Genomic DNA, 72,089 nt, shown 5'->3' on the forward strand with positions numbered 1-72,089 from the left:
GCCATCTTTTTGGGTCAACACTTGACTTTGTTTCTGCGTGACTAATAAGTTCATCATCTTTGATTAGTAATCATAGATTCATACCTTCTAGGAGGTGGAATGATCCTACAAGATTTACACGGAGTTGATGGGTTCTCAAAAGTCTCTACTTTCTGATTGGGAATATATCCACCAACAAGTGTGGGATTAGACTCAAGTTCATCTACTTGGTCAACTATATCTGTGGAATCTTGAATTCATTTAAGATATATTCAGCTCCCACTGCTTTTTACTAAAATAAATTCTTTTTCTAGGAAAACGATATGTTGTAAGACAAAAAATTTCTTTTCAACGGGATTATAAAATTGATATCTAAATATCTGTTTTGGATATCTTACAAATATATATTTATGGAATATCAAATCAAACTTATCCAATTCAGTACACTTCATATAAACGTCATAACCACAAACTTACATATGAGAATAATTAGGATTATTGCCATTCCATACCTCGTATGAAGTTTTGTCGATCGACTGAGATGGGATACAATTTAGTGCATAGCACGTGGCAATTATTGCATGATCCCAAAACCATTTTAGGAAGTTTGCATGGCTTTTAATTAATCTCACTATATCTAACAGTGTGCAATTCCTCCATTCAGATACATCATTATGTTACGATGTATGCATTACAGTCCACTGTGAGAGGATCTTATTCTCTTTTAAATAATCTAAAACTTTCTGTTTAGATATTATTCATCTTGGTCTGATATTGGTGTAAGAATACCTTTACCTATTTGTTTCTCTACTTCTAACTTGAATTCCTTGAACTTTTCAAGAGCTTCATGCTTGAATTTCATCAAGCATATGTGACCATTTTTGAAATAGTCAACAATAATGGTGATGAAATAAGAGAAACCTCATTCAACATTAACTGACATGGGTCCACATACATCTCTATATATCAAGCTCAGTAATTATGCAGCTATTTCTCCTTTCAAATAAAATGAGAGGTCATTGTGGCATGATTTACATTTGTTAAATGATTTAAAATCAGTTGACCCCAAATATACATCTCCATATAATTTTGGAAATGCATTCTCATTTATATGACCAAGCCTACAATGCCAGATATAGGTGTGATTCAAATTATGACTTTTATGCCTTTCAATTTCTATTCCATTATAAAATACTCAGTATTTAGAATACAAATGTCATTTTATAATTTACTATAACCATTAAGATCTCATCAAGATAAAAAGGAACAATAATTGTTCTTAATATTAAAATAATTCATGTCCAAATATAAAATCAAATAATATCTTTGGTAATGGTGAGAACATAGTAATATTTCTCTGATTCTGATACTAAGCCCTTGTTTGAGCCCCATTCTTTTGGAAAAAGACATTTTTCAACAGTGTTTTGACATTATTTCAACCACACATTTTTCAATAAAATAATATTACACGTAAATTCAAAACTTTTCCTTATTTTTTAACCACATATTTCCCATCAATACACTATTTAAAAATTCATTCTTCCAAAAAAAATGGGGCTCGAACAAGGGCTAAGCTTAAAGATAATGGCAAAAAGTATGCTACTACAGGCAATGCTGCAAACTTTGTTCATTTTCAACGTACAGATCAACTTATCCCTTTTGCAGTAGTCTATTTCTATTTAGTTTCTGTATATCTATGCTAATATGAGATCCACTAATATTTAATACCCAATAAGCTAATAAAGTAAATATAAGCCTTCTAGTTCTTCTTCTAATGACCTTTTATTCTAAAATGAAAACAGTGGTTAGTAGATTTGGTATTGTCCTTCTTTGCTTTGACTGTCTTAGCCATCTTAAATACTTTCTTAAAGCCTATTTTAGACTTCCTCTTTGTGCCGTTAGATGAATTAATGGTCAGATTTGTCCACTACTAGTTTTAGTGTCGAGTATAAAGTCTTAAGCATGTTCAACCAATGAGTGTGCACTTGAGTTTATTAATATCAAAGACCGATGACTTATCAATGCTAACATCTTCAATACATGAGCATCGACCAAAGATCCCTATGTTATTTTGTATCGACAGAGCTGTTAGGAAGTCTCATATCATTCCACACGTGATTATTCATCATAAAACTCTTTGAAATGAAAAATCATATGTTAGTATCTTTACTCTTAGTTGCTTTTGTAACTCAGGTGATATATTTGCAAGCACCATATATGTTGTAGTATTATTGTCATCATTGTGTTTATTATAGTAGTCACCTCTTCCTTAATCAAGTCATTTGTAGGTGTCTCTGGAAAGAGCTAATCAAGGACATAATCAAATTTCTCATGCTTGAAAACAATTCTCAAATTACAATGATAGTTAAGAAAATTTAGTTTGGTTGTTGGTATTCAATATGACTCTCATATACATACAATTACTCATAATTCCATAAATACGAATGAAAAAAATGAAAGCACAATATACGAAAATGCATTAATTAATTTAACAGGTCTTTTATTAAATTAATTATGGTCTCATTGTTTAACTAAAATTTATGACTCTCTTACATAAATTTATGGAATCCATACTTGACTCCCAGTGGGCTGAGATCTCATTTGCTATATTAAGTCCTCGAGTGTGCTCAATAAGCCTTAATAAAATATTTGGATAGATACTATTATAAATTATATTTTCATACTATCTTTTAGATCATTAAATAAATAATTTTTTGTCTTCACACATTTTATGTGTAGCTTAACATGCATATAGAATTTATCTCCTTAAGTGTACTCAATAAAAGATAAATTCTAATTAATTCAAACTCATCATTCAGAAATATATAATACTTCATAGTGCCAAATATATTGAGTGTAATCAACAAGTGGAGATGATTTAGTACTTTCGTTTTTCACTATAATGATAGAAGACGAATAATAAATTGACTTAATATTTTAGAGAGGTATTTATCATGCAAAGGTCTCATAATATATATATATATATATATATAGGCGATTATATACTTTTACTATCTAGTCTTCCTGAGCGATAAGAAAGACTTGTTGGTCAATTCCAAAGGGGTATTATATTGGCTCATAAAATGTTCCATCTCTATGGTCTCCTACTCTTCTTATTTTTTCAATTAGTCCATCTGCAACATGTATCATATACTAGTGAGCACGCAATCATAAATAATTGGACACTTAGGACCATAAAATTACAACGGACTTATAGGTCCAAAATAAGAGCTCACAGACCCATAAAACAACAAAAATAAAACTAACATTTCAACACATCCACATGATCAATCCATAATCATCCACTAATAAAACATTCATCATATAAATATTTTTCAATATAAGACCTAATATTTTATGTATATTGTTTCAAGTTTCTAGTAGTTAAAGTCATCTAAATTAATTTAAACAAATGGATCAAAACAATTAAATGATCAATTGATCAATTAATCATTTTATTTAATTAGCGCATATATTTAATTAAAAATCGAGTTTTAAATATATACCAAATTAGAGTCTAACTCTAATTCCACAATTATATGACGGAATAATTTAATTAAAATCAAATTTTAATTAAATACCAAACTAGAGTCCAACTCTATTCCAAGATAATTGGGCAAACTTATTTAATTAAAATCAAATTTTAATTAAATAACAAATTAGAGTAAAAATCTAATTCCAAGAAAAGTTTTAGGCTGGATAACTTTATTAAAATTAAATTTTAATTAAATACTAAATTAGAGTTCAATTCTAGTTGCAATTGAATTAACATTTTAATTTAAGATAAAACTCTTGAATAAAATTCAATTTAGGGTCAAAATTTAATATTTAAATTTAAATCTAATTTTAATGAAAATATAAAACTCATCAATTTTAAATATAACTTTAAACAGGTCAAAGTTGAAATTTTTGGTCAAAATTCAAATTTTTGTCAAAACCCATTTGAAAATTAAGTTAAAAACCATTTTAAAATTTTAAATTCAAAACTCTTTTTGAAAATAACAAATTGACCCCTGGTTTAAAATTATAAATAGAGCCTCCCAATTTCATATATTGTGGAATATGCATTCTCTTAAAAAACTGCAATTTGATCCCTAAATGATAATTTCAATAGGGGGCCTGAAATTTCATAAATTTCATTAGAGGCTTTCGTCCCCAATTCAAAAATAGAAACCCTAAAGAAATCAACTTTTCTTCTGTGACGCCATCTTTGACCCATCATTGTCTCCGCTATGGAGACATAGAGGTGCACTATCGCTGTCAAAATAGTGGCAATGCACTATGAACACAGCAACTGGTGCTGTAATAAGCAATCTAATTAATTTGGTCCATGAGTTAATTAACTCGGGCATGTTAATAAGCAACCAAATTAATTAATCGTTGAATCTCGTTTTTCTAGTTCTTTTTTTGTATGTGACCGATTAGGTTTTGGATTACCATACCTAATGGCGAGAATTATTATTTTGATTTAATCAAAATTAATAATTTACAAATGTCCCATTTTAATTCATCATCAATTAATATCCATTCACTACTAAAAAAATAGCTTTTCACCTACAAAAAATTACCGACGGATTGCATCCGCTGGTGATTAGAAACGAATTATCCGTTGGTAAAAGTAATTTACCTTTAGCTACGATAATTAGCAACGGATTTTTCGTTGGTAAAGATGATATCTCTTTACTAACCGATATTCCGTGCCTAATGTGATCATTTAACATTTGGATCTTCCTCCAACGGATATTCCGTAGGTGATGTACCGAATATTACCAACGGATTGCATCCATTGGTAATTAGAAACAGATTATCCGTTGATAAAAGTAATTCACTTTTAGCTACAATAATCAGCAACGGATTTTTCGTTGTTAAAGATGATATCTATTTACCAACGGATATTCCATGCCTAATATAACTGTTTAACATTTTGATATTTTAACTACGGATATTCGTTGGTAATTAGAAACAGATTATCCGTTAGTAAAAATGATATCTCTTTACCAACGGATATTCCGTGCCTAATATAGTCGTTTAACATTTTGATCTTTCAGCAACGGAAATTCCGTTGGTAATTAGAAACGAATTATCCGTTGTTAAAAATAATTCACTTATCCCACATCGAAAGTTTACAACAATATCTTTGTAGATGCCCTCTATAAATTTGTGGTCCAATAAGGAGTTAAACAATATTTTGACCTTTCAATTTAGTTGGCTAAAAATTAAAAAAATATATATAATTATTAAATAAATAAAAATAAAAATAATAAAAATAATAATTTTTTTACCATACGGTTATTTACAACATTGATTTTTATCAATTGTAATGGTAGACATTTACCAACAGAAAGTCGGTTGGTATTGGTTAAGACTTTTACCAACGAAAATTTCGTTGGTAAAAGATTCACACTTTACCAACGAAAAATTCGTTGGTAAAATGTTTATTCTTTACCTACGGCATGATCCATTGGTAACTATCAGCGACTCTCGAATTACCAACGGATTTGTGGTTGCAAATATTCCGTTGGTGAAAATTATTAGCAACGGATATTGAGGCTTTAGGAATGGAAAATTCGTACCTGAAACTCTTTTTTTAGTAGTGATTGTCCTAGATTGACGCTCTGATAGTTATCGATGTGAAATCTCTCCAAGTGGGTCTCCAATATTTTGTTTTATAATAAAACATTCATATGTTGATTTAAGTGTCACCATACTTTAGTTTGTGAAATTAGTTACTTATTTCACAAGTACGAAATGTCACACATGATTGTCTATCCGTAACAAAGGTGTCTGGGTCCCGTTATTATTTACAACTACTGATAATTTAAGATTTAATCATATGTAATTTGTATCTCACAATCATAACTTTTTGTGATTAACAAATTACCATAATTTGAATTTACAAATTATATTATTTAATTTATTAGAATATTAATTAAAGTAAATAATAGATCCACTACAAATGAAATGCATCTAGTTATATAAAAAGTGTTTATATTCAAAATTGATTGAACTTAGGACATAATACTTACAACATACATAGCTTAAGTTACTCTAATATAGCAACAAACTATCGATTAGATTGTAATTTTTTAAATGATTTGAATGAGTCACTTGGAGAACAGTAGGATAATTCAAGTACTACAAGAGGACCTTGCCTCTATTAGGGCTAAATAATAGTCTATAAACCCAGCCATCAATTAAATCACATTGGATCAGGATCGAATTAGGAGGATGAATAATGATGGTTGAATAGGGTTAAAATCAGAGAAGTGTGGACAGATTGAGTTGACACATTTAATTGTTTTTTTAAAAATTTTCAAACTGTCTATTCATATTTCGACATGTGTCCCCCCATTTTTGACCCTATTTTTGTAGCATTCTCTAGTAGGAGGTATGCCCAGCTTACTTCGATTAGGAAGATGAGCCAAACAATTAGATGATATGCTTCCATTGTGGGTCCAATGGTCATATTTCAGCTTTAACCACTATCATTTATTCATCCCATGAGTTCTTAGCTATATTTTAGACTTATATATTAACATTGTTTACAATGTAGAAACTAAGTTTTGGGTGAAAAATATCTTGTTATTTTGTAAAATAATTGTTAGCCTCTCAAAACATACCTTTGACGTGGCTAACAGATCTCAATACCTCTTACGTCCCCTATTTTTGTACACTAGGACAAATTGTTAGTCACGTCTAGCCTCCTCCGACAAGGGGTAGAGTTGGTCACGTGCACTTCTACGGTCAATTCAATTTGTTGTACAAGTATATAGGTGTGAAAAGGCTTTAGACGTGAGTCTCCACTATAACAGAATGGAAGGCCAATTTTTTTGGGAATAACGTGCAGAAAAAGAGAGAAAGCTATAGGTTGGAAATCTAAACTTGCATTACCTTGAAATGGTACTAAATGTGAGCTTTTATAGTGTAAGAGTACCAAAAATGACTGTTGGATAAAAGGGCTCGTGGCTCCATCTATACGGTTACCACTTCCCATCATATGCATCAATCAACTCTAGGATGTCAATGTCAATGCCACTTTATTACTCAAACAACGTAGCGTGTGCCCATGGACTTGACCAGATAGGGTGGTAGTGGCAACGGTGGTAGAGACATCATGTCAATCGCATTAAGAGATTGACATGAGATTTTTTGTTGGGTTTGTTTGTAGCTTGGCCTCGGATTGTTGGGACCGTTACTTGCTGGGATTATACATGGGCTCAGATGCGTATGGGTTCGGATGCATGTGGGCTCAGATTTATATCCATGAGGTGGCCCTTCCCCTATCAGGGCTTGCTGACTAGGAAGGTTGTAACAATAGTCCCCGAAGTTCAGGTATGATTATTTTTATTATGCATGGACTTGATAGTTGATATGGCTCAGGTGGGTAGATCAAATCTCGATATAGTGCCTAGTATGGAGAAGATGATTCTTTCGCGAAGAGCTAAGGCCCTGGGCTTGCGAAAAGGCTTCATATGAGAATAGGTTGGGGCATCGCAGTTGCGCTGTAGATATGACCTGAAGCCTTGAGATACGCTCCACGGGAGAAGGGTCGAGGCCTTTAATAACTCGAATCGTTGATATGACCTAAAGCATAAATACTGAGGTTCCATGGAAGAATAAGTGAGGCCTTTGCTAAAGAGTCAAACCTGTTTGGCTTATCAATGCACGTGCCCATTGATTTGATGTCCATACTAATTCCTAAGATATTGCAGTGACTGCAACTTGTTGTTTCGTAGTATCCGTGTTTCGTGCACATTTAATACGTGATGATGAAGAATAGTATAGCTAGCAGAGACGATTCACACCTAGAGCGCATGTAAAGCACAGTACCATCTGGGTCGTTGATTCAAAATTCAAATAGGCGCCCTCTCAGACTATGGACTTTGACACCTGTACAAGTGTACGACTAAGATCAATCCCTTGACAATCAGATGGTTGAGCTGTAGAACTCATGTATACAAAAGAGTTTGGGCTTCTTCACCAGTTCACCTTTTGTGTTCGTGAAATTTTCTCTCAATCCTTTAGCAATTCTCCTCCAATCTCAAGAGATTGTGTTAGGTTTTCACAGCATTCATAGCGCGAGTAAGTAAGAAACAACTCCACTTTGATTTTTTCACATTAATGGCCTTTTCCTTGAAGAAAACTGCCCAAGGAGAGGTAAATATGGATCTTATTTGTGCTGATGCTGGTCTAGCCCCTGTTATTCTCGTGAGAGAATTATGGAGGTAATGGGGGTCTTCATAGTGTATGGATGATGTAGGAAGGACCCACAGACTATAGCATTATGTGGGGGCCTCATTATGGCTGACTTGTGTGAAGGAGAGTAAGCTATACACTTTCAGAAAGAAATATAGGATCCTTGACACAATAGAGATGTTTGTATCAACCCTCGATGAGAAAGCCAATTATCCTAAGGAGGGGTGCGTTGCAGTGAGTGAAGCCATCCTGAGTGGGGGAATGAAGTTTCCTTTGTACCCATTCTTCAGACTTTTACTTATACAGTATAATCTAGCTCCCACCTAGTTAGTGCCAAACGTATGGTGCTAAATGGCGAAGGCCTTTCTTCCCTAGAAAGAGGTCACCCTTGGTAAGGATATGCCTCCTCAAGTGTTTTAAACATTTTTTTAACCTCGAGCCTTTAGTGGGAGGAAGGACGGTAAGGGTTGGTATTGTATTAACCCATAGGGTTTGCATTCATCCTTCATCGGGGCACTCCTACATTAATAAAAAACTAGAAGTCTTCACGGTTCTAGATTAGGGGTCGCTGGCAGATTGTGGAGGAGGATGCAGTCCCAAAGATAACTGTGTCGTCCCAATATATAGTGAGTTTAGTTCTAGTTGAAAGTTTCTTGTTTATTTCAACTGTGTATGCTTTTAAGTCACATCTTGTGCAATTGCAGTTGATCGATTCAAGCTCGACCCGTTCAAGTGGGCCATTGTTAAAGCTATATATGAGCTGCCCTCGGAGAAAAGGTTCTTTAAATTTATGCTTGGGATGCGAGCCTTATTCGTAACTTATCTACTGATGTGACCAGGGGTAAGTAGTGACCTCAGCTCACCTATTGCTTGAATTGACTTAACGTTGGGATGATGCTAATTGTTCAGTTATCTTGCTTGCAGAGCAACACGATAGGAAGGAGTGTTAAGCCTGATACGTTCTTCAAGCAGCATTTGGTCGAGGAGAAGAAAAGGAAACCTTCGAGCTCCGGTTCTTCCACTTACAAGCATAGCAAGATGAACTAACCTATCTGTCAAAGTTGCATCCGCCTCGACCTCTAGGAAATAATGAGGATAAAAAAGGCAAGGAAAAAGCTGAACCTTCTGCCGGAGGTGAGAAGAAGATGAGGCTAGTTTTGACCAAGAACACCGAACCCCCCTCCGTCGAAGCAAACAAAAACAACGACAGATTAGTCATTGAAGATGCCCATCGAAGTTGACCCCATCTCTACCATAAATATCATGGAGGTTGAAGAGTGATTGAAGAGGAGAGAAGCCTCATCAAATGGAAGAGGGTGAAGGAGGTAAGCCAAAGTGTCTTCTCTCAGGAAAAGGCTAAAAAAAAATTGTTAGGTCAGTCGGTGAGATCGCTTCAGAAGTTTTGGAGATGCCCCCTACTGAGGTTTAGTAGCCACAAGAGTCCCAAGTACTCCTCATACACTGAGATATGAGTTCGTATAAGCCCATAAGCGTACGAGATCGTTGGACAAGTGATAAGATTTCATTAGTTAAGATTATCATTTCCAAGATGAATAATGTCTAATATCTAGTTCAATAGCTTTTATTAAATTCGAGGTAATATGAAATCAAAAGAGTCATGATTTGTATATTCGGTATACTAATCCTAAACTAACAAAGCAAATAAACTATTTATATAATACGTGAATGTTTGTATTGGAATCGTGAATCCTCCTATTGCCTTTTAGTTCAGCTCTTAATTCATAATTTAGTAAATTTGTGTATTCAAGACAATCGATAATCCACTTTTATTTAATATTCTTTTTCAAGATATATTAAACCTATATTTAACACGACCCGATCCTATTCCTAGTCCGAATTCATATGAAAAACATGCATTGATTTATAGGATTTATCATACATGATTGCACATGTCATAGATATTATTCCTAATACCATTGTCCATATGTTGACTTTATCGCGTTCTAGACTTATTGTGAGTATTCCTGCACTATAGCAAGCAACTTACTATCGAATTGGTGATCAAACAATTAAATAGTTCAATGGGAATGCAAAACCAATCAAGAAAAATCATGAAATACTAAATTAATTGTCTTGAATTAAAATAAACAAACAATAGGGTTCATTATTCATCCAACATGATAAAAAAAACTTAGACAACCATCTTAATTATTAAATTATACAAGAAATAATAAAAAGACATCACCCGGATCAAAGAAATATGGAAGAAGGTAGAAAAAATCACTTTCTTGAATGAAATCTTGATTTTGGATAGATAATCTTCAAGAATCTTGTACAATTACAATTCTCTTGATGTCGATGATCTAGCCTCGTTCTTCGCCTCCAAAATACATAGAATATGATGAAAAATTAGGCCAAGGGAGGTTCTTTACGTTCTGGGCATGTTCTCCTATCTATATGATGCCAAAAATACTCTTTATCAAAATAAAATAAACATTAAGGTGCACAACTAGTGTAATCTAGGTTGCAAGCATGAGAGCCTTTGAGGTGCTTCAGTTGCTAATTTTTGGTTTGGGGGCACGCCTCTCCTACAGGTGAGGGCGTGCGCTTTGCCTAAATTTCAGCAATCGAACAACTTTCAGTATTTTTATCATAGTTTTTTCTCCCAATATTCAATTGAGATGATTCAAAATGAGTTGGAAAGATTAATCAGAGGATTACAATTCTTCTAGAGATGTCATATTTCCAATTCGAATGTTTGCTATGCCAAAATTGGATCTCAATATGAGACTGACAATCTGAAGCATAACTTTTTCGGTTGAAAGTTGATATATGATAATATTTTGAATATAATTCTTCCCTTTGACTTCTTTCCTCATCTAATTGACCTCGAGAACTCTCAAATCTTCATCGTGAGGTTCGAAACAACTTTTGAGTATTTGCATTTTAGTCTCCGAACTTTGGATTTGCTTCAGTTTAGCCATTTTTTTGTTCTTTCTTCCAATTCTTCGTTGAAACATGAATTTTTCCTAATAAAAGCAATAAATAACAAATTAGGTACTAATTTATTTAAATAATAACAAAATATCATCATTTAAGATTTTGAATAAGTGTAGAAATTACACTTATCAATATGTGACTTGTTTGATATGCTGGAAGCGAGCCTCACCTGGTAGGCTCGATCACAGGGTTTCTTCCTCAATGCTCAAATAGGTATGAGGAGACTGCTAAGGCTAAAACAGGAGTATGGGCAGAAGGTATCAAATGTCCAGGTAGAAAATAAAAAATTATGGGTCGAGGCCTCAACTACTGATGAGCTTGTCGAGACCTTCATTGTAAAGCATACTGAACTTGAATTGAAGATTGGGCTCCTTACTTTCGAGAATGAAGACATGAGAAAGGAGTTCCATCTTTACAAGTTCGAAGTTAATGCTATGGCGAAGCGAGTGGAGAACTCAAATAATCTTTAAAAGATAGTTTCATCAACCCTGGAGATGGCCAACAAGGAGAAAGTTGAGATGAAGGCTCAGGTGGATGAGTTGAACTCTGGTCACAAAGCTAAAGTGGCAGCTTAGTAGTACAGGGGAGGCAGTCGTCGAGAATTTTGTTGCTCATTTTCATGAGATGGCTGAGTATGATGGCCTCGGCCTATACTGGAGGGGGGTTGCCTACGACGAGATTTTGAAAAGGTTGGCCAATCTACGCCCTCAAATGGATCTATCTCCTCTAAAAGAGGAATATATCCCAGCAGAAGCTTCCACCCTAGTCGGGGAGAATGAAGAGCTTGACAATGCTATGGACCCGTAGGAGATGCCACTTAATTGTATAGTCTCTTTGTAACAGTTTGCCGTTGTTAATGAAATAGATTTAACTTGTCATTGTTATTGTCTTACGAGTTCATCATAATTAGCCGAACTAACATATGGGCTCGCCATACAAATTCAATTGAACGGCATATGGCTTGCAATATGAATTTAATTGAATGAGCTCATCATAACTAGGATAACATATGGGCTCTTCCTACAAATTTGACAAATAACATATGGGCTCACCATACAAATTTAAATGCGTGACATATAGGCTCGCCACATAAATTTAATTGAATGAGCTGTCATAATTAGGATAGCATATGGGCTCTCCATACAAATTCAACAAATAACATATGGGCTCGCCACATTTAATTGAATGAGCTTGTTATAATTATGATAATATATGGGCTCGCCATGCAAATTTGACAAATAACATATGGGGTCGCCATACAAATTTAACTGCACAACGTATGAGCTGGCCATATAAATTTAGTTGAATGAGCTAGTCATAATTAGGATAGCATATGGGCTCGCCATACAAATTTAACTGAATGATACAAATGTGATGCCTTTATTGATGAGATTACATTGATTGATGAGAATTCACACAAATGAGGATTCGAACGCTTACTGATAATACATTCTTAGGTGTTCAACATTCTAGGAGTAAGGCTGCAGTCTTCCATCTAAATCCTCAATCTTGAAAGTTCCTGGCCTCAGCTCGTCGAAGATACGATAGGGGTCTTCCCAATTTGGGCCCAGCATGCCCATACCTAGGTCATTGGATAATAAGAAAACTCTTCTTAGCACGAGGTCACCTCTGTTGAATGATTTCTTTACCTTACATTGTAGTACTTTGCCATTTTTCTATGGTAAGAGGCTAGTCTTGCCTAAGATTCATCTCTCATTTCTTCAGGGAAATTCAGCTTACACCGTCGTATTTCGTTATTTGTTATCTCATTGAACTACAAAAGACTAGGCGAGGGCAGACCTATTTTCATTGGACTCATGGCTTCTGTACCCTAGGCCATGGAAAAGGGGGTCTCCTTTGTCTCAGTTTGACTAGTCATGTGGATTGCCCATAATATAAGTGGGAGTTTGTCGACCCATGCCCATTTCGATACATCACGCTTTTTTTAAAGATATGCTCGATGGTCTTATTGACAGCCTCTATGTGGCCATTTGCTTGTGTGGTGGGAAAGCAAAGTGTTTCCAAATTTTGAGCTCCTTGTATAGTTCCCTGACTTTTTTGGTGTTAAACTGCTTTCCGTTGTTCGATACTAGCGAGTGAGGGATCCTAAATCGATAAATGATATTCTTTCAAAGAAATTTGGATGTGTTAGCTTCCGTTATGTGGCAAGAGTTTCAGTCTCGACCCACTTAGTGAAGTAATCAATGGTGACAATTGCATAGCTGGCGCTCTACTTTCTTTTCAGAAATGGCACTATGATGTCTACTCCTCACTTAGCAAAGGACAAGGGGCTAGATATTACAGTCAACGCTTAGGAATGTTGCCTTTGATTCGGGAGAAGTGTTGGCACTTGTCGCATTTTCTCTCGAATTAGGTGGTGTTCTTTTTTAACGTTGGCCAATAGTAACATTGTCTCAGTACTTTATGTGCCAGAGCCGAACCAACGGTGTGGTTTCCACAAATCCCCTCGTGGATTTTACGCAGGACATAATTGGCTTCCTCCTCCGATGCATCGTTGAAGAGGGAAAGAGAAGCCCCTCTTGTAGAGCACATCGTCCTGGAGTATATAGTGGACTACTCTATGCTTGAGTTTGTGGGCTTCTTCTTTATCTTCAGGTAAGGTCTGTTCCTTAAGAAAAGAGATGATGGGCCACATCCAAAGTGGAGCTTCCTCAACCTACATTACTTCTTTCGCCTTTAATATGGAAGGCCAAATGAGATGTTCTACTAGCACCACTTTGAATAACTTTGAATCTTTGCTACTGGCCAACTTTGAAAGGGCATCACATGTTTATTCTCATACCTCAATATTTGAGTCAGTTCGAATTTTTTGAAAGATGGGAACAATTTCATGACCTTTCTTAGATATGAGGCCATACTTTTATTCATTGCTGCAAAATCACCCTTGACCAGGCTAACCACCAGCTACGAGTCACTATTAACTATTAGCCTTTTTACTTGAATCTCCTTTGATAGCTTGAGGCTTGCCATCAATGCCTCGTACACTGCAACATTGTTTGAGGCCTTGAACCTAAATTTGATTGTACAATTAAGCTTGTGGCCCTCGGGGCTCACCAAAATTACTTTTGCCCCAAAACTGTTTTCCTGGAAGAGCTATCAACAAACAGGCTCTAGGTAGGTGGCTCGAAAAACTCCATTCCATGTTGACCTCCTTAGCGTCAGTGAATTCTGCTAATGCTTGTCTTATCATCGGAAACCTAGGCCTATATGAAATGTCAAACTCGCTCAATTCTACTGCCAATTTCATCAGCCTTCCCAAAGCATTAGGCTTCTGCAACACTTGCCTAAGTGGAAAGCTTGTCAGTACTTGTATGTTGTGGGCTTGAAAGTATAGCCTCAATTTTCTGGAAACGATCATCAGGGAGAAAACAAGATTCTCCATAACTAGGTATCGTGATTCTACTGGTGATAGGGCCTTGCTTACATAATAAACTTGTAGCTACATGCCATCCTCTTTCCTTATGAGTACTACATTTACTACCCCGTCAAAACGACTAAGTATAGCATTAACGCCTCTCCTTCTTTGGGTTTTGAGAGGAGAGGGGCTTGTCCCAAATATTTTATCAGTTTCTGAAAATTTTCCTCACACTCTTCACTCCATTTGAACATTTTCCTTTCCTTGAAGACCTTAAAAAATGGGTGGCACTTATCGGCCACCTTCGAGATGAATCAGCTCAACGCCAAAAGCCTATCCATCAAGCTCGAACTTCTTTAGGTTGTTGGGGGACTTCATGTCGAGCAGGACGTTTATTTTTGTCTAGGTTTGCCTCTATTGCTCGCTGATTGACCATGTAGCCTAAAAACTTCCTTGATGCTACCCCGAAGGCACATTTCAGTGGGTTCAACCTCATTCGATATTTTCTCAAAATGTTGAAGACTTTTTCCAAGTTTTCGACGTATTCCTCAGCTGTGAGGCTCTTCACCAATATATCATACACATATACCTCCATAGTTTTGCCAATAAGGTCAGCAAACATCCTGTTGACCAGCATTTGGTAGATAGCCCAAGTATTCTTTAAGCTGAAAAGGATGACTTTATAGCAATATTATCCTCTATCCATGACAAATGAAGTGCTTTCTTCATTGGATAGGTGCATGGGTATCTTGTTGTACTCGGAGTACGCATCAATGAAACTCAATAACTCATGCCTTGATATGGCATCCGCCAGTTGGTTGATCCTTGGAAGAGGGAAACTATCCTTTAGGCGTGCTTTGTTGAGATTCGAAAAATCTACACAGACCCTCTACTTGCCATTGTGCTTATTTACCAACACTGGATTAGATATCTGCTTTGGGTAGATAGCCTCCCTGATGAACCTATTGTACAGCTTTTGTACTTTATCTTCCAAGGCTTCATACTTGTTTGGGTTCAATGTCCTTATTTTTTGCTTGTGGGGGTGAATTTAGGATCGATTTTGAGGCGATTGCAACTGACCTTGGGGTCGATGCCCATCATGTTTTCCCTCTTCCATGCAAACATGTCTAGGTTATTTAGTCAGAATCCTTTAATTTCTACCTATCTTCTAGCTTCAAACCTTTTCCAATCCAGAGTGTCCTTAAAGGATATGAGGAATCCACGGGAAACGATTCTAATTTCTCAACCAGAGCTGCTTGTAAGTTCTAGTCTGTGACACTAGATTCCAAGCTCGTTCTCACTATTCCTTCTTTGGTTATATCCTTTCTATAGGGGTATCCACCATTTCGACGACTCTCCTTTGTTCAGGGGTTAGACCCTTCGCAGGTACGTTGAGCATTTCAATGTCTATGAGAATCCTATTCAAGCTCCGAGGTTCAAATTTTCGTAATGAGCTGAAATAACACTTTCTCAAGCACATCTGATCGCCTCAAACAGTAGCAATCCCTCGATCAGTAGAAAATTTCATACATAAATGGTGGATAGAGGTGGTAGCCCATAGTTCCTTTAATGCGGGTCATACCAACACCCAGTGATATGTAGACCGATGATCAAATACGAGGAATTCTATAAAATGACAGGTTGTAAAGGAAGTGTCCCCATTTTTACAGCCAATGTAACCCACTTCCTGGGGATGATGCTATCATCAGTGAAGCTGTAGAGAGGGCGATCATGGCATGAGCTCGAGGCCAGTTTGCATCTTCTCATAAGTGGTTCCAACAAGATATTGACGAAACTTTCCTTATCCACAAGCATGCAATTCAAGTCGTTCTTGGCCACAATAGCTCTTACCATAAGGGTATCACAATGAGGATAATGGACATTGATGGAATCCTCTGGTGTAAAAGTTATTGGTGGAACGACATTAGCTCCCGGGAACACTGTTGACCAAGTAACTCTTCATGGGTGGATCCTTAGCTTCTCTAGTATAATTTCTTTGGGCGTTTCTAGATTCTGTACCAACATGAGGGCCTTCAATTATCGTGTCAATCTTTTCGATGGGGTCATTTATTGTATCAGCATGGCGTTTTCTCTTTTATCTTGGTGCTCTACTGGGCTCCTCCCCATCTTCGTTATTCCTCTATCGAGGTGACTAATGCCTATGATGTTACCTTAGCTCTTCACGCCCACATTTTAAATCTCTCATCGCTTGAGGACCTAAGGTGCATTTCTCATACCTAGGCCCGTCGCCCTCCTATTATTACGTAGGTTCATTGACTCCAGATGATACAGCCTCGACATTTTGTTGTTAGTACCATGACCGTGAGTTCGGTGATAGGTGCAGTACAGCATATTTCTAGGCTCATTACCTCGTCCTTTGCCTTTTTTTCCTAAAGTGGTTAAGTTGCCCTTGTGCATGTGGCCAACCTCTTCATAAGCTAATGATGGTATCGCGCTCAACGTGGTAGTGGCCAAAGCCTAGCCTGATGTAAGGGAGATTGTTTGTCCAGTTTGAGTCCATTACTAGTTCTTCAAGTTTGATATGGGGTCCCCGTCTTAGCTTTCGAGGAGGTGGGAGCCCCAACGAGGTTCGATTGCGATGGTCAATCAGCTCTTCATTGATTATTTCACTCATCATCATCTCTACTAGGGCATAGTATATAGTAGGATTCTTATTCCAAACGTCTATCTAGAAGAAGGTGTTCATATTGAGGCATTCATTAACCCTGAAAGAGCTTCCCTATCAGTAACCTGTTTACAGTAGGTCATTTCATCCGTAAATTGAGCCAGATTGCTCTTCAGATTTAGCTTGCTTGTTACCTCATATCCTATAACCTTTGAATAGGAGAGTTACCCTCATTGCTTTACAAATACTGGTTTAGAAAAGCCTTCTTCAGATCTGGCTGGCTTCTGATACTTACCGGCTAGTGTGTGGTTAAACCAGATTTTCGCAGCACTAGTGAGGATGAGGTGGAAAACCCTGCACTTCAGAGCTAGAAAAGCTCCCATAAGGACATATGGGTTTTGTAATTGTTGAGGTGTTTCGTTGGATCTCCCTTTCCTTCATACTTGGGTATCTTTGATGGCACAAAGTGGATCGAGATATGGGCGTTCCTTAACTCCTGCGAGAACGAAAGACTCTCGCCATCGTCGTCTAGCTCAAAGGATCTACAAGGCTCCTTTGATTTTCCCTCTTTTGCCTGATAACTAGGCGATCGTAAAGTCCCGGCGTGATTCAGTAGATTTCTCATAGACCTTTTTTCTAGCCTATCCCTAGGCAATCTAACCTCTTGGGGAGTAGAACCCTGCCCATATCCTTGATGCCTCTGATCTAGAGATGATAGTTGCGACCTATTTTCTAGGCCTTTGTGGTCCAATCCTGTCGAAGACACTGATGGATCGTTGCGATTCCTGTACTTGGGTATACTCCGGGGTGAAATCTCCTGTCCTTTGTGACAAGTTATCACTAAGTCACGCAGGGGTTGTGGACATACCACTTTTCCTTCCATTGGGCTCGAATCTCTATCATACCCCTGTGGGTAGCCCCTCGTTCATTCCTCCTGCTGGGAAGCTCCTTGTTGGGAAACTTTGTACCCTATCTTTTCGTGCATTTGTACGAGTAGCCGTTGCATAATGGACCTTTGCTGGGCCATATTCCTCATATAGGCTGCCATTTTTCCTACTTCTCTCGCTAAGCGAGTTGTAATTCCTTCTCATCGACGTTGATGGTGGAGTCGACGGATGGTGACATTCTCTCGGATGACCTCTTCTTCAAAGGCCTCTGGTTGATGTCCTCTGCCACGATAGTTGTAATAACTGGAGCTCATGGGATATCATTCCTTTGTGTTAGCGAATTTTGAGTAGCACTTCCTCAGTGCCTTCTACAGCCCGTTCTGAAACTTAAACCTTTCCTCAAGGCTTAATGGTAGGACAACACCTCTTGTTGGCTTTTATCAATGGGATGTTCATGGCCAATAGATCACAATACCTCTCAAAACGTACCTTTGACATGGTCAATAGATCATAATACCTCTCAATCCCTTGTTTCTGTTATCAGAATAAACCGTTAGTCACATATGACCTCCTCAAATATGGGGTAGAGTCAACTGTGCATACTCCGACGGTCAAGTTAATTTGTTGCACAAGTATATGTGTGTGAGAAGGCTTTAGACCTAAGCCTCCAATATAACAAAAGATAGTCAATTTTTTTGGGAATAACTTGTAGAAAAAGAGAGCAAATTTATAGTTTGGAAATCTAAAATTGCATTACCTTGAGATGGTACTAAGTGTGAGTTTTTGTAGTGTAAGAGTATGAATAATGACTATTGGATGAAGGGACATGTTGTTCCATCTATACGGTTATCACTTCCCATCACATGCATCATTCAACTATAGGATGTTAGTGTCATACCACTTTATTAATTATATAACCTAGCGTGTGACTGTGGACTTGACTGGATAGGTTGGTAATGGCTGCAGTGGCAAAGACTTCATGTCAATCACATCAAGAGATTGACTAGGAGATTTTTTGTTGGGTTCATTTGTAGCCTGGCCTCAGCTTGCTGGGATTATACATGGGCTGGGATGCATATCCGTGAGGTGGCCTCTTCCCTATCAAGGCTTGCTAACTATGAAGGTTGTAACAATAATCTTTTGCATTATAGAGCCCGCATTATTGTATTGTTTGTGTTTAATCTTTATTTAACTTTGTACTATAAGTATTCTTCTCAATATTTTATTTTATTTTGCATGGCTACGTGAAAGTTAGCTCGATTATGAAGCCAATGATAATGTTGTGTCTATCTAGGATCAAATTTTGAATTAATTTTTGTTAACACTTGAATTTTCATTTATTACTTGAAATTTATTATTTTTATTCATCTTTTTTTTTTCTTTTTCATTGTGCTCTAGTTGTTCCCTTTTCACTTCCTTTTTGCCTTATTCTTCTTCAATTGGAGGTTTTAACCTATAAAAGCAATAGTTACACAATTGTGAGTAAAAAATCGTTCATTTGATCGATATTAAGCTTATTTAGGCATCCAATAAGTGTGTAAAAATACACTTACCAATCATCGATTGATGAATTTAGGATTGATATTGATATTGAGAGGTGATATAGTTATATAACTCGTGCAACAGTTGACATAGATTTTGATAAGAGATGAGAAGTTACGTATATATATGATGTAATCTTAATTGATTTTATACGAATTAATGTGTTTATATGTTGCCTAAATTTACATATAGATATAATAAATTTGTCCATGTACATTGGAGTAATTTTACGCGAGAGATGTGCATAGGGCTAATTTTACACGAGAGATCATCAATTAAATTCGATAATTGGTTGTTGAGACGTATAAAAAGAGATTGCAGGATATTGAATTTAGTAAACATTAATTGACCTAAGTGAAATCGAATTTTCTAACCATTTAATCCCGTAAATTGTACATTGGAGTAATTTTACACGAGAGATGTGCATAGGGCTAATTTTACACGAGAGATCACTAATTAAATTGGATAATTGGTTGTTGAGACGTATAAAAAGAGATTGCAGGATTTTGAATTTAGTAAACATTAATTGACCTAAGTGAAATCGAATTTTCTAACCATTTAATCCCGTAAATTGTTCATAAAGTCTCCAAGCGTTGATAATATCAGGAATAGTTTAGTATTGGTTCTTTGTTTTAAATTCAATCTTGATCATCACTTTAGTTTAAGTTGAAGCTAGATTAACACAAACATTGATTGTAAATAATTAGTCTCCAAGGGAACGATAATTGAATTGTAATCCACTTTATTATTTATCATGATATTATAAACTGGCAATAGAAGCAAACAAATAGCTTCATCAATGAATTTGTTTTGATCTTCTACACGTGTATATTGTGGTTTCTTCAACTTAGAGTTCAAACGCATTTTCTCCAATTTCATCTACTTTATTTTCTGGACATTGCAAATCCGTGCACCAGCACATTTTCTTCTTGATATATATCAAAAATTTTGCCAAAAATATGTGAAGCACCAAAATTGACTGCTCGTTTAAATAGAAGTGAGAAATTCACAATAAAAATTAGAAGCCTCACTTTCTATCAAAGTCAAATTTCATGTTGCCTATAAAAATAGGGAAAAAGTTACAACCCTGCTCCCTGTCCCGAGTTGGGGACAGGGTCAGGCGCCATATGGCATTCCCTATTGGAGGGCACAGAGAATTATTAAAAAGCTATTTGTACTCTTTCACCGACCCACTGCTTGACATGGTGACGTGGAAAGATGAACAAAAAAATGAAACAAAAAACGCACAAAAGCCGCAAAAGAAACAAAAAACACAAAAAATAATTTTTACAGAAAAGGCGCGATTGCAGCTTTCATCCTCCATTTCCAAATTACCAAAATTGAAGCAGTCGTCATCGCCGTATTTCCAAATTGTAGCTTTCCTCCTCCGGTGTAACAAAGAAATTTCCAACTTGAAGTAGTGGCCGTCGCCGTATTTCCAAATTGAAACCAATATTGTAAACTTTTCGGCCAGAAGCTGCGATACCCCTCAGTGAAGCTTTCTCCGGTGTAACAAAGAACTTTTCGAGTTGAAGCAATCGTCGTCGCCGTCTTCATAGATTCGGCTGTGTAAGAAAGAGTCGTTTCCGGCTTCAAGTCGCCGGCTTCATTAATTGGAGTAGATGACGGACAACGGTATTTCCCTTCATTAAGCTTAAATGTTAAACTAATTTCTCACCCACTTGTTCTGTGAAAGTATAATTAACTAAATGTTAAACTAAATTTTCGAGCAATCCGTTTTGCCATTCTATAGTTAACTGAGTTAGGGGAAAGCTTAAATGTTGAACTAATTTTTCACCCACCTGTTCTATAATAACGTAAAGTAATTGAATTAGGGGAAACCTTAAATTTTTCACTGGACATGAGGAAGCCTAAATGTTTCATTGAACTTGGGTAAGGCTTAAAGATGTCATGTCACTGAAGTTGGGTAAAGCTTAAATGTGTCACTGAAGTTGGGGAAAGCTCAAATGTTTCTTTACCTGTTTGAGATGACACATTTATCGTGTATTTTGTTCAGAATTAGACGAATATGGGAAAAGAGGAATTAACCTTGTAATTGGATTTGTTACTGCAGGCAAGGAAAATTTGGAAGAGGTGGATGATGTGGTTTTATTAGAGTCCGAAAATGACAACATTTTGGACAGTGAGAAATTCATAGATGATGGAATTGTAGGAGTAAACAGTATGATTGTGCTCGAGATGGGTATGAAGTCCAAAGATGAAAAAGATATGACAAAGTGTGTCAATCAGTTGCTACACTTGCGGACATGGCTGCATGGAACGACGAGCAAACCCGTGACGTACTATAGTGGATAGAATGCAAATAAAATAAAAAAAAATTCATTTAAGATGACGAGGTCGAGTTGTGGAAGTAATGACGTGTCTCATCATGTATTTCAGACAGCGTCTGATAGTGGAGCGTCACAACATATCGGCAATTTATGTATTAAGGATCCAAAATGCAATGTTCTAGTTAAATGTCCTTGATTCCTTTTATAGTTACTCTGCCTTCTTACCTTCTGTGTCAAGATTATATATCAACTTTAATTGTATTGATCTTGTGGTCATTGCTCTTGTAATGTTGCCTAGTGTGTCATAGCAGCACCCAAATTTTAATCAAGCAGCAGCATGTTCTGGTCTTTGATTCATCATGTCTGGTCTTTAGTTTGTTTTGGAGTTTATTTGAGTTCTATTGCCATATTCAGTTAACATCAACACATGAAAATTGGTGAACTGGAAACAAGTTCTTGCAATACTAAGTTCACATTGCAACTCACCCAAATGAACACCAAACTGAACAGCAGCATTAGCAAAATGAACACTAACAATTGAAGGTGAAATACTAAAGTCACATTGATATGAAAGTGAATGAAAATTACATGTCTTCCCACATACAAAAGTGAAGAACTCAAATTAGTTGTACAAATTCCCCACAGCAGCATCCTTTCCTCGATTTTATAGTCACCCAACTAAACTCCAACTATACATAACAGAACACACTACACTTAACAGAACACATACTACACATCACAAGTGGTAGGGAGTGATACTAATGACAGCACAACTACTACTGAAGCATCCTTTACATAATGTTTGCTGTGAGATTCCACACGAGGTGATGATTGGCGTTTAAAAGGACAAAATTTCCGCTGGAGGTGCTTGACTTCGACCAAAGTTTTCGCCTCCAAGGGTTTTCTTTGGTTTGAGGGAGAGTGAAAATGAGAGGTTGTTGCGACGGATGGCATTTAAGAGGACAAATTTCTGTCGGCGATGGAAGCTGGATTTCGATCTCTGTTTTCGCCTCCAAGGGTTTCCTTTTGTTCGAGAGATTTGGGGGAAATTGAAATGAAAGGGAGACTACCGCATCAACCATCTAATTGGGCCGGTTCAAGTTTTGACCCAACAACTTTGTTATGTTTTCAAAAAAATTTGAAATCCCTTCGTTTTCAAGTCAGCGTGTAAACGAATGTGTCAAACAACATGTACCCATAGCGCGATCGTAAAAATAGTGATCAATATAAGTTTAAACTATTGGTCTTAACAAAATTATCTTAAACCTTGAAGTCAGCGCTGCCATCTTTGAACCTAAATACTTAATGGGCCCAGATGGCCAGGGTCTATGTAACATTTTCAGCCGTCTCCCCACTTGCTCAGAGCACCAACCTCCTTAATTTAGTCTTCAAATTCAATTCTGGTGTTCCATCAAGAGGAATAACTATTTTTGCTTTTTGACGAGTTTCAAACCGCCCAAAAGGCTATATCTTATGTTCTGAAAATAATTCTAGAGTTGACTTACTTGAGTATTTTTCAAGAATACTAAATATTTTCAGAGCTCAAACTGGATGAGAGATGTCAAATGTCTATGACAATTGGGAAAGATTGGTGGGAGCTGTGATCCGGAGAGAGCAAATATGGCAAATGTTTCATGATCGCAGTCCAAGCGTCAGTTCCGTAGCATCAGATTTCAGTTTGGATTCTCAGATCCTTGATGTCTCTTTTGATTTTTCGAGTCGTGCAGGTACGTCTCTGTATCAGCCACCTGCAGTTGAAAACTCTCAAAATGAAGAAAAAGCTGTTAAGAAGCTGGGGTCTTCGGTACTAGAGATGAGGGTCAAAAGAAAAGATGCAATTCAATGGATGTCTTACGGATTACTCCCAGAGAGATTGAGAGAGGTAATCAGGAGGTACGACAAATACCTCCCGATTCGTTATCTTCCCAAGGACCTCAGTAAAGATGTTATGCGTCACTTTTGCTTGGCACTTCTTAAGAGAGTGAGTGCTTCTTCATTCAGCTTTTATGTTCTAGTTATATTTATTACTGCTGTTCTTTCAAGAGAAAAATGAAAAATGAGTTGAAAGAAGTCAGTTCAAAGCTTTATTTATTTACTTGCAATTAAAAGTTTTAAGCTATTGATTTCTGCTTCGTTTAGACTGTGTTATAATTGAATAGTATCTGGATTACAATAATTTTTTGAGTACTAAATTATATACTGAGGTCAAGGCCCAGTTGGTAAGGGCTAAGTCTTACCAGATACAGTTCGAGTCTCATTTGGGCAAGGGTGAAATCCAAGAAAGAAAATAAATAAATAAATCTATATAGCTAATATTTTAACTATGTTTTAGGCGCCCATGTTTGAGAAAATGGATATACTACTTTTGGATGCAATGTGTGGCCGTCTAAAAACCGTGCTTTACACTAACAATGGTTTCATATGGCGGGATGGTGATCCGATTGATGAGATGCTGTTTATAATTCGTGGAGAACTGCTGTCAGGTTCAGTGACAACAAATGGAGGAAAAACTGATGACTTTTCAAATTATTTTTATTTAAAAGGTTTTGACTTCTGTGGAGAAGAGCTCCTCGAATGGGCGTTCGACCCCAATTCGTCGTCCAACCTCCCAATCTCGACCAGAACTGTTCAAGCCCTCTCAAAAGCAGAAGTGTTTGCACTGGCGGCCGCTGATTTGAAGTTTGTAGTCTCTCAATTCAGATACCTATACAGTTTTAATCAGATGTGTCACATTTTTAGGAATTACTCGCTGCAGTGGAGGAATTGGGCAGCAAGTACTATACAAGTAGAATGGAGGCATTATCACAGCAAGAAGCTAGTCCGAGAAGAGGAGAGCAGTTTGCGAGGTGCATTGGTGAAGCCGATAATGATGAGGAGGATATCAATCATTCCTCTTCAAAGTTCCGTTTCGTCAGATTTCAGTTTGGATTCTCAGGTCCTTGATGTCCCTTTTGATTTTTCGAGTAGTGCAGGTACGTCTTTGTATCAGCTACCTGCATTTAAGAAGCTGGGGTCTTCGGTACTAGAGATGAGGGTCAAAAGACAAGATGCAATTCAATGGATGTCTTATGGATTGCTCCCAAAGAGTTTGAGAGAGGAAATCAGGAAGTACAATAAATACCTCCTGAGTCGTTATCTTCCCAAGGACCTCAGTAAAGTTATTATGCGTCATGTTTGCTTGGCTCTTCTTAAGAAAGTGAGTGCTTCTTCATTCAGCATTTATGTTCTAATTATATGTATTACTGTTCTTTCAAGAGAAAAATGAAAAATGGCTTGAAAGAATTATGTTCAAAAAGCTTTATTTATTTACTTACAAGTAAAAGTTTTAAGCTATTGATTTCTGCTTCCTTTAGATTCTGTTATAATTGAATAGTATCTGGATTACAATAATTTTTTGAGTACTAAATTATATACTGAGGGGTAAGGGCTAAGTCTTACCAGATATAGTTCGAGTCTCATTTAGGCAAAGGTGAAATCCAAAAAGAAAATAGATAAATAAATCTATATAGCTAATAATTTAACTATGTTTTAGGTGCCCATGTTTGAGAAAATGGATAAAATAATTTTGGATGCAATGTGTGACCGTCTAAAAACCGTGCTTTACACTGACAATGGCTTCATATGGCGGGATGGTGATCCGATTGATGAGATGCTGTTTATAATTCGTGGAGAATCGCTGTCAGGTTCAGTGACAACAAATGGAGGAAAAACTGATGACTTTTCAAATTATGTTTATTTAGAAGCTGGTGGCTTCTGTGGAGAAGAGCTCTTCGGATGGGCGCTCAACCCCAATTCGTCGTTGTCCAAGCTCCCAATCTCGACCAGAACTGTTTTAGCCAATGCAAAAGCCGAAGTGTTTGCACTGGCGGCCGATGATTTGAAGTTTGTAGTCTCTCAATTCAGACACCTATACAATAGTGAGCAGATGCGTAACATTTTTAGGCATCACTCGGCTCAGTGGAGGACTTGGGCAGCATGTTATATACAAGTAGAATGGAGGCGTTATTATAGGAAGAAGCTAGTTCTTAAGATGCATTAGCAAAGGCGAGAATGCAAAAGAGGACATCAATCATTCATCTCCAGAGTCATATGAACCAGATTTCATTGCTGAAGAAAAGTAAGCACGTTTTAATTTTTCAGGTTATTGTTTTTTTCAGTTATTCGCCTTGTAAACTTGTGTCCGGGTTTTGTATTCTACTATGTATTGTAACTTTATCATGCATGTTAATTGTATGACTTGGTTCTGTACGAATTCGAACTTGTTAGTGTTGCATTTGCAATTCCTTATCTTACATCCTACATCAAGGACACTATACAATTGCCAATACACGATTCTAATTTGAGATTTGCAGCTCCTTTTATAACTTCAACACCTCAGTACATCAAGTTTTGTTAGTCAATGTTCAAATAGCAATGTACTATAATTGTCGATAGTACGAGGGACATTGCCTTAACAAATATAGCATATCGTCAAAACATCTCCTTTGCAATGTTGGGGGGGTGTCGAATAGCAAATATCTGCATCACGATTTTGCCTTTGTTTGGATACTATGTATAAATTGATTTATAAATTCAGTCGGTTAATCATTGATTTCAAGTATATATCTATAACTATCACTCATTATTATTCACACGTTTTGTGGAATTTACTTCCCCTTTCCTTTGTGCTCTAGTTGTTCTCTTTTCACTTCCTTTTTGCCTTGTTCTTCTTCAATTGAGGGGTTTAACCTATAAAAGCAATAATTACACAATTGTGAGTAAAAATTTGTTCATTTAATCAATATTAAGCTTATTTAGGCATTCAATAAGTGTGTAAAAATACACTTACCAATCATCGATTGATGACTTTAGGAACGATATTGATATTGAGAGGTGATATAGTTATCTAACTCGTGCAACAGTTGACATAGATTTTGATAAGAGATGAGAAGATACTTATATAGATGATGTAATCTTAATTGAATTTATACGAATTAATGTGTTTATATATTGCCGAAATTTACATATAGATATAATAAATTTGTACATGTACATTGGAGTAATTTTACGCGAGAGATGTGCATAAGGCTATTTTATGCGAGAGATCACTATTTAAATTGGATAATTGGTGTTGAGACGTACGAAAAGAAATTGCAAGTTATTGAATTTAGTAAACATTAACTGACCTAAGTGAAATCAAATTTTCTAACCATTTAATCCCGTAAATCGTTCATAAAGTCTCCAAGCGTTGATAATATTAGGAATAGCTCAGTATTAGTTCTTTGTTTTAAATTGAATCTTCAAAATATTAATTGATCACCACTTTAGTTTAATTTGAAGCTAGATTAACACAAAAATTGACTGTAAATAATTAGTCTCCAAGGGAACAATAATTGAATTATAATCCACTTTATTATTTATGATGATATTATAAACTGGCGATAGAAGCAAACAAATATCTTCATCCATGAATTTGTTTTGATCTTCTACATGTGTATCGTGGTTTCTTCAACTTAGAGTTCAAAGGCATTTTTCCCATTTGCGTCTACTTCATTTCATGGACATTGCAAATCTTAGCACCAACATATTTTCTTCTTGATATATATCAAAATATCTCGCCAAAAATATGTGAAGCACCAAAATTGACTACTCGTTTAAATAGAAGTGAGAAAGTCACAATAAAAATTAAAAGCCTCACTTCCTATCAAAGCAAAATTTCATGTTGCAGCCCCTACGGGCATGATGCAGTAGTAAAGCAAGAGGATTTTATACGGAGTATCGAAAGTTCGAATCCTTACGGCAGCTGGAAAGCAACATTTATGTTGGAAAGCAATTGTCTTGTGGAAGTAAAGTTATGGTGCACTTTGTCACCCTTTCGGGTGACTTGTCCGGTCCAAGTGTGTATAAGTTATGATCGCAATCCAGATTTACCTAGGTGGTGAATTATGGGAGAAGGCTGCCGCTCCTCAGAATTAGTCAAGCGAAACTTGAATATCTAAGTTATCCAAAAAAAAATAAAAAATAAAAGTGCGTATTTCATGCTGCATATAAAAATAGTGATCTACGTAAGTTTAAACTATTGGTCTTAACAAAATTATCTAAAACCCTGAAGTCAGCGCCGCCATCTTTGAACCAAAATCTTGCCTATGTAACATTTTCACCCGTCCCCCCACTTGCTCATAGCACCAATCTTGTTAGCACCTGTTTATCCCCATTAAATTAAATTACATTATATTTTATTTTTTATTTTTATATTTTCAATCACACAATCTTTCATAAAATAATATTACACTTAAATCGAAAATTTTTCTTTCTTTTTTAATCACTTATTTTTCTAAAAAATATTATTCTCCTCCATTTTCATTTTCAGGTAATGGGGATCAAACATGGGCTAATTTGTCTCCAAATTCAATTCTTGTGTTACATCAACAGGAGTAACTATTTTTGCTTTTTGACGAGTTTTGAACCACCCAAAAGGCAATATCTTATGTTTTGAAGATAGTTCTAGAGTTGACTTACTAGAGTATTTTTCAAGAATACTGAAAATTTTCAGAACTCAAACTGGATGAGACATGTCAAATGTCTATGACAACTGGGAAAGATTGGTGGGAGCTGTGATTCGGAGAGAGCAAATATGGCAAATGTTTCATGATCGCAGTCCAAGCGTCAGTTCCGTTTCATCAGATTTCAGTTTGGATTCTCAGATCCTTGATTTCCCTTTTGATTTTTCGAGTGGTGCAGGTACGTCTCTGTATCAGCCACATGCAGTTGAAAACTCCCAAAAGGAAGAAAAAGCTGTTAAGCAGCTGGGGTCTTCGGTACTAGAGATGAGGGTCAAAAGACAAGATGCAATTCAGTGGATGTCTTATGGATTACTCCCAAAGAGTTTAAGAGAGGTAATCAAGAAGTACGACAAATACCTCCTGATTCGTTATCTTCCCAAGGACCTCAGTAAAGTTATTATGCGTCATGTTTGCTTGGCCCTTCTTAAGAGAGTGAGTGCTTCTTCATTCAGCTTTTATGTTCTAGTTATATGTATTACTACTGTTCTTTCAAGAGAAAAATGAAAAATGAGTTGAAATAAGTCAGTTCAAAGCTTTATTTATTTACTTACAAGTTTTAAGCCATTGATTTCTGCTTCGTTTAGACTGTGTTATGACAGAATAGTATCTGGATTACAATAATTTTTTGAGTACTAAATTATATACTGAGATCAAGGCCGTGAAATTCAAAAAAGAAAAGAAAAAAAATAAAACTATATAGCTGATATTTTAACTATGTTTTAGGTGCCTCTGTTTAAGAAAATGGATGAAAAACTTTTCGATGTATTGTGTGACCGTCTAAAAACCGTGCTTTACACTGACAATGGCTTCATATGGCGGGATGGTGATCCGGTTGATGAGATGCTATTTATAACTCGTGGAAAATCGCTGTCAGAGTCAGTGACAACAAATGGAGAAAAAGCTGACTTTTCAAATTCTTTATATTATCATGTTGGTGACTTCTGTGGAGAAGAGCTCCTCGCATGGGCGCTCGACCCCCATTCGTCGTCCAACCTCCCCATCTCGACCAGAACTGTTTTTGCCAATTCAAAAGCCGAAGTGTTTGCACTGGCGGCCGATGATTTGAAGTTTGTAGTCTCTCAATTCAGACACCTACACAGTAGTAAGCAGATGCGTTACATTTTTAGGTATCACTCGCTGCAGTGGTGGGATTGGGCAGCAAGTATTATACAAGTAGAATGGAGGTATTATTGTAGGAAGAAGCAAGTCCGAGAAGAGGATAACAGTTCGCAAGATGCATTGGCGAAGGCGAGAATTCAAAAGAGGATATCAATCATTCTTCTTCAGAGGCCATATGAACCAGATTTCACAGCTGCAGAGAAGTAAGCACATTTTAAATTTTTGGGTTATCGTTTCCCATTACTCTGATGTAAGTTTATTGTATGGCTTGGTTCTAACTTGTTCAGTTCGATTCTGTACAAATGTAATCTTGTTAGTGTTGCACATGGAAATTCAAACATCCTGGACTACAATTGGGCAGCCCGGGCTATACAACTAGCATGGCAAAATTATTATAGAAAGAAGCTAATCCGGGAAGAGGCGATCAGGTTTCAAGATGCACTGACGAAGGCGATAATGCTTCCAAAGCCAGCTGAACCAGATATCACAGCTAAATAGAAGTAAGCACATTCTAATTATTTTTCGGGTTATAGTATTACAGTTTTAGACGCATTCTGAGCGACCCAAGAATGCACTTATAAAATTGTAGCTAACGGATGATCTTCACAGATTTGGGTCAGAACGTAGCCCGATCTGGACGCAATTAGATGTCTCAATACTGAATATCTATCGGGACCCTGGCCGGAAAACACGGAGAGCGCCATCCTATCTGCCATCCTATCTATCCTCATACTATCTGTTTGTTCTTTCAGTTATTCGCCTTGCAAACTTGTGTCCGGTCCTGTATTCCAATACATATTGTAACTGTATCATGCAAGTTAATTGTATGACTTGGTTCTGTACGAATGTGAACTTGTTAGTGTTGCATTTGCAATTCCTTATCTCACATCCTACATTAAGGACAGTATACAATTGCCAACACACAATTCTGAGTTGAGATTTGCTGCTCCTATTATAACTTCAACACCTCAGTACATCAAGTTTTGTTAGTAAATGTTCAAATAGCAAGACGTCAAACAATGTACTATAATTGTCGACAGTACGAGGGACATCTCCTTAACTAGTAGCATATCATCGAAGCATCTCTTTTTGAAGTGTGGGGGAGGGGTCGAATAGCAAATATCTTCATCACGATTTTGCCTTCGTTTGGATTCAATGTATAAATTGATTTATAAATTCAGTCAATTAAACATAAATTTCAAGCATATATTTATAACTATCACTAATTATTATTCACGTATTTTGTGAAATCTACTGCTATCCTATTACTATTCGCAAACGGAGGCTTTGTATCTTGGGTTAGTTTATTTTTCCAAGCGAACAAAATAATTGTTGCTAGTAACTGCTCATGAAAGGAAAGAAAAGAATTCAAATTTCAAGAAAATTACTAACGGAGATTATGAAGGATTTTTGTTTTTTTATTTTTCTGGGTATAAAGTGGTCTATTGTAAGGAATGATCATTATGGAGATGAATTGGCTGAAATGATGAATGTACATTAATTTCAAATTTTTATTTATACTTAAAACATTTCAAAATTCAACTCACTCAGACGAGGAATGAAAACAAAGCATAACATTAGCCAATTTGAACTGAGTATTGTCTCGACCTCATCCAGGTTATCTCTGCTACCATGGTACGCAGCACGACTTTTTCGGCCTGCCTTCTTGCAAACTGACATGCCGAATCATTAGAAATCACCTCCCATGAATCATAAACTCATCCATTTCAGTGATTTATTGCTAACAGATTCTGGTGTCAATCACATATAGCCCTTGTTTTGGTGGGATTAAAAGTAGATTAAAAGGAAAAATTAGAAGTTTTTGAATTATTTGTCAGACAAATTAGAAGTTTTTTTCCTACTTTAATTGTAGTGCAACCTTCTACAATTTGTCAGCCAAGTTAGAAGTCGCCTTCGTTTTTTATGTTTGAATTACAGGAAATGCCCTTCTCACGAAAAATTATTGAAATATTGAAGGAGCACATAGGTCATTCTGTTGTCTACTTTAATTGCAGGGTAATCAATAAATTTTCGTTTGGAGATTTTTATATTAGAGTCAAACATCATCATACTTCAGACATGTCATAAATTTATCAAATATTATATTTACTAATTGTCCTCCAAGGCATTAATTTGGGTTAGAGCATTTAAAGTTGGTATATGACATATTGTTGATTTAGTTGGTCAGTAAACGTATCTAAATGAATTATCTTTCGAACTTTTGATTTGAATTATCTTTTGCGAGGATTTAGATAATGATGCATCTGTACATTGTTTTCAGCTTTTTAATTTCTCCCCATAATGTCGAGGGAATTATCCAATCAAACAGACAATCAGCAAACCATGTTATAAAATATCACACATTTTAGATAAGAGTTCAAACTATGCATTTATTCTCAATATTCTTTTAGTTTTATTTCATTACATTGTGGTGGATCAATTATACATATACTACACTATCAAAATAATTAGATAAAAGAATTAGGCTCTGGCCATAATCCAATTATAACAGGAAAACCTATGATGTTGGCATGATATGTAATAGCAAACTCTAAACAGAAATGAGAAGCACTTTTAATAGTATTAAATCATTTATAAATATTTCAACTAGCACTTATTAAAATATTGGGATTTATGTTCACCGGTATAAAATAAGAGACATCGTCTTGATTGTATAAAATGAAAAATATGCTCAAATTTTAAGCAGTAATTTCACAAACTTCAGGTTGCAAATATCATGCAATATTCTAGTGGATTCATCAAATCTATTAGATAAATAATATTTTGATGATTAACATGGAGAAAGACAATGTCCCATATATCACCCTAATTAATTTTCAAAAATATAGAGAATTCAATTCATATTTGAACTAGTGATGGTTAATATTTAATTCTCAATAAAGAGGAAAAACAATATATGGGAATTTATTGGATTGAAGAATTCTCTGGCTCTTCATTGAATATTTGAGTTCTTAATTTCGCATCATTATCAATTCAGTAATAGTCCAATTGATCGTGTCAAACAATAATATATTCAGCAATTGAGCTTCTAGTTCAATTAGAAATGTCAACGAGTCGAGCCAAAACTTAAGACTCGAACTCAAGTCGAGTAAAAATGGTTTGGTCTTTTTTTTCCCCAAGCTAAGCAAGCTTTCGACTCGGACCTTATCAAGCTAAGTCGACTCATTTATAAAAATAAAAAAAAATAAAAAAAAAAACGAAGAAAGAAAAAAAAGAGGTGGCTAAGTAGCAGCTTGTGTAGCTGTCCAGTTATGGCTGCCTGCTACTTCTGATTGCAATATCAAGTAAAAACGTTGTCTGGAATAGGGCGCTGACCCACATGGGGTCATGTGGGGTCAACTGACCCCACAGTTTTTTTTCCTGGCTGTTGAAAATGGTTATTTGGGTTCCAACTTTTTTTTCCCCCCTGGCTGTTGAAAACGGTTATTTGGGTTCCAATTAATTCCTAGTAGCCCAATGACTCCAATCCATTATCCATATCCATATGGTCCAATGACTCCAAAGTCCAATCCATTATCCATGTATTGAGAGCGATGTACTTGACGATATTGATAACGATGTAATTATATGACGTTTTCAAAATATGAAAATGCGTAGGCTACAATTGTTGTAGCATATGAATTTATTTTCGTTAATAATACGTTGTTCGAAAAAAATTTCATTTTTGACCCCACAGTCCAAAGTCTCTAGGTCCGCCCCTGGTCTGGAATATAACACTCGCAAATACTTCTGCCTACTACCTATAGTTATACATATGTTTTTTATTTTAAGGCTTGACTTGTCATGGGCTGCCAGCCGCTACCTCGAGCTTTGGCAAACACCCCAAAATGGGGACTGGGGCTCAGCCTGGATAAAAATCAATGTCCATATAACATGAGTTACATATTTTTCTTCATGATAAATATTCATTGAAAATTATATATTTTTCAAAACATGTGCTATTTCGGAAGTATGTTGTATTTACTAGACTTATTCAATAGCAATATGTCGAATTTTTTTGAAATATTAGAAATTTGACTTGATTTCGTAATAACATAGTATTGTTTAAAATATAAATTACATAAAGGTTTACTCTTTCAAGAGCAAAAATATAATTTATGCTAAATTTTATTTAATTATATTCTTTAGGAACAAATAAACTCTAACTAGAACATTAATAATAATATGCTTACTTCAAAAGCAACAATGTTTTATAATAGATTGATAGACGTGTACTAAATTCATAAATTATACTCGTATTAAAAAGAATACGAACGACGAAATTATTCGAGCTATTAGCAAAAAAATAGATAATTAATTAGGAGAAAATATGAAACGCAAAATATTGCCTTGAATTTATTAAAGCGAATTCAACTGAAAAAATGGATATATTAATATAAAATTTGCCTTTTCCATGTTAACGTGAATTGACTTTATTTCGTAATTGATTAATGCACAAAGATATTCATACAAAATAAAAACATAATCACTATGCATACAATAAAACAATCATTGCTTTTTTAAGAACAATGAATCAATTGGAATATCACGTTCTTTTGGGACAAGTATTATTCTGCTAGAATATTATAATAATATAAGGTTTTTTTTTAAAAAAAAATCTATACAATATTTTTTAGGAATATTAATGAAATCGTAAATTATGTTTCTTTAAGAAAGCACGATTAAAAACAAATTATATTCAAGAATATAATATAAAAAAATACTATACTTTTTCAAGAGTAATGATAAATTATTAATCTAAATGTTGCAGGTGTGAATTTTTGCTCCTTCAAGAATAGCAAAATAATACAAATATCATATTCATTTTCAAGTAATGCTAAAATATTCTTCTGGAACATTATTTTAGATTGTTTATTTTCAAGAATAATAATTCAATATTCTTCTAAAATATTGATATAGATTGTTTATTTTCAAAAAAAAAATATGATACTCCTCTGGAATATTTACTAGAATATTAAACGAAAAAAAAATTACATTTATGTAATTATTTATTTATTTATCATAAATTGGTATAATTAAATTGTTATAATCAGATCGAATCACTATACCTCTTTTTTATAAAATTTAAAGTTAAGGTTATACTATCATTTTCTTTGAGCAAATTAAAAGAGTTCCTTTGTAAACTCAATTGGCTAGAACTTCTTTTTTTTCTTTGATTGAAGGGAAAAATTATACCTCAACTGATTAAAGAATTGAAAGCAAAAAGAGAAATCAATTTTACTAACTCAATTGATCAAAATTTCGTTCTGATAACTTGTTATAGACTAGAGATAAAAAGAGAGAGAATAAAGAAGTCAAAAAATTTGTGTGTTTCATTGAAAACTAAAGTCTCATATTTATGAGAAGAATTATGAATACAATAATAGCAATAATTAGAGGTGCAAGAGTATAATTAATATTCACCAATAATTATATTATTTATAACAAATAGTAAAATTGACATTATACATGTAAAAGTAACAACTTTATTAATATTGGGGAAAAAAAATTGTGCCAATTTTTCTCTCTCCTAACAAGTGGTTAGAGCATATCCAAAATGCTTTTTAAAAGTAAAAATAAATGACATATTTTAAAAAATCAACATTTAAAATTATATCTTAATAAACTTTTTAAATGAACATTTCAAAATAGAAAGTGTGTTTTTCAAATAGTCTAATTCACTCCCTATAATCAAATACATTCAAACTAGTCCAATTTTCATTGCTCCATATATTAATTCAACTAAATATTATATGTAAAAAATTAAAAAAATAGAGAAAATTATATAATAATTTGAAGAGAAGTCGATAAAAATAAAAGATATGGAAAAAAAATGAGAAATACGTATTAAGTGTAGTAAAATTACATGTTAAAAATAAAGAGATGTTCGGAGTATTTAAAAAAAAAAAAAGGGAAAAAAAGAAAAAAAAAATCCTCCTAACCCAAACCCCTCCCCGCCTCGCCCCAAACACAATATCTAATTACTTCCAGAATTGTGTTGTCGAGTAGTGGTACAATAAACCTTTTTCTTGAGAGTTAATTAAATCGCAGATCATCAACATTTGCCATTAATTACTATTTGCTCACCTTAAAATAAAATATTACTGACTACTCACCTACTTAAAAATAAATAAATAAATAAATAAATAAATAAAGAAGAAAATTTACTCATCCATCACCCTTTTAATTTCAATCCATCCAATCTAGACGAAAATGTCCACGTGGTGGATGAAAATCTTAGCTGGCCACCGACTTGGTAAAAAATAGACACGGTGGAAAACCACAATACATTTAATTGGCCCGTCAACAGGGCTTGTTCTTCTAGAATTTTTCCATTTAAAGAGGCGATTTCTCTTCAAAACGTTAGAATTATTCTTTTCTATTCTACTCATCTTCCCCCAAATCAGTTTCTCATCAATGTAATCTCTGGTCAAGACTTTCAAATCAAAACCGAAATTGAAAAACCTTCAAACTTCTATCGAAAGAGATTTTCCATAAAGCTCGCGAGACATACAAGTACCCAAGCTGGGAAAATATAGCCAGCCAAAAGGAAATAGTATGTAGCTGTCCAGTGGTATCTGAATAATGATCTGACTCATTTTCTTAATATCTCTTACTAATTTTCTGTTCAAATGATTAATGATCAGATTTGATTGTCTTGCAGGCTGCAATTAGGAGGTACATCATTGAAAAACAGGTATGTGAAGTTTACAGAGTTTTCATTAGACTGGGGGAGTGGTTTCCCTGTCGCAAGGAAAGAAATACAAGAGTTCATTTGGAAGATGATGTGAGGTTGAGAGTTATAATTGTTAAGCGTAAAATGTTTGCAAGTTTGCAACGGAACCTCGGCCTGTGTATGGTGAGAAATACAGGAATCCGCTGACGGAAGAAGGATGCTCCATTGTCGGAGCCAATTTTCTGATGGTGTTTGTCGGTTGAAAATTGCTAGGATGGCTTGAAGAAATCATGGGTGCCCATATTTTCAGTGAATTAGTGCGTCGTCTAAGAGAAGCTGGAGCCTTTTGGCTCTAATTATTTGAACAACCAAGAAAATTATGGTTCGAATTATAATTTTTTTCTGATTTCTGAACAAATCTCAACTCAGAAAACAGGTTGAAGAAAGTGCAATTTATCCAACTTTTTGGCTTATTTTTTGGGTTTCTACTTATTGGAAAATAAGTTGCTTTTTTAATATAAGATTTTCCAACATGGCAATTTTTAACGGAGTTAGTGGCCACCTAGGATTTTCCTCTGCCACATGGACATTTTTTGCCTAGTTGGATGAAGGGCTAATGAATGGGTAATTTTTTTCAAAAGTTGGTGAACAATCAGTAAAGTTTTATTCTATGGTGAGCAGGTAGTAACCAATGACAGATGGTGATGTTCAGTGATTTAATGCACTCTTTTTCTTAAACATTTGTGAAGGGATTCAAATAACAAAATCTCCAAATTTCTGAATTAAAGAGTAACCATCTTAAATATAGTTCATTCAGTGTTGACATGACTAGTTGAGTGCTTGAACTGTCGATTTCCAAATTGATCTAACCGGCCATACCTAGCTTCCAAATTGATCTAACCGACCGTACCTAGCTTTTATACACTACTCAAATGGGGGCCGTGCCCTTGGGGGTGAGAAAAATTTCAATAGGACGATCGCACCTCGTGATTGAGTCACCTCGGCGGGTGGCTCCCCACACACCCCCGAAGTTTGTGGATCACCCGTCGAGGTGGCATCTCAACATTGGACAGGCGCACCACACTTAAGATTCTCTCCCTAGGGCCAGTTATCCAAAGGGTTGTTCAAGGGCTTCATTCCTCAGACTGTAGGTCACTAGGAATTTTTGTTGTTAAATCTATATATTTATGCACGCTTCGCGTCATAAAAATACCATTGAAATTTATTCAAGTCACTTGTTTTGAGCACTATGAACCATGAATAGAAGCCCAAATCAGTTACACCAACACACGTCCAACAATGAACCAAACTTTCGAAACATACCATAAAAAAAATCATATTCAAGGACCTCCGCCATCCTTTCGGTAACATATAGCTGAAGGGATACCACATCTGTGATATCAGCTCCCCTACAAATATATATACAGTAAGTTCTACGAAAGGTAACTCCAACCAATTTATCCACTATGTAGCCCTCATTATTTGCGATTATAATTTTTGAAATAATGATTTTATAAAGAACGTGATTATAAAAGAAGAAAAATTGAATTTACATAAAATATTATTTTATTAAAATATGTGTCATTGATTAGAAAAATAAATTATATTTTTAATGGGAGCCAAACTGCTCTTTAACATTCATCCAACTGATTTAACATTCAAGGCCATGGGAAAGCACGCATTGATACATTAGAAACCTATCTAATAGCAAAGAACCCATCTTTTTAGTCACAACAAGCTTAAATTTCAAGTCGGTAATCAAAGAAGCCCTTCACATACAACACTGGAAAAAAGCTCATAAAAATATGGCACAACAAAAGTAAGATGAGTTCTCCAGTAAGTATATCCAACGATGTTAATTGATCTTTGCCCTTGAGAAGTCCATTTCAGGGTGCTGCAAATTCACATAGGTAATATCAGTACACACTCATCCTGAAATGGCCTATAAAGTGCGAGGCCAAAAGAAAAGAACTGAGAGTAGAGGGGTCATTGAGTTCTCACCTCAGCCATAAACTTCTTCATAATCTCTTGTTTCTGCATCTCATCACTTGTAGGAAGGCCCATGGATTTCTGTCTTTGGTCAAACTGCAGGAAGCATTTGAATAAAAATCATGGGAAAAGATGAATGTTAAAAAGGAACAAAGATCCAGAAGATAAATTGACAAGAAGCAAACAATGCAAAGACCAAAATGACATAACAAGATAAAAGGAAGAGTAAAGAAGGGGAATACACCCTAAACTTTCCAAAACAAGGTAACAAGTAACAGTGCCTCAAACTTGCTTCGAGTGCTCAGAATGTGCTAATCTCTCTCTCTCTCTCTCTCTCTCTCTCTCTCGTGACCTTACTGTACCATATAATTGGAAACCAACTCAACATTCAATTCAGTTGCAGTAATATTGGTCCTCCTCCCCGGCCAACAAAAAAAAAAAAACATTTACCGACAACTCTTTTACTTCTCCAAAATTCAATATGTTAAAATCAGCAAACTCAGACTCAATTTAAAGCAATATCCAAAATGAATGAATTTCCTTATATTTGTATTAAATGTCACTAATACAGCAAGTAAAATGCAAGAGTTTATGAACTCTACCATCATTTTTTCCACAGTTGTACGGGTTTCAGGATCCAGATCTGACAGTTTGCTGTTTTCAGGTTCTACTTTCTGGGTATCAACCTCGGGCTCACCCTTCACCAAATATTTCCACCATTCCATCTGGTTCTGTTTTGTTAGCAGTATAGAGATAGATTTCTGATCCTCTGCGAGGAATAGGTTTTCATTCATTTCAACACTTCCAACAACACAAATCAAATATACATATATTAAGGTATCATGATTAGCTACACCGATAAAGTATATTTGTCTTACAGAAAATTGTATCTATTAATGATCGCAATTAGACCTACCTAAGCTCCAAAAGCAGTCATCGACCTTCACAGGCTGAAAAAGTTCCCCCTGCAAAACATAAAGCATCGGTAGTTGGACTCTTGAAAATTACAATAGAAATAAAAGCATAGCAGGATAATCATGAACCGATATTAGGTGCAAACCACTTACATCGATGACAGGAGGTTGGCCTTTAAGCCCAACTTTTAGATAATTCTTTTTTATTTCACATGCAATGAACCTTGACTTTGTTCCAGAAGGAACAGGAACAATGATGTTAACCTCTTGCAATGATTGACCCCAAGAATAGTTCTCCATATCCAAACCATTTCCTCTGTTAGGAGCTGATCAGACAAGTAAACCATCAGTAATCAAAACAACAGTCTTTCCGAAAAACACTTAGTAAGCGATAGCCTCTACTATATTAATTTGAGGTACCCAATCAAGTACAACCGTTTCTCATTAGCAAAAGTGACATGATTATAACCCATGCTATAGTATATATTCCTTTGAATGCAATATTGCATGCTAGCTAAGCAAAAGATCACAAAACAATAAGTGCAAATCAATTTAACGCCCAAGCCCACCCCAGAAATATATTTAAAAAAAAAAAAAAACAACACTAAATTGAAATCAAGAAAAAAAAACGAATGGTTATAATTGATGTTGATAAAGTCGGCTTCGTCAAAAAGATATCATGAGAACTTTATGCAATTACTTTCTTAGTTTTGATTTTGTTGTGAAATCTTTTAAATCAGATGAGTAGCTATTCTTTATATGAACATAACTTTAAGTTAAACTATATATTATGTTGTCGGGAAAGGAAAAATACATGCATTACATGTCTTGGAGTGTCGGTGACACACATGATACATGTCATAACGGACACACCACACCATTAGGAGTGTCCATGCATCATATATGTAATGAGAAATCTACAAATTTTTCCTAAAGAAGAATACTGCACATCAATGTTCCCAATGCAACACTTCTCAGACCTAAATTCTAAAGCATCTTGGAAACTCCAAGCAAATTATTTGTATTTCTATGTTAGACCTTCCTAAACCACTCCCTATAGTAAAATACAACACTACACAAAAATCTCACCCATATTCTCTTTATCTTTTTTCATAAATCAACTATGAACAACGTATTCACACAGATGATAATAATCCGAACAACATAGCAACTATCCCCCATCTCCTGGCCGATCCTAGCTACACACATTATTTGAAAAAGCACAAGGATTAAGTACAAACCCAAAATAAATCCATCCACAAAAATAGCGATTCAACTGAACTATATTTACGAAAATTGCAAATATTGAGTATAACCAAAGGATTGGTAAACACAAATAGATATAAATAAATGTTGGAGACAACAAAATAACATAATCGGTAAATTTAGAATAATCATCTACAAAAATCTAATGTTTCCAAAAAGAAATAAAAATCAATGAGAAATACCTCGAGGCCCTTTTTTCTCCTCCTCTTTGGTCTCAGCTTCTCCATCCACCTTTTTCTCTGCCACCGTTTCCTTCACCACCTCCGTTTGAACCGCGGCAGCAACTGGCTCCTCCTCCTTTGCTTTCTTTTCGGCCTTTACATTCTCTTTGGCCTTCAATTCCTTTGTCCTCTTCTTCTCCTCGGCCTCCACTTTGTCCTTAACCATCCGAACCACAGCATTCACATCATTCACCAATGAATCGCTCTTGAACAAATCACTCTCCCTTGCCACGAACTCAAAAACCCTCTCCAAAAATCCAATCGGGTCCGATGGATCAAGCACGCCGTTAAACTGCACCTTTTTAACTGACGAAGTCGTCGGCTTCTTTTGATCTTCTTCTTCGTATTCAGATAGTATAGCCATTAGTTTAATGATTGGGTTCGAACAAAATTCAAGAGAGGGTTTCAAGGGTTTCCGACTTGGGGAACTGTAGTCTGTAGGGTAAACAAGTAAGAAGAGACGTGTATATATATAGGAAGAAAATTTTGGAGAAGTGAAGGAATGTTCTCGAAGGGTCCCTACTTTTAGGAAATTGTAAACAGGTCCTTGAAATGCTTGGAATTATTGCTACTGTATTCCATATAATTTGAAATTTGTGGAAAGCTCCTCTGAATTCTTTGAATTCAATAATTTCGACTTAGATTTGTACCGCTATGATGAATGTTCATAATGATAAAGTAGCATATAACACCACCTTTAAGGGGTGAGAAACTTACAATATCAACGTAATCGATCATAGATTTTATCTAGAGCTATTTTTTTTAATTTTTTTTTTCAAAACAATGTATCACATTCATGTCCACAACATTTAATAAATATTTTTATGAAAATTGTTATCATATCGTCACAAGCGTTCTCTACATACAAACAGGGGCGAAGCCGAGATTTTAGTTCAGTGTGGGCAAAAAATTTTCGACATTGAATGTCGAGGTTTTGGTTATGGATGTAATGACGCTAAAAAAATAAAATAATAGTACGATAATACTAAAAACAACATAATTTATATATTTCACTTGTTCCTTGCGAGTTTTAATACTCTGTGCGAACCGGAACTGCGACGCTGCAACAGGGACGAATTCTCTCACTCACAGACAAAGGATTGGATTGATTCAAATGAATGAAAGGGTTTGGGTCAATTGAATTTTGAGGGAATGGGTCTAATAGGGTTTCTCTTTTTGAGCTGGACATCGAATATTGGAAAAAGACTATGGATATTTACTACTATTGATATCTGAAATTTTAGAAGTGGGTTTAAAAAAAAAATAAAAAAATTATGCCCGCATTGGACATGCATTGACTCCGCCCATGCATACAAAACTACATAGGAGCAGTGGCATCACATTATAACAAATTGCATCAGATTTTTGCATGAACCTAAAGTGCTCTAAATTAGTGAGCCTCAATAAGGCACATGAGCATCCCACCTAGACTAAGGTAATTGTCCTAAAACTTGAGCACATATGCCATCTATAGGCATAAGAGCTGGGGCGATTCAAGAAGGGTCCAGTGGGCCCTTAACTTTTGGCATTTACAAAGTAGCCCATATAATTTTCAGTCCATAATTTTAACCCATAATTTTTACATACCCTCAATGAATTATGTTCATGGGTTCGCCGTTCATAAGACTTATTTACTAGCTTGCACTAGATTTTACACCAAATTTGGTGTGTAACGCCATTCATTATACTATATTTTGAACCATATTTGACCCCTCATGGTAGATTTACACAAATTTTGGTGTTTACCCCCCTAAGAGGTGAAGCAAGAAGGGTCCTATTTAATTTAGATGAAATCTTCAAATTTCATTATTGGTAATAGCAGTTACGATGAGGGGTCTTGGGATCTTCCTAAATACAATAAGAATCATGTGATTCCGTATTCCTTGATGCATAACATGCCTTATTTGGAGCGATGAGTAGACATTCAAAGATTCCTATGTGTACGTATGTAGCTAGGCGCCCACTGTCAAATGTGTTTTAACTGTTGAAAAGAAAATACAATCAAACAAAATCATCCATGATAAAGATCAAACCAATAAAGAATTGACACATGTCCAAAGGGTGTGAAAGGTTTCGATATTAATATTTGAATGATCAAAGCTCTGTCCATTCTCACCCCTCACACTTAAATTATACTTTTTCTATAGTTGATTGTCATGGTATGAACGGTCATCTAATCTTTCATCAAAATATAGGTATTTACATGTCAATAGTTTTGAAGTTTGCAAGCAAAATATATGTGATTGGAGACGTGACAAAGAATTTATTGATAGTTTGGTCATTTGAATTTGAAGGTCAAATATATACGCAAACAGAAATGAGAATTAAAGACTTAAATGTTACAATAATTGAAAGGAGCTACACGTTAATTTACATATAGAATACGAATTGTTGAGCCATTCGAATTTTCAAATGGACAACTTGTCACCAAATTAATTATTTTGTGTAATTAAATCAAGGAAATATTTCCAAAAAAGCATTTAACATAGGCTATGATTTTATTTTATTTTTCAATATCTTAATATTTGATTTTTTCCCCTTTTTTGAAGATTTTTATATAAATAACTTAGGTAATTCCATTCGTGTGAATTATACTTTCAATTAGTTTCAACCAGGCAAATATTTTTTTCTACTAGATAATTATACTTAAATTTGATTTTAATCGGGTAACATCACTTTAATTTGATTTCAATCGAGTAACTACATTATTAATTTATTGAAATTAAGGGAGTAATCCTGCCCAATTTAACTCATAAAAATCAATGACATGCTTGTCAATAAATAATTATCATCACATGCGGTTGTCAATTATTCATGCAAAATAAGCGCAATTTCAGTGAAATAAAGTACGAACATCATTTATTAGCACTTATATTATCAATTTTTGTCGTGCCAAGTGACATAGTTGGACGAAAAGAGCATTTACTCAATGGAACAAAATTAGAGTATAATTATCTAAATAAAACGGGACAAAGTACGTATATTTACCACGCAAATACCTTTATCAAGTACACAAAGTTGTACTAAATTTAAATCATAATTGGTTATAATGCGAAAAGGTTAAAAAGGTCGTGTTCCTCCCTCTTCAATTGTCTATTTATTACGAGATTTTGCACCTAATGCTAGATTAATAAAGGATTAATATTCAAACAAACGCGCAATTATTATTAGTAAATTTATAGGATTAAACCAGATGTATAGCACTTGCTGTACATCATGGTTCACAGCCCCCTCACAATGAGGGGGCCCCACCTCAATTTTTTTTTAATGTGTGCGAGCCCCCTCCGATATGAGGGGACTGTCAACCGTGCTGTGTGTTGGGCTGTGCCCACAGCACGGTCCAAATTTATAAGATCTTTGTATGATAATACTAATGTTGCAATATTTCACGTCATTATTATAAATTAAACAGTTGCTTCAAATCAACATGATTAGTTGAGTTTTAGGTTACTTATTGTTTTTTGTTTTTCCCCCCCTTTTAGTTACTATCTAGTAAAACAAAACAATTGTATTTAATATAATAGTAACAGTGTAAATCATGCTTCACAAACTAAGTAAATTATGGTAAAGTTTACATTTAAGTAAGACAGCATGTAACATGCTTGTATCCAGAAAATAATTATGGGTTGGGCTAAAATTTCAAAATTCTAAATAAACTTAAGTTATGTGAGATTGAGTTTAGAAGAATACGCTCACTTTAGAAAATATAAACTAATAGAATCATGACAAATATAAGCAAATGTAATATATCCACCAATCAATTTTTAAATATTTAATGGGTACTATTCTAAAGAATTTTACAACCAGCTACTCCTAACAACTGAAAGTTTTGACCAAATAAGAAAATCGAAAATATATTATTGTACACCACTGTTCTCAAAAGACTATTTAATGTGGACGTCAATCTTTTATACCAACACATTCCATGGTGAGTAAAGAATCCACCCAAAGTGGGGAAAAAAAAAAACCAAAAACAAAAACAAAAACAAAAAAAGGCGAGGAATTTCGAGAGTAAAAAAAATTGTTTCTTTCATGTCCCTACTTGATCAACTTCTATAATATACATATAATCTTATTATTTTATATAAATAAGCTCTTTTAAATATTCTTTTTATTATAAGATTAAATATAAAGTGAGTCACTTATTTTGATTGTAACATCTATTTTATGGTCAAAATAAATAAATTTCAATCTTATAAGTATGAATCAGTTACGAAAATATTTTTAGAATTAAAAAAATTTAATTAGTTTAAGCTTAGCCAAATATTTTGTGTCTCCTACAAATAAAATAAGTAATTTATTTTAGCTCTATTCAATACAATTGTATTTATTATAAATATATAATTACAATTAAAACATGCATTAAATAAAAATCTAAAATCATATTTGGATAATTGGAATTGGACTGAAACTCAATATGAAGCTGGACAAATATTGAATTTGAGCCAATTTAACTATAAAAATCTTTTTGTCTTAGCCCCTGCTAGATCCGCCTCTGCGCGTTTGGATGGTTTTTATTTTGGGAAAAATGATAAAGTTTTTATAGGTTATAAAAACAATAAATTTATGAATTTATGTTTGAACAAGTTGTGGTAAGGAGGGAGTTCACAACTCGGAGTTTAATGAATTTGTTAAGTTTTATGGATTTTCATGACTTGAATATATAGAATTTCACAAACTTTATAATATTTTAAAAGAATTATATTTTATAAATTTAATAGATTAGTGGAGTTTTAATGAATTTTTTAAGCTCATTATAAAGTGATATAACTTATTAATGGATTATCCACATTAGAAAATTCTAAACTTGTAATTTATAAATAAAATTCATAAACTCATCGTTTAATAGTGAAAATTCATCACTATGTCACTTAAAAGAACTATTTTATACAAATATGCAAAATCAAGCAAATAAACAACATTAAAAAGCATTTCCAGAGAAATTGATTAAAATCATAATATATATGGTGAAGCAAATAAATATCAATAAATTAAAAATCCGTTCAATCTAAAAGTAAAATGAGATATTTTTTTGACCGAAAATGAGAGATTTTTAACATATTTCTTATTTAATTCAATTTAATATCTTCTATGTTGTCAAAGGTATAACTAATTGAACTTTATATTTGTGGGCTCGAAATCCATTGAAATGTGAGGGTCGACTGGAATTCCTAAACTACTTGGTAATTATATTTAGTGGAATTTACATAAATATCACTAAAATTGAAAATGAATAAAAAAAATTCATTTACATCAATTTCTTCCAAAAATGTCACTTTTTAATGTAAAATGTCTACTTTATCCTTTATGACACCTTTTTAGGAGCAATAAATATTTGATTTGAATGCAATTAATGGTGAGATGTGATGATTTATTTTATATATTTTAAACATTTAAGATATGATTATTATATTGTATAATATAAATTCTTGTTAAAAAAAAAAGGGTGAAAAGTTAAAAAAAAAAAAAAAAAAAACACACACACACACACACACACAAATATGTATGAACACAAACCCTACCTCCTCCTCCTTCTTCTTCATTCCATCATCAACAAGGAAAATCTATTGATCAATCTCAAAGGTGAGCTATTAGAAATTATTTATATTTTCATCTCATAGTTTACTACTTTAAATGTGTGATATAACATGGTTATATTTAATTGAACTTTTTGAATCTCTAATTATTATTGTGTTTTATTTTTGATATATTTTTCAAAGGGAAAAAATATCAACATCCTCTAGAAAAATGTGAAAGATTTCATATTTAATGAAGTATTGAGTCATTCATTATTTATTTGTAGGAAGATATTGTAGTGTTGTTCTTGAGAATTTATTATCATCATTAATGTTTTCAATAATTTCTTCCAAAGAACTAAATACATAGTTTTCAAGCTCCCCCGAAATTTATAGTAGTTCAACTGTCGAGTAGTGTCGTCGAAATCGTCGGGTTAGACATTTGAACTATGAACTCGACACTTACTCACTGTTGGGATAGACAATTTAACTGTCGACTTGGATACTTGAAAATTGTTAAAACCCTTTATTTTCTTTTTTGTTATTATATGGATCTAAATATTCGAAAGCTCCAATTTGATAGTATTAAATGTCGACATATGGATTGTGCAAAAGTCTCACATTTGCAATATTAACATTTTAGGTATGAGTCATCTCTTGATATTCATCGTGTCGCATAAGTGAAAGTTTGTTCAACCTCCAATGTAATACAAGTTTCTTAAACAACGTTCAATGTCGTTGTTGACGTTATATGTCGAATGTTCCCCCTACTGCGTTGTACATTATCAATTTATATTATAGCTTTGTTGTCATTATTGTTTGCGGCCATTATTGCTCCTTATGCTGTCATTATCAAACTCTACTACTATTCAAAATAATTCAACCACACCATTCAAAAACTGATATTACAATCCACTAAAATAATCTAATTTAATCCCCACAAAACACATTATTTGTAAGTTGTAAATAGTGAACTCAATCGACGCATAAATGATAAACATCATTAATGTTAAATCATATTATTATGGAGAAAAGAAGGAGGACAATTACAAAATTGGATTGAATTATTTACTACAATATTAGAGGTGGAGTGCTTTTTGTACTTTAAAAAGATTCAACAATTTAACGTTTTCGTTATCTTTATTCTTTTCTATCATGTTTATAACCTATTGATTTTATTGGAGCGTACATATCTTGTATAAAGGTATTTTCAACTTACGGTGTTCTCCAACACATTCTCAACTTACATTACCATCTTCAACTACATCGTCATTATCATTCCCACATCATTCGTAGAAGGCAAATATATGTTCAACTTTACAAGTAAAATATGGATCTACGACAACATATTGCATGACAGCCCGACAGTTCATCTGTCATTCCCAATGGATTGTTTCTATCATCCTCAACACTTGGTCATGACAAATTTTATGAATAATTTTCGACAGTTTATTGCAATTGAGTAAAGTACAATAAAAATTTCAATTTAACAAATATTCAAATACACAGCATTAGGTACATACACTATCACGTGAATCTCTGATAGAAACTAGAGATCATAAATATAGTCTATACATAAGCATAATAGTTGCAAAATTAACAAATTCAGCTATGTTACCATTGAATTTCACATAGAAGCACACAACATTTAAGCAACTGTTAAAACAAACTAAAATATTTTTGCGCATCACTAATAAAAACTGTAAAACATTTTAAAGTAAAAAGTTACACAAAAGTACTGTCACGATAAGTTTCTATTGTGAAATATATACATCCAAAATTACTATCATGTCATTAACTACTTAAAACAACTGTTATGTTATCGTTAAGAATATGTGACTATTTCTCTAATTAACTCCTACAATGTCTTTGATATATTGCTTGATTTAACGTTGGTTGACTTTCTATCTGCTCCCTTTCGTGAATGGAGTCCTAGTCAATACAGCATGCACTCGAACACTTGTCGATCGTTGCATATTTGCGTTAACATCATCATCACCTTGAACGGTATGATTGATGTAAATGGTACATTAGTGTATACTCCTATGCAAAAGTGGTTTGAGTTGTATTAAGTACCAAAATTTAATAATGGAAGAAAATAACAGATTCTACTAAAATTTAAAGTATAACATCGAAATAATATGTTTATTTTCAACTAAACATATTTAACATAAAATATAAGAATTTGACATTGTATAACTACCCCACTACGGAACTTACCGTGTGCAACAAGCATAGGAAACTTCGTAACTGTCTGGTCATGTACCTTTTAGTTCGACACCTTCATACAAAATAATCAAATTTCAAATGCCAATGTTAAGAAATCAAAACATTCTAATATTTCTTTTTTAAAACTGAAAGTAGTAGCACATACCAATTGCCTTTTTTACCCATCTAGTCAATGGACCTTTCGGTAGTTTGGGCTACTAACTTTCAGGTCAGTATCTTTATACAAAACAACCATGTTTGAAATCATGAAAATAAAAACTTCAAACAATGGGATAAATGCGTTTTTAAATTAAAGTGATAATACATACCAATCCCCTCATTTACCTAGCTAGCTGATGGACCCTCTGGTAGTCCAAACAAGCACCTTTTGGGTCGATGACTTCTCTATCTAGAATGGCAGTTTATCTCTACAGATGGATTCATAACTATTATGTCTATAATTCATGGAGTAATAATGGTGTTCAAATGATATGTTATACATTTTAACCCCTAAAATCACACGTAGAAAAGAAGCTTAACAAAATTTGATTTTTGTAATTAACTGTCGAGAATTTCAGAGCCTAACTGTCGAGAACGACAGTTCATCTGTCGATGGATGATTTCATTACTATCAGAATGGACATTACATTTCACATTCATATGGGTTTTTCAAGACATGAAGGGCCAATTTATAGCCTCCAATAGCACCACTTTTCATATAATCAGCCATAAGTTTTATATATAGATGCAAAGAAATTTTCAAGAATGAAAATAGAATGATCCAACACTTCAAACAACATTCAAATAACCCAAAATAATCATATAAAGACACATTTAACCAAACTTATTTGTGCATGTTGACCAGAATATACCCAATTCAATCTTAGCTCATTTCACAAATTTAAAAATTAAACTCAAACTCAATTTGTCCAATAATGACTAATAACCATTATTTACATAAAAGAAAAATGAAAAACATAATTGCAAAAGATAAATTCATAGATAACTTACATAAGCTAAAATTTTAACATTTTCATAGCACTAGAAAAATAGAAAACAAAAAAAAAAGACATTGTACCAATTCAGGACCGAAATTGTGAATAATAAAAAAAAATACCTTTGAATTTGAAAAATCAGAAGAGAGAGCAACAAATGCAAAAAGAAAGAAAAAATAAAACTTCAAGAGATTAATGGTGATTTCGTCGACGATGGACTGATTAACGATCATTTGACTTCAAGCCTGGACAAAAATGGAGGACTTTAGCATTGCATCTTGAGCAAGAGGAAATTGAGCCGTTTAGATTTAGGGAATGAGAGAGAGAGAATGATAGAATTTTTACCTTTTAGGAAATGAGTGAGAATAAGAGGATTCTTATATATATATATATATATAGAGTGATGTGAGAGCATTTGATGTGATGTTTTAAAGTTTTTTGTGCTATTTTTCCATCTAGTTAAATCAATTTTTAATGAAAGACATGCAGGGTATTTGTATTATCTAGATGGACAAAAATGTCCAAAATTTTTTAAAATTGACAATCTTGTAAAGTCTTAAAGAATGTGACATTTTTGTAAATGCAAAGCCAAAAATTGACTATTTTGATAATTTTCACTTATATTTATGGTCTTGAAATCTACTAAGATAAATTCTTGCAACTAATGATATCTTTAGAAACACCACAAGCTAGAGTATCTCCAAAGCATTATACGTGCTACTTGTCAGATAAATGGAAAGCCTTTTAATCTACTTAATATTGATGCCCAATAAATAGATGGTCGATGTTGAAATTTGACATATAAGGCTTTCTATGGATTGCTATCTAAGTGATTTTAGTTTTCTTAAAAAAAAAAATCACATTAAATATGAATATTAAATATAAATTTGAAAAAGAAATATTAATTTTATTCAGACACTTCGTCTAGACAGACTTCTAGACGTTGACAATGTATATTTTTTGTTTGTCTCACCAGTTAAATGGACTCTTTATTAGCTTGAACTGGAGTTTTTTTTTTTTTTTGAAATGATGATTATGTTTGCTTGTATGACAAATTTAAAGAATCCACAATTACATTGGAGATGCTCTTGTTGGGGGGACACCAGAATTTTAATGAGATATATTAAAATCTGATTTAAGGTGACTTAGGAGCACTTAAATGTATATGAACTCTTAAAATTCATTAAAATTTGTGTTGAGAACACCTCTACAAAAGTATAAACACAGTTATGTTTGAAAATTTACGTTATTCATTTGGTCTTATAAAACACATATAAATTAAAATATTTTTGACAAGTACACCCCATTTATTTAACAAATATAAAGTTTATTTTGAAAAAAAAAATGTTGAAAGAATATCCTACTCTACAATCATGTTGTCTTCGAATATTATCTTTTTTTCTCATTTACCTCTCTCTCTCTCTCTCTATTTGAAATCAGAACAAGAATTATTTTGAAAAATCAAAATTTTTTTCCACCTCAATAGTTCAAGATCACTTCTAGATGTTCACATGCATGCTATAATCAATATATAAAGAACTGAAATTTATCTAAATTTGATAATTGAAGAAGTTGTGAAACAATACCTCCGTGTCCACCTGGTGGCGTAAGGCATTCCAACTACTCCGATGAACGAGCGTTACCTGAAAAATGAGGACGGGACTTTCTCCCCCATTTTACCTCCGGTGTGAGAATCAGTATATGGTTTTAGGAAAACAAGGATGAAATTTGGATAGCCAAAGTTTTTTTCTCTGTCCATACCTATTTCGCCTTGAGTGTATTTATAGAGGAGTGGAGCAATGCGACAGTTGGGCGGTTATGGTGCTACGTGCCCCACGTAGCCTTTTCCACTCCCCTACGTTCTGAGTGGAGAGTCTTTAGCTACTTGCCAGTTGGTTATATTCGTATCAACTATTAGGTGCATCTCACCGATGATTTTATGGCTAAGTGTTGGATTGACCGCATAGGTAATCTCATGGGGTTAACAGCCTAGCGTAGTAGTAGAGCACACATGGGGGTTGATGGTCTTAGGTAGACGTACAACGCTTATGGAGGTCAACGGTCTTGGGTAGATATAGAGCACTCATAGGGGTTGACAATCCAGCGTAAGCGTGTAACGCTTCACTTTGCTCGTCATCGTAGGTGGCTATTAATGCTATCCAATATCACTAGCCCCTACCCCTTGTCAATATCTTTCAACAAGGGGTAGCATCCTCGTTTTCTCGAAATAATTTTTTTTAAACATCTTCTGCAAATATTGGTTCCATATAAGTTAGTCGAGCAGCTCAAATAGAGCTGGGCAGCCAAACTACTATACACATGGCACACAATCAATGGGCTTGGTTTTGTAGGGAAAATTTCTCCCAAAAATTTGAATTCTTTGGTCTAATAAATGGATGGAGCCCCTCTCCCAATTCATTCTTCCTCCTCCCCATCCTTAAGGCTCTCTTCCAATTGAGGTAATCTCTCTTCCTTCCATTATTTCAATCTCTTGTTTTGAATTTGATTGTCTTCTCCCTCTTTTTGTCATGTATAAAACTATTGCCACTTATTTTGATGAAAGCAAAAATGAGGGGACGAGTGTGATATTCGACCCATCATCCTGGGCTATCGTCGGTCGGCCAACCGAAAGGCTGGTCACAGTCGACTAGCTTTGCGGCTGCTCGAAATAGCTCGAGTGATGACTCCCCTACTGAGCCTGATTTATTCCCTTATAATTTCGATAGTCCAATCCATTTATATAAGACCCAAGCATTCCAATCAATTCCTCCCAAAAGGAATATTAGTTCAACCAAGTCCTTGGACCGAAATTTAGAAGTTAGACGGGGCTCGATAGGAAAGATGGTCATCCTTGAGATTCAAAATGTTATAGCCTCTACAATTCCCCACTTAAATTGGAAAAGCGCCTTAATAGATTCGTTCGAGTCTATGATTACGTCTATAGAGCCCCGGGCCCGAAGAACGATTTCTTAGTCTGACCTTCGTGAGGTAGTTGTGCATAAGGACATTATGGATGGTGGTTTTCGATTCCCCATCAACCACTCCTAGTCAGATAAATCCCAACGCATGGAAAAAGGCACTATGCTTTTTGTATGTTTGCCTTCGCAAAAAGGTTCCACTTTCCATAGATCTTTTAAGGTGTGTATTTGAAATGTAGAATTAGTTCAATACAACATGTTGTCTTATTCACTACTAGGGTCCCCTTACGATTCCCTAAGTTTAGGAATTTAAACAGCGAGTGGAAATCTTGGTTCTTTTTTGTCCGGCACTCGACTGGTCAGTTTCCTTTCAATTCTAATTGGCGGCCCCTCAAATTCGCCTTTTCAATAGTCAAGTAGAAGTCACCCCCTCGTAAAAGCTCAAATTCAATAAGTGACTGATATACCACCTCTCGTACTTAAATTAGCATCGGTTATGAGGAAAATGTTGAGAGTGAGGATTGGTCGGCCTACAGGTAAGGTTTTCTTGCTAATTTCCATTTATTCGTTTGCATATATTTTTACTTGCTGCTCATCGGGGCTGACAAGCTTAATTGTGTGTTTACAGATATGGACTTTGATCTTGATGAAGTGTTAAAGACTCTGCCCGTACCGGGTAGCGACGAGGGTCTCATTTAGGCTGATGGTAAACTCTTAAGCACTTTTTTTTTTTGGTATTTACATCCTCCTTTGTTGGTTGTTCTTTCGGGCTTGATGTATATCTCATTGTGTTTGTAGGCAAGGAATTTAATTTGGAAGATACTATGGACTCTATGCCTGAGCCTGGGCATAGGAGGGTCGTGAACCTATCCTTCGTCCCCTTGAAGAAAAGAAAACAGCTGATCGTGAAGAGACGTCTCACTAAGAAAAGGAGACCTCTAGCCTTTGGACGAGCCTACTGAAGTTGCTTTCCTACTCGGGCCTAAAGAATGTATTTCCAGCCGTACAAGGTGTGAGTGCGAGAGCTCGCTTCCTAACTTTGGATTTCCCCCTCACGGGGATATCATGAGATGGGAATACTTCAGTCTCTAATGACACCTACTCGGGCTAGAGCGATAGTAGGACACAGAAGTAATGATATTGAGAGAGTTTTGGCGGCCTGCACCTAGAGGGTACACTTCTAATTACTTATCTTCTTTTATACTGAACCTTATTTTTTCATGCATAACTGATATTTGTCTGCTGTTTTGTCTGTCCACCTGTTAGGTAGTGGCCCTTTAGATTGAACTTGTTAAGTTGAGTCGCCACAAGCATCAGAATTGAAAGATCTTGCAGAAAATAGGAACAAAGATGTTCACCACAATAAGAAGATATCTTCTTTGAAGAAGTCTTTTGAAACTTTGGAGGTTCAAGCCCGCGAGCAGGAGATAAAGATTGATAACCTACGATTCATATTGGCCTTGTGCTAGAGGAGGCGGTGGAGCGATGTAAGGGTTCTGCTAAGTATACTAGGGATTTAGAAGAGTCCATAGAGCAGTTCAAGTCGTCATCTAATTGTGCCAAGGCTTTGCACTCATAGGGGGGGAAGGCGATGGTGATATCCATCAAATTGGCAAAGGAGTGGATATTGGCTTAGCATCCTTCTGTCAACCCCTTAGGTTTAGATAGGTTTCTTACACATCATAAGGGAAAGAAGAGTGGGGCACATCAGTTCAGGTCTTTCGGGCATTTGTCACGAAGTGGAGAGCAAAGGGGCCTTGTCCTTGAGTTGAAGAACCACTTAGTTGTAAACCCCTTGGTACCTCCATTTTTTTATGCCTTTTAGTCATGTCTCTTTTTCTCCTACTTGTCTGGGATGTGGACAGGAGGTCACTGCTTTATTGACGATTATCAATGTTAAATTTCTTCATCAATATGTGCATCGTTCTTAAGTGTGTATGATTTAGTTTACTTTCTTTTGCGCTGCTTTTCTTATTTAATCACGTGGTAGCCTGTGGAAGAGGCATTTTTTATGGGCATGCCTTGCTTGGGTCCAATGATTTTGAGGCCTTAGCCATTTTTTCGACTTTAAAGGCTTTTTGCCTTGTCGCTTGGGCTGTGTCGATCGTCGAGCATAGGGTCTAGTGGTTAAGGGCCTTAGCAAATTTTCTGGCTTTAAAGGCTCTCCGCCTAACCACTTGGACTATGTCGATCATCGGGCCTAGGGTCTAGCGGTAAAGGACCTTAGGGTCTAGCCACTTGGCCTATGTCGATCGTCGGGCGCAGGGTCTAGCGGTTAAGGCGAGGTGATGACTCGGTAAGTGAAAATTTTCAAAAATAGTTATACTTTCTCTTTATTCATATCCATCAAAAATCAAGTTCGTATCATTTAATAGTCCAAAGAATAATAGCGTATGATAATAGTCGAGATGTGAGACATCGTCATAATGTTGACATATATAATCTGATAGCCATGATATAATTCTCAACTCAAATTTATAATATCATCTCATCACACCACTTGTAATTTACTAAAAAAGTACCATCTGACTGAAATCTCTAATCCGCCCCTTGGATTAAGAACTTTAACCACGGCCTTTGGCTCCCTCCGTAAACGAAAGCGGGTTTCAAAACATTTAATAATCAATTCTAGAACACGATCAAGACCCCTCCGTGTAGGATAGAAAACGACCAAGGTATCTCTGTGAACTAGAAGAAATATATAATCACGGGTATTTTTCTGATCGATCTCAAAATCTCATGTCACATTCCAATTTATAAGTAATCCATGTATAACCTTAATGATTTCACATATATCAAAGAACCTTTCATAATAAACATGTAATTGTATAGGAAATTCACATAATTGCATATAAGGTAAAAGTATAATTAATATATTAATTTTTAAAAATATACAAGTTTTTTCCACTTACAGATGTATATATGGATAGCAATCCGATTAAATTGATGGGCATTTCCAAACTTTTACATCACTACCCGTAATAATGGTATAATAACTCAAATTAAAATCGAACAATGAAACTAATACAAATCTACCACGTAATTCCTCTAACTTGCATATTTATTCTTATGTCTCTATTTCTTTAATTTTTCATCTCTTTAATTATTTACTAACAAATCACCAGACATGGTCAAATCCATTAAATCACTATAATTTCCTAAAATCGCTACCTTATACATATATTATACAAACCTTATAGTTTACCTAATCCAACACCTAAACTTCAACATTTATCATTCAGTTTCATTCAAACTTGTAAATTTGAGAAAATAAAGTTTTGACAAAAACAGCTTTAAAATTTCAGCGTATTGTAATCTGGAAACTATTTTTGTTTATTGAAAACTAGCACCGAAACCATTGACAGAATAGCACTTTTCTTGGCAGAATTTCAGATACAACACCTATGTACTACAGTTGCTGGAAAATAGCTTAAAATCGCTAAAAATTTGATAAATCAAACCTCAAATCCTTAAATTAAGTGTTTAACACCACAAAAACACAAGAAAATCAAAGAATATGTCTTTATCTCATAAACCCATTTTAAAATTTTACTTTATTCAAAACCAATTTTCAATTGTTTGCTATATTATTATTAGTTAAAACCTCAAATATATGTCAATAACACTTACTTCTTGCTAACTTCGAATTTAAGCAAAATTTTCAAAAACCTTAAAAGATAATTCCATATTCTTATATTCACCTCTCTCAATCAAAGGAAAAATTTAAGAAATTGAGAACCTAGGTTTGAAAAATTGGGATCTACCTCTTCCTTCTTTTTCTTTTTCTCTTCTTTCTTCCTTTCTTCCTTTTCTCCATGGTCTTGTTCTCTTCTTTTTATTTCCCCCCAAATGAGAAAAATGGATAGATATGTTATATATATAAGGTTTAAAGGATAACTATTGAACAATTGCAAGTCAAGTCACCAATCTTTATATAGCATAAACAATTAGTCTTTAAATTTTCAACAATAGAAACTAAATCTCTAGATTTCGTTATATATCATTTTTAACCCTCAATTATTTGTAATTGCAATTTAAGTTCCATGAAAATCATTCATTCAACTTTTAAGTCCTTATTTGACTTTGGCTTTGACTGAATCATTTCTTGACTTTAACATAAATGAATGGGATGTAACAATAGAACTGTTTGAATGCTGCACTTTTTCATTCATGTCAGGCAGTTCTAACTCCATCGACGGAAGCTACTCTTTAAGCCCTTTGTTCTCCACTTGAAACTTGGTTATTTCTTCATCCATCAACTACTTCAGCCGACCATATTCCTAACAAATTTTGTAGTTAGTGGAATTGTATATAAAATGGCTTTTAAGTCTATAAACAATGAAATTACTTACTTTGACACATGAGCAATTAGGATGATAAACAGTACAAGGTTGAGCAAGAGAGCTAGAGCTAGGAGCCCCCGTCTATTTCTGCAATGGTGGATCTACAAAATCATCGTCTGAATTTTTGAACTTGTACATTTAACAGTGGGGAAGTAGACTCACTTGTGCCTACTTGAGTTTTAGAGATCCTAATTTCTTATTTGGTTATCTAAGCTTCAAATGCTGCACATCTGTTGCTCATACACAACATACAGAACAATGAAATCAGTTAGGACAATGACACAAATCATGTCACAATATAATGCAAGAAAGTCACAAGTCACATATTTTAGGTCACAGTTATAAGAGATAAGTGACTTTACGAGCAAGATGTGTAATGCCCTAAGATCTTTTTCATTATTATTATTATTATTAAAATAAAAATAGCTCGAGATGTTACCAATATCTTCTTTGTCTAATTTAAGAAAAATATTACTTTCATTAAGTGTTGAAAATGCATAAAAATAGCTATTAAACAATGTGCACAAAATTCAATATGTAGATGTTCTTCAAATAAAAGTTTGACCATTATCTTTTCTAGAAAATTTACTTGGCGACTCCTTAAGCATCACTCAATCAAACTTCCACGCATCCAAACGAGGCCCACTTAAAGCGGACAGTACGTAAGCTAACGGCTTGGATACAGAGACCCGGATCGTTACAAAAAAAATGCGCATTTTTTTAACGACCCGGGTTTCTGTACCCAGGCCGTTAGCTTACATACTGTCCACTTTGGATGGGCCTTGCACCCACTTATCCCTCACAACTTTCTGTTGCGTCCCCCAAGATTCAAACTTATAACCTTCCCCTTAAGTAAGACTTAAGTTGAATCCTGGTACCAATTGGGCAGCTAATGGCTTGGGTACGGAGACCCGGGTCGTCACAAAAAAATGTGCTTTTTTTTTGTAACGACCCCGATCTCTGTACCTAAGCCGTTAGCTTATGTACTATCCACTTTGGGTGGGCCTTGCGCCCACTTACCTCTCACAACTTTCTATTGCGTCCCCCAAGATTCGAACTCATGACTTTACCCTCAAAAAATTTGATTTGTGCAAGAATAAAATCAACTTTTACCTGTTAATTGCATACCCGACGTGCATGTGTGAAATCATGCTAACATATTTATTTCATGATGGGGTTAGCCCCGACCCAAAGTGATCAAATATGTCCTTACTTCACTCGAGAGGTACATAACTCCCTAAACTTATTCTTTTCACTCAGTTATCCCGAGATTGTGTTTTAAAGTTAAGATTTTAGGTAACTACAGTCCTTACCCTCTCTTAGTTTGGATAGATCTCACTATCACAAGTTCACATGTCAACAAATAAAAGCTCTCCAAATTTGATTCCTTCAACAGTTAAGATTAAACTAAGTTACTAGGCTCGCCTTAAAAGTATAGTTTCTTCAACCAAATGTCCAAGGGCCTCTTGATGTTATCGTGGCTTTTCTCAATTATTTTCTGATAATTTTTTTTACGTCATCTTGTTATTCGCATTCTGTATAACTCCTGTAGTGAGCTTTAGGTCGATGACTCTCAAACCAGTTGGCTTTAGGGCATCGGGTTTTAAAACCTTGCAGGCTTATTCACTCGAGTTACAAAGGCTCGATCATATGACTTTTTATTCACTTCTTCCCCTCTTACTTTCTATATGACCCATGGAATGAGCTTTGGGCCGATGACTTCCAAGCTAGTTGGTTTTAGGGCACCAGATTTTGAAATATCCTTACAAGCTTACTTACTCGAATCATAAAAGCATGGAAAAGGTGTCCTATTTTCACAAGTTAGATTTATGCCCTTTATTATTTTTATAGACATTTGGCCTCCAAAACCAACCCCTAATTTAAGATTTTCACCTAATTTTCATCTCACTAGTCTAGACAATCCACACAATAGAATTAATGCGCGGAGCCTCCACTTATCTAAATGCTTTCCTATGATTGCTCAACCATATCCAAACCGTCTTAAGGTGGTTTACTATTTGATTTAGTAGAGGATTATCATTTTTCTCCTACTTTATGTGCAAAACCCCAATCACTAACCTAACATATCTAGCATGAGTGGCGTGCATAAAGAATGTCAAGTATTACATCAATAAGTATTGGTTAATTTATTCAGCACCATATCCACAGTTTGTAATTTATACTAGTCCAATAATCATATCATAGCTGGCAAGGCTATCAAGCCCATACAAACATGCAAGAATGGAAATATAGCAAACTGAATAAAATGCAAAGATTTTTTTTAACACTCATCAAGTACATAATATGCAATCATGAAACATAGCTATTGATGAATATAGGCAAAATGATGAAAAGATGTTTGTTTCCAAGATTATGTCACCTGCCCCCAAACTTAGATAATACATTGTCCTCAATGTGAAAATGAAATAAAAGTGTAAACAGACATAATTGAAGGACAATAATAAACTAAAAGCACAAGATGAGATACTAGTACTCCCCTTATCTATATGGAGATGGTGAATGAAAACTAGGACCTGCAGTGTTTCTCCTTTCCATGTGACATTCTTTTTGGCGGCATCCTGTAAAAGTGTAAAGTATGCATATTAGTTCACATGGTGTAAACAGATGCAACTGAGGCAAGAAATAACCTACGTAGTGCAGAAATCCCCCAAACTTGCTTCAAGGTGTATGTGTACATTGTTGGTGTGCAGAATGCATAATTTATGTCTCAACATAGGTTTTATATCACAAAAATGTGAATCACCAACGAAACTTCACTCAAAACTTTCACTTTGTTCAATTTGACACATGACTGACTAAAATAGGACTTCAATCTCATAACTCGTGCTCAGTGCATTGGGACTTGTGTGGACCATGCCTAGATTCCATAAGATAGGGATGTATGATCAATGACCTAAAACTATTGATAATACTAAAAAAAATGAAAAGTTCCTAAATTATTGCAAAACGAAGTAAATAAAAGGATACAAATGTTGGGTTGCCTCCCAACCAGCGCTATGTTATAGTCGATAGCTCGACTTTTGGCATAGGTGTGTTATGACACTTTAAATATGGCTTGGGAGGTCCTGCGTAGTTTGTTCAATATGGTCTTGTTCCGCATTGTAGTTATCTTCCACACTTCAAACCTGTCATTTCTCAAGTGGTGTGACTCTCCCTCACTATCCGTTAGAGACTCCACGGTGTATACCTCAATCTCCTTTGAGTCAATGAGAGTAGATTGATGGTGCATCATATCGGCCTCCTGAATGTTTGGCGTTTTCTTCAACTCGTAATTGTAGGGGATTTCTATGTCAATCACATCAATCTGAAAATAGGTGTTTGGCTCGGTGGGATATTTCATTGATTTGAAAATATTAAAAGAGGCATGCTCCTCCCCTAGTCTCAGAGTCAATTGTCCTTGTTGCACATCTATGAGAGCTCTTGCAGTTGCCAAAAATGGTCATCCCAATATGATAGGCACGTCCTTGTCTTCTTCTATGTCCAGAATTAAGAAGTCCGCTCGAAATATAAGTTTATCCACTTTGACTAATACATCTTCAATAATCCCTCGTGGATGTGTAAGTGATTGATCAACCAACTGCAGAGTTACTGTAGCTACTTTAGGCTTTCCCAATCCTAGTTTTCTGAAAATAGAGAGTGTCATCAAGTTAATAGTCACACCAAGATCACACAATGCTTTATTAAAATATAAATCACCAATTGTGCAAGGAACAGTGAAATTCCCTGGATCTTTCAGTTTTGGTGGTAGCTTTTTCTGGATCCTGGCATTGCTCTCTTTGGTTAACATCACCGTTTCATGTTCCTCAAGCTTGCGTTTATTTGTTAAGATATCCTTCAAGAACTTGGCATAGCTGGGCATCTAGAGTAGTGCATCGATGAACGCGATGTTGATGTGGAGCTTTTTAAAGATTTCGAGGAACTTCTTATATTGCTGCTCCATCCTGTACTTTCTTAACCTCTGGGAAAATGGAATGGGTGGCTCATAGGGGTTAACTGGAATGGTGGCCTTACCCCGTGACGTCTCTGAACTCTCATTTGGGGTGGATTCACATGTCTGCTCGTCTTGTTGTACAATCTCTTCTTTTGTAGAGGGTGTTGTCTCATTGTTTACACTCGGCCTCTCAACGTGTTTTTCGAGTAGTTGCATCCCACTTTGAGTAGTGATCTCTTGAACATTCTTCCTGGGATTTAACTCAGTATTGTTTGGTAAAGTATCTGGTGCCCTTTTCGTCATAGCGAGTGCCATTTGTCACATCCGAGTCTCCAAGTTCTAATTGCAGTACCCTAATTTTGGAGAGTAGTTTTAGTTTTCCTTATGAACTGGTTATTTGCTTTCATGTATTTTTCAGTCTTTTCCATGAACTTTGCAAACATCTCTTCCAATTGAAGTGTCTTCTCTTCCTGAAATTGCCTCTGGGATCTATTCTGATTTTGGGTACCACCACATGAGAGATTTGGATGTTCTTTCCAATTGGGATTGTAAGTGTCTGAATTTTGATAGTTCTGTTGTTGTTGACCCCATTGTGTGTACTCTTTTTGTTCCATTTCCTGTGATAGAATTGGGCGTTCTGTCGTACTATGATTTGCTCCTCATTCTTCACAATTTAGTTTTTGTACGTATGTTACATTCGCGGACTGTGATATGCTTTCCACCTAGTGAAATAGTGAGTCAATCTTTGCTGATAAGGCTGAATATGTATCCACCTCATAGACACCCAGAGACTTCTTTTGAATCACCCACTCAGAGGACCACATGGCTGAAGTGGTAGCCATTCTCTCAAACAATTCCAGTGCTCCATCGATTGTTCGTGTGGAAATTGAGTCATCAGATGATGAGTCCACCTGGCTTTTGAAGTACTAAAAGAACCCTGTAAAGAAGAATCAGATTTGGGTCGTTTTCTCAAACTCATGTTGAGGGCACTTCCGGAGCATACTCTTGAATCTAATCTAGGTTTCATCAAATGATTCGAATTTTTCTTGGCTGAAAATGGATATTTCGTGTCTCATTTTAGCTATCTTGGCTGGTGAGAAGTACTTCGTGCAGAATTTGTGAGCAAGGTCGTTCCAAGTAGTGATGCTTGCAATAGGAAACAAATCCAACCATTCAAGTGCCTTTTCCCGTAGCGTATGTAGAAATAGCCTTAGCCTAATAGCATTGTCTGAAATTCCTTGATATCTGAAATGTTGACACATAGGCACATATCCAAGAACCAAGATATGTGTGTATGTGGATTTTCTTCAACTTTGCCATAAAATTTATGTCCATTCTGGAATAGCTGTATCACATTGGTCTTCAACTGGAAGTTTGGTTGCCCAAACGGTGGATACACTATACTGGACTAGCTTTGAATCACTTCAGAAGTCAAGAAATCTCCCAAAATTTCATTTCCTTTATCAACCGCCTCTCCTTCATTAGCTTGAAAAACGGGGTTGTTCTGTAAGTTAGCCATTTGTTCTTCTTGTTGTTGACATGCTTCTCTATTTTCTCGTTGCAATCGGTGAAAGGTTCGCTCAATTTTAAGGTCTGTTGGAATTAATTCTCCTCCCGTTGTTGTAGACATGCAACTCTGTGAGAAAATCAATGGTAGCACTCAGATTCAATCAATATAAATAACTAAATAAAAATAAAACAAAATGTCCAAATGAAAGCAAATGAATAAATAAAAATGAAAATTGAAAGTTTGAATTAGTGCTTAGAAAGAAATAAAGTTAAACTAAACTCAATCCCCGGCAACGACGTCAAAAACTTGTTTACAAAATATTTTCTTTCTATTTAAATCACCGCAAGTGTACGGTTCGTTAACAAGTAATAAAGTGGATCAATTGAGTCCGAATATTGTCCCACAGAGATTGATTAGTTTAATTTTACCTAACTTGGCCTTAATCGAAACTGATTTGTCAAACGTGAATTGTAGTGATTTAAATTAACCTTACTTGGACTAAATATGCAAATATGTATGATTTGAATGAACTAGATTGCAAAGTGAATGTGTTGAATGCAAGTTGATGGACTCGACGAATATAAAAGCGCACTAGGATCATGAATCCCCAAGCAATGCTTAATTTAGCCTTAATTCCACACTTTGACGACACCATGACATTTTGAAGAATCAATACTCCTAAATCTATCCAACACTCTCTCTCGAGATGAATTGAACCTATTCTCATACACCACCAGCCTATATCTCTATGACGGATGCAAATATATGAGAATGCATGTAGTTTTGTGAGTATTTAGAGATTCACGCAAAGCATAGGGGTATATTTCTATCCCCTATCGGACCCTACGATGATTTATACCTTGTTGAATTTATTCTTCTTTTTTCGAATAGATGAAACAAACCACCAAAACTCACAAAATTACGAGCCCATAATTGTGGAAGCAATTAAATGCATATACATCATTCAAAATAATCAATACGTGTTTTAGTGTCAAAATACAGAACAAAGAATTAAATATCACATTACAAGGTTCATCGATCTTCTAGTATAGATTTTTCTAGCCTAACATGATGGGAAGAAGAACATAACAATAAAAATCAAGAAAAGACATCACCCTATTAAAATTCTTGAAGTGAGATCTTGAATCTTGGATTGAATCTGGTGTATGTTTTTGGACATCCCTAGGGCTTTTAAAAGACTCCCAACATTTGTTTCCATAAGAGTTATAATCAGAAAAGGAAACCAGAAAATTTTCGCTGCAATTGGCCTGGGCTGTCGCTCAGGCAAAACCCTGGCTGTCGCTTAGGCCAACATTTTCTTCTCGGTAATAAAAAAAACATATGGGGCTATCGCCCGATTTTTATAACTGGGCTGTCGCCCAGGCAAAAATTCTTCCATATGTTGCATTTTATCCCCCGAAATCGATTTTTTATTCTTTCAAGCCCTTTCTCTTGCAATTTCAACCCTTTGACTTTCATTTGCATCCAATTGAACCCACAATATCTTTAATCTTCATTTTGTGATCCGAATCAACTATTAAAATGTTGCAACTTAGTTCTCATACTTTGAATTTTCTTCCTTTTTGGTTCTTTTTCGTTTCTTTTCTCTTGAACTACACCACATTCATCAATATAATCCTACAAAACATAATTACATAGAATTAATCCATAATTCGAACTCTTTGATTATAATCAAGTCATGTTTGTAAACTAAATAAGTTTGTAAAAACATACTTATCTACCATCGACCCCATCATACCACAATACAGTGACCAAACAGAATTTAGCAATGGATAATCGAATATATCTCCTACTTATATTGAATCACATCTCTTACTTGTTAGCATGCTTCACTTTTCGTGGTAAAAACATAGTGAATTAACTGTGGATGCACTACTATCTCACTACAATGCATGTAGTAAAGAAACGTGTTTTCCAAAATGTCCCTCTGGGAAGTAGTGAATTTCATCACAAAGTGCTTGATGAAAATCTGTATTATGGTTGTACTGATCTTTCGAGAGAACCAATTCCTTAGTTTTATTAAATATTTTGAGTCCTGCACAATCGTAATGTCAGACATATTACTGTGAGCTTCACACAAACATTCATCGTGACAAACATATCAATATTCAGGTCATTAATAGTTGGTCAAAAATTCTCCAAAATCATAACACATAATGGTAGATAGTCAACAACACATATTTCATTCACGAACAATCCGACATACTTTAGAAAACATATTAGTGCACATAAATAGTAATCGATCAAATAGTATACCAAAATAGTTGGTGCACGTAAACATTTCACTACGAACAACAAATCCATATTCCTTCATTAATAGTTGGTCACAAATTCTCCAAAATCATAACACATAACAGTAGATAGTCACAACACATTTCATTCACGAATAATCCAGCACAGTTTGGAAAATCACTACACGTAAATAGTAATCGATCAAACAGTACACTAAATAAGTCACAAACTCTTCAAACTACAAAATACCCAAAACAGGTCACTAAATCATATTTTAGTCGCAAAATACCCAAATCAGGTCACAAATTAGTCAAAAATAGGTTACAAATTTCACAAATCATGTCACAAAATCAGATTTTACATTCTTCATGGATTTCCACCAGATGCCGACATTTTGACTCTCTTTGCTAAAGACGAATCTCCGACAACTTTTTTCCTCTTTCATTTATCCTTCACTTTGTATTCACATCAACACTACGAGTTCTAACCATTTTAAATGCTACTATGGTTGAAGCAAAAATGTAATATGGCGATTTCATGATGAATCTCTGATGATAATGGTGATGATTGGGAGTTGTATGAAGATGCATTGTGCGGTTGAAAATGGTAGAGAGAGACATGAGTTCCGTATGGTAAAGAGAGATGTCGGTTTTCATATTGTATAGAGAGAGGGAGAAAGATGTTTTTGTATATGGTTGGGAGAGAAGGGGACATGGTTTGAATGACATGAATAAGTACATAGAGAGAGAGACGTGGTATGACATGTATCGTGCAGTTGAAAAATGTGAACGGTTCAGATTAGATCCCATAAATAAACAGTTAGCATAATAAATTTGTTTTTATTAATTTAAAAATAGATAGTTACCTCCTGATTTTTGAATTTTAAACTTTATTCTCCTTATTTTTTTAATTGTAAACTTGAGAAGTAGGGTTTTGGGTAATTTTCTCAATAAAAAATTGGATTTGTGCCAGAGATGGATCGAACTACAGCCTGGTCCAATCACCCCATCTATCCCTGATATTAGGTTTATTAATTACATTTTCTTAATTTTTGTGAAAGTATAAGTGAGTCTATTTTTGTGGGATGGAAGGAGTACTAATTAAGGCATTTGCCAAATTCTTTCTTGTAACTATAATAAAGTTGAGATCTGCTTTTCATTTATACTGTCCAATTTGCTATTCATCCATTAACAAATTGACACATCATGAAAAATTAAAATTGATGTTAAGTTTGAAAAATTAAAATTGATAACAACTTTAGATTTCCATGATGTGTCAATTTGCTATTGGGTGTATAGCAAAAATTGATATCAAATCTCAACTCCTATAAAGAAGGACAAAAATCGAGAAAGCCTGGTTAAATGCAAAACTCTATTTTTTATGCCTCCACAATCCCAAGTTGGAAAGTAACCATTTCCTTTATCTTTCAATTTTTTATATAAAGGCAAATTTGTTGTTCTTAACTGCAGACGAAATCATAAAAGGAATACATCAACCTTATACATTGAACCTGGTGCATGTGAAGCGAAGAAAGTAAGAGTATAGGTCACCCTATATGCTGAACCAGAAAATAAAGTGAGACGAACTAACACTTACCTCATTCATTAGACTATATTCAATCCTGCTCCAAAATTTGCATCATTTTGCACCAAATGATACATCAAACTAAAAATTATCTCCAATCATTACATCAAAACTTATATCAAATGAAAAGTGCTAAATCATTTTCTTCGCTTTTTTTATTCTAAATAATTTATTTATTTGAAAAATTATTTATTTTACAAATACATAAATTACAAAATAAATAATTATGTTAAATTAATGAAAATATTAAATTATGCCATTAAAAAATAGTGCAATGCATTTCGAATTTGGATGATGACGATGATAATGAAAATTATTGTGTTAAAAAATATATATAATACAAATGATACAAATACCCTCCATAAATTACTTTGGCAAATATGAGTTTGCACCATTTTGCACCAAAATGTTGCAAACTTTAGTACCATATTGGAGAGCTTTTGCATCAAATTTTGGTGAAATTTTTTGTCTTGGTGCATCCATTGGAGATGCCCTTAGTGCTAAGATATCACCAAACTTTAAAATAAAATAAAAAAAAAAATAAAAAAGAAAATTTGAAGCTAAAGAAATGTCAAACTGCAGGGTCTGAATAATGAGTAGTGTATCGCAATCGACATTATCTATCACGGAAAAGAACTGTATTTCCTTTTAGTCAAATGAGGAAAATATGTTTTATTACATTAAAAGCACAAATCCCCGAAACGAGTTCATGGAAAATGTCAACACCACCATGCAAACCAGCCGCGCCCCGGGCACAGAGAAACTGCAAGGAAATTCCTAATTTTCCCCCAACTTTGAAATATTCAGCCTGCAATTATATATATAATCTTCATTGTCCGATGCGGAGTTGCTGGAAAGGTAAATTTCGTCGCCTACCATCTGCTCCATTGACTTCGATGCCATTTTAGGGTTTTTTTTAGATTATATGCATATTGTACAGTTTATAATATGTTTAATCATTGCAAGTTTCGTTTATTTTTTCCGAATTTAATGAGTAAACATCATTGACTTTAACTATTTTACTCGATGCGAATAAAATTATTTCGCCCACTTGTTTATAGTTTTCGATTAAATATCCAAGATGCTGCTTCTTCTTTTCCTCCTCTCTTTGCATATCCATACACGGATGAACATACACATGTAAAGAAGAGTTGAATAGCCTCAACGATTTCTTGTGTGGAGCAGAGCACTCGTTCTTTGAGGTATCACCTATCTGCTGCTTATGAAAATTATAGAAAGTTTGAAATATTTGACTGGATTTTAAATTTTTTACTTCTCCAATTTTCGCGAGGATGCAGTGGTCACATTTTGTACTGTAACTGTTTTCATAGACAAATAATTGAGTTCTCTCTTTCACATGTTTGGTAATATTTGTTCTTTTGAATTACTGTTAATTGTACTCCTGAATGTAGTAATGAAAAGATCCAAGTGATGAATAGTAATTTGGGTAACGGATCTGAAATCTTTTGGTAATGAGATTTAGTTTGCTGGTGTTGACGATTGAATTACCATTAATTTGTTAAGGTGTAAGGTTTCATTTTAAAAGATTAATCTTATTAAGAGGTGTAATCTAAACTCTTATAAGTTTGTTTATATTTTTATCTTTATTCGATGTGAGATTTTATTTCTTAACATGCCCTCGTAAGATGGTGGCTCATTTGAGCTGACCAATTTTGAAATTCGTATATTCATTTATTAAGGCTTAATCGGATCGAATCGCTCGTTAGAGTTTAATGAGCTCTGATACCGTGTTAGGACTTAGAGTTCTATCTTAAAAGGTCAACCTTATTAAGGGGAGTAATTCAAACCCTTATAAGTTAATCTATATTTTTATCTTTATTCGATGTAAAATTTATCCCTTAACATGCCCCTACAAGATGTGGCTCATTTGAGCAAACCAATCTTGAAATATGTATGCTCTTTTATTGAGACTTAATCCGATCAAATAACTCGTTGGAGTTTAATGGACTCTGATACCATGTTAAAACTTGGAGTTCCATCTTAATCGCCCAAAGCCTTATAAGTTGATCTATATTTTTAACTTTAGTCGATATGAAATTTTATCCCTTAACTTGTCCCTACAAAATGGTGAGTCATTTGAGCAAACTAATATTGAATTCCATATGCTCATTTTTCAAGTTTTAATCAAATCGTATTGCTTGTAGAAGCTTAATTGACTCTGATACCAAATTAAGACTTGAGTTGCTATCTTAAAAAGTCAATCTTATTAAGACGAGTAGCACAAAGTCTTATAAGTTGATCAATATTTCCATCTTTAATCGATGTGAAATTTTATCACTTAACATAATTAACTTGTTCTTGCAATGCAGTTGGCATGGATCACACATGATAAGTGAGATTTTGAGAAAAAAAAAGTTAATGATCAATTTCTTAGAAGAACCTATGATGATAGATTAAATAGCTAATTAATCTTGTTCTTATGCTTAAGTTATTTGGGAAAAGGAGATTCTTAGAAATTTTTGAATTTTTGTTTTTAAAATATTTAAGTTTTTACACTTTTCGCTTGTTTTTCACCATTTTCCCCCTCTTTGCTTTCTGTCTCCCAACTTTTCTCAAGTTCAAAATCTCATTCTTTTCCCAATACCATTTTTATTTATTTATATCAAATAATTTCATTTTCATACTTAGCTCATTTGCATTGACGCCTACGACCAACCATGCTTTTTCTCCACTGAACACCAGACTTTTCGAGCCCCTCACTCGACCTACAATTTGATCTAAGCAATTAGATTTGAGATTCGACGGTTGAATGATAATCTAATTGCATATTTAAGTACAATGAATTTGAAAATAATGACCACTATGTAATTATACGATAATTTCAAAGTATGAAGACGAGTAAACAATGTATGTAATAAAGCATCGAATTATTTCATTACTGTTATTGTTAGATTTTGAGTTGGCAATTCTGTGAACAAAAGGGTCAAATTGTAATTTTTCAAAAGTTTGGGGTTAATTTGTCAATGTTTAAAAGTTAGGGGTCAATCTATGCATGATTGAAAGTTTGGGGACTAAGTTGTAATTTTGCAAAAGTATGCTAGGGTTTGAGTTTTGGAGAAGCGCAAGAAGTGTCGTTGAAGTTTCGATAGCTACTCGCCAAGAGATTGCTCTAGCGTAAAAAATAGAGAGCTCGTCGCTAGCTTTTCGCCACTGCCTCGCTCGAGCAAAACAGTGTCACTCGCTTTTCTCTCGAGCGACAGTGTAACCTGCAAAACCCTATTTTGTTTTTTTTGAGATTTTGACCCGACCCATATGACCCAAAACATCTCATATAAATTTGATTGTGCCGTTTTTCAGTCAGTTTTCTTAGTGGATTGAACTTGGAGAAAACATTCCACGCCTTGATTTTTTCATTCGATCCCATATTCTCTTAGCGCAATCACACAAAAAAAATCAAATCCACTTTCATCAAATACTACAAAAATCCTTCGAGAGCATCTGCTGAGACTTGAAGATCAGGGCAGGAGATCGGGGTTCCGATCATTGAAGAACGGGGAGTTCTCTGAAATCCACAGGTGATAGACGAAATCAAGAGTCGGGAATTGGTATAAAGCACGCAATCTAGGAAGGCTAGGAGACAGGAGTTGGTGCAGGATTACGCATTCCAGGAGGGCTTCTGGGAAACTACAATCATGAGGTTAGAAAAACTAGTATGAGTTGAGTATGACAGATTGTAAGAGGTATTTTCGTTTATAGTGGATTCGTCCTGGCTTGGGCTGGAGTTTTATCTACATTGGGATCTCTCCGTCATCAAACAACTATGTTCTTTATATTTCTGTAATTTACTTGTTTCCAGAAATTCAACATAGGCTAGTAAAATATATGAATTGATCTGGACATATTAATAATTGTGACTTGTTAAATTTATTAATTAATTAGTTAAAATTTCACTTAAACACCTATTCACCCCTCCCCCCCCCCCCCCCCTCTAGGTGTTATTTGGGTCAAACTACATTATTTCAATTATTTTACTTGAATTTTTTTTTTAGTCTTAACTATACTCGAAAATGTCTCACTCCGCCACTACTTGAATGTGTTTAAGTATGAAGTTAGTGCTCATCATTGTCATACTCAACTTTGTTTCCGACTCGAAATTGTTAAGTACGCTGTTAGTGCTCATCCCAAATCAGAATCTAACCCTTCATGAGAATCATAGATGCTTCTGTCTTCTTAGCTCAGAATTGATTCCATTCCACAGTTGAGATCTTGGCCTTTTCTTCCTTGTCTTATACCTAAAAAGTAGTAGGCCATATTAAATGGACAGTTTTCTCAGGGCCGGGCATCATAATATAGAAACTTGGGGACTGAATGGCCTCTGAGAGGGAAATTTTCAGCCTTACTGGACCATCATACCTGACAACTATTGATTGGTGAGTTCATTTTTACTTCTATAATTAGAAATTTTAATATCTGCTTTGCACTTTACAACTATTAAGTCAAATATATTAGTTGAAGTCATTTAAAAACTTTATGAAGTCTAGTGTACATATTTCATTGTAAAATGGACAACTTTCATGGCTGTGTCTGCAGGAATAACTCACATCATCGGAAGTCCATTGCTGCGAGCCTTGTTCAGGGAGTCTACATACTTGAACGTGACCGGCAGCAAAACCGCCTAGGCCCTCAAGCTCTTGCTCCTCCATGGTGGGAATTCTTCAATTTCGTGTTGAACCAAGTTCTAGTGGATGAGGACGATCATTCATTCTTTGGCGCAATTTATGAATTGACATTCCACTATCCATATCCCAATCACCCGGGCGGCCAAAATCCCCCAAAATACGTGATAGCCTTCCGAGGCACAATCAACAAACCAGGCAACCGGTCACAGGATTTCAAGCTAGATCTTCACTGCTTTATGAATAATCTTCACAAGAGTTCCCGTTTTCGGGTTGGAATGGAAGCAACCCAGAACATTGTCTACAAAGCCGGACTGGGGAACGTATGGTTAGCAGGACATTCTCTAGGCTCATCCGTAGCACTACTAATAGGGAGAAACATGGTCAAGAACTGTATTCATATCGAAACTTATCTCTTCAATCCGCCATTCATGTCTCCTCCAATAGAAAGAATAAAAAACGAGAAGCTGAAACTTGGAGTGAGGTTTGCTAACAGTGTTCTCACAGCAGGGCTTGCTATTGCTGTCAATGGTGCTAATAAACCAAAGGCTTCACAGGACAATCCGTTTATCGTGTTATCTTCTTGGATTCCATACTTATTTCTAAATCCATCTGATCCTGTATGTTCCGAATATGTTGGTTACTTTGAACACAGGGCGAATATGGAGAAAATCGGTGCTGGAAAAATTGGAACGCTTGCAACTCAGCATTCGATAGGGAGCATCGTCTCAGCTGCACGTGGAAAGGATTCCGAACCACTGCATCTTATTCCTTCTGCATATCTAACGACGAATTTGAGCCCCTCAAAAAATTTCAAGGAAGCACATGGAATTCATCAATGGTGGAAGCCAGATTTGCAGTTTAAATACGAACTACACCAGTTCAAACATGACCACTAACAAGCCTCGACTGCAACTGTCTTGTGATACATTGCATTACAGACCTTTAGTCCCTTATTTTTTTGGCTTTTTTGCACACACATTAATTTCTCTATTAACCAGTGAATCATGAAACAAAATGTTTGCACTTGATATAAATATAACAATTTAAATAGTATGCTCAGACATGTCTAATCGGTATGCTTATGTTTGCTGTTATTGTGTTATTAATTTCAACAATACATTCATAACTACTTTAATTATTATTCCACACATCTTCTTATAGTATATTTATTAGTGAAAGACAAATATACACTTGCAACCTAGTTTTATTACTATTGTATCCATTGTAACCCTAATTCTTCCCTATAAATGTGGAGCTTTAGCTTTCAATAAAATATATGCAAGTCTATTGATTTATCTTATTCTCTTCTTTTATTCTCTCTATTTTATAACACGTTATCAAAACGATTATCTAAAATTATAGTAATTTAGTTTGAACGTAGTCTATATCCAATCTCAAATCATACGCGTTATTTTTTTTATTGTTGCATACACGCATAGTTAATTTTCAACGCAGCATACTTGCATAATTCCAAAATTTTGATTTTTGGAATATTTCATCTGTTTGCATCCAAAATCTGCACCCAAATTCCAAGCAATATTGGAATCCAATCAAGTGCACGTATGTCTTTCTTTTATTTTTCGTA

General features: G+C 34.9%; 5 protein-coding genes and 2 long non-coding RNA genes across 12 annotated transcripts; 5 read left to right on the forward strand and 2 right to left on the reverse strand.

Moving 5' to 3' along the window:
- The first annotated feature begins 20,766 nt into the window (after positions 1-20,766).
- On the forward strand, positions 20,767-22,215 carry LOC111379537. Its single transcript, XR_002700057.1, has 2 exons — positions 20,767-21,202; positions 21,642-22,215. It is a non-coding gene; the product is annotated as an uncharacterized LOC111379537 (long non-coding RNA).
- Positions 22,216-23,222: 1,007 nt separating this feature from the next.
- Positions 23,223-26,205, forward strand: LOC111379536 (cyclic nucleotide-gated ion channel 1-like). 2 transcript variants are annotated; one of them, XM_023002928.1, is made up of 3 exons: positions 23,223-23,839; positions 24,191-25,054; positions 25,599-26,205. In XM_023002928.1, exons 1-3 carry the CDS (start codon positions 23,417-23,419, stop codon positions 25,692-25,694), a joined length of 1,383 nt encoding a protein of 460 aa, XP_022858696.1. In that variant the 5' UTR covers positions 23,223-23,416; the 3' UTR covers positions 25,695-26,205. The 2 variants fall into 2 exon arrangements, with proteins under 2 accessions (XP_022858696.1, XP_022858695.1); XM_023002927.1 differs by having other exon boundaries at positions 23,227-23,839; positions 25,391-26,203.
- Positions 26,206-28,302: 2,097 nt separating this feature from the next.
- On the forward strand, positions 28,303-30,423 carry LOC111379542 (cyclic nucleotide-gated ion channel 1-like). Of its 5 annotated transcripts, none has more exons than XM_023002934.1 (4): positions 28,303-28,832; positions 29,124-29,722; positions 29,807-30,019; positions 30,129-30,423. In XM_023002934.1, the coding sequence occupies exons 1-3, from the start codon at positions 28,410-28,412 to the stop codon at positions 30,015-30,017; spliced, it is 1,233 nt and encodes a 410-aa protein (XP_022858702.1). In that variant the 5' UTR covers positions 28,303-28,409; the 3' UTR covers positions 30,018-30,019; positions 30,129-30,423. The 5 variants fall into 5 exon arrangements, with proteins under 5 accessions (XP_022858702.1, XP_022858700.1, XP_022858704.1 ...); XM_023002932.1 differs by having other exon boundaries at positions 30,140-30,423; XM_023002936.1 differs by having other exon boundaries at positions 29,220-29,722; positions 30,140-30,423.
- A 5,489-nt stretch (positions 30,424-35,912) lies between these two features.
- On the forward strand, positions 35,913-36,668 carry LOC111379540. Its single transcript, XR_002700058.1, has 2 exons — positions 35,913-36,075; positions 36,184-36,668. It is a non-coding gene; the product is annotated as an uncharacterized LOC111379540 (long non-coding RNA).
- Positions 36,669-37,779: 1,111 nt separating this feature from the next.
- Positions 37,780-41,035, reverse strand: LOC111379538 (protein BOBBER 1-like). Its single transcript, XM_023002930.1, has 6 exons — positions 40,547-41,035; positions 39,252-39,424; positions 39,101-39,149; positions 38,787-38,953; positions 38,197-38,280; positions 37,780-38,089 (listed from the first exon to the last, which is right to left on the reverse strand). Exons 1-6 carry the CDS (start codon positions 40,947-40,949, stop codon positions 38,051-38,053), a joined length of 915 nt encoding a protein of 304 aa, XP_022858698.1. The 5' UTR covers positions 40,950-41,035; the 3' UTR covers positions 37,780-38,050.
- Positions 41,036-60,025: 18,990 nt separating this feature from the next.
- Positions 60,026-60,445, reverse strand: LOC111379539. Its single transcript, XM_023002931.1, has one exon. It carries the CDS (start codon positions 60,443-60,445, stop codon positions 60,026-60,028), a length of 420 nt encoding a protein of 139 aa, XP_022858699.1.
- Positions 60,446-66,959: 6,514 nt separating this feature from the next.
- Positions 66,960-71,645, forward strand: LOC111379544 (GDSL esterase/lipase At4g10955-like). Its single transcript, XM_023002937.1, has 3 exons — positions 66,960-67,066; positions 70,159-70,255; positions 70,416-71,645. The coding sequence occupies exons 2-3, from the start codon at positions 70,194-70,196 to the stop codon at positions 71,398-71,400; spliced, it is 1,047 nt and encodes a 348-aa protein (XP_022858705.1). The 5' UTR covers positions 66,960-67,066; positions 70,159-70,193; the 3' UTR covers positions 71,401-71,645.
- Positions 71,646-72,089: the final 444 nt, after the last annotated feature.

Source organism: Olea europaea, unplaced genomic scaffold (genome assembly GCF_002742605.1).
Source record: "Olea europaea var. sylvestris unplaced genomic scaffold, O_europaea_v1 scaffold2001, whole genome shotgun sequence".
Lineage (NCBI taxonomy): Eukaryota > Viridiplantae > Streptophyta > Magnoliopsida > Lamiales > Oleaceae > Olea > Olea europaea.

What these genes read in the sequence shown, in the direction of transcription:
- LOC111379536 (XM_023002927.1), top strand. Translation starts at nt 23,417, where the DNA reads ATGTCAAATGTCTATGACAATTGGGAAAGATTGGTGGGAGCTGTGATC. An exon ending in GCTTGGCACTTCTTAAGAGA is followed by an intron (nt 23,840 to 24,190) that starts GTGAGTGCTTCT and finishes ACTATGTTTTAG; the next exon opens with GCGCCCATGTTTGAGAAAAT. An exon ending in GCTTGGCTCTTCTTAAGAAA is followed by an intron (nt 25,055 to 25,390) that starts GTGAGTGCTTCT and finishes ACTATGTTTTAG; the next exon opens with GTGCCCATGTTTGAGAAAAT.
- LOC111379544 (XM_023002937.1), top strand. Translation starts at nt 70,194, where the DNA reads ATGGCCTCTGAGAGGGAAATTTTCAGCCTTACTGGACCATCATACCTG. An exon ending in TACCTGACAACTATTGATTG is followed by an intron (nt 70,256 to 70,415) that starts GTGAGTTCATTT and finishes CTGTGTCTGCAG; the next exon opens with GAATAACTCACATCATCGGA.
- LOC111379539 (XM_023002931.1), bottom strand. Translation starts at nt 60,445, where the DNA reads ATGCCCAGCTATGCCAAGTTCTTGAAGGATATCTTAACAAATAAACGC.
- LOC111379542 (XM_023002933.1), top strand. Translation starts at nt 28,410, where the DNA reads ATGTCAAATGTCTATGACAACTGGGAAAGATTGGTGGGAGCTGTGATT. An exon ending in GCTTGGCCCTTCTTAAGAGA is followed by an intron (nt 28,833 to 29,123) that starts GTGAGTGCTTCT and finishes ACTATGTTTTAG; the next exon opens with GTGCCTCTGTTTAAGAAAAT. An exon ending in GATTTCACAGCTGCAGAGAA is followed by an intron (nt 29,723 to 29,806) that starts GTAAGCACATTT and finishes TAACTTGTTCAG; the next exon opens with TTCGATTCTGTACAAATGTA.
- LOC111379538 (XM_023002930.1), bottom strand. Translation starts at nt 40,949, where the DNA reads ATGGCTATACTATCTGAATACGAAGAAGAAGATCAAAAGAAGCCGACG. An exon ending in TGACTGCTTTTGGAGCTTAG is followed by an intron (nt 38,954 to 39,100) that starts GTAGGTCTAATT and finishes TATTCCTCGCAG; the next exon opens with AGGATCAGAAATCTATCTCT. An exon ending in CAACTGTGGAAAAAATGATG is followed by an intron (nt 38,281 to 38,786) that starts GTAGAGTTCATA and finishes TGCTTCCTGCAG; the next exon opens with TTTGACCAAAGACAGAAATC.